At 36.0% G+C, this 72,089-nt stretch overlaps 1 protein-coding gene and 2 pseudogenes across 1 annotated transcript; 2 read left to right on the forward strand and 1 right to left on the reverse strand.

Moving 5' to 3' along the window:
• The first annotated feature begins 1,041 nt into the window (after nt 1-1,041).
• On the forward strand, nt 1,042-3,420 carry LOC107848138 (AAA-ATPase At3g28580). The gene has a single exon (XM_016692825.2). The coding sequence runs from the start codon at nt 1,537-1,539 to the stop codon at nt 3,160-3,162; it is 1,626 nt and encodes a 541-aa protein (XP_016548311.2). The 5' UTR covers nt 1,042-1,536; the 3' UTR covers nt 3,163-3,420.
• An 18,037-nt stretch (nt 3,421-21,457) lies between these two features.
• LOC107846616 lies at nt 21,458-22,968 on the forward strand (annotated as a pseudogene).
• Nucleotides 22,969-29,131: 6,163 nt separating this feature from the next.
• Nucleotides 29,132-40,583, reverse strand: LOC107846617 (annotated as a pseudogene).
• Nucleotides 40,584-72,089: the final 31,506 nt, after the last annotated feature.

Below are 72,089 nucleotides of genomic sequence, written 5' to 3' on the forward strand. Positions count from 1 at the left end.
TAAAAGTATACAAAATTTGAAGTTAATAATAAAATCATGTGTCATATATATAAATTAGTATAAAATTTGTGTATATAATTATTGGGTTAGTTCAATTTAATTTTTATTCGATTCATCTTTAATAAAACTTAACAAAATCAAATAGAATTGACATTTCAAAACTTAAATTCGAAACAAATAAAAATCGATTTGATTAGGTGTTTGATGTGAATCCGTTTTTAATCAAACTATGAACATCGCACCCCCACCTAACAGTATGCATGGCACATGCTGTGATGTCCTATTTCATTTATTGTTTTTACTTATGCAGCTTCAAGGAAACTGCTTATAATAGTGACAAATCTGATCGTGTCAGGATTTTCACTAATTAAGGAGGTTCAAAATATAAAGAAGTAAACACATAATTAGTCGAAATAATTTTAATGTCTTCTATATATGCATAAAAAATTATTTCAACCATATATAATAAGTATTATCTCCATTGAGGGTGTTCAGATGAATCCTTGACTCCAAGCTAGCTCCACGCCTGATTGTAAGTATTAACATTTTGATAAGATATTGTTTTTTACCTAAACACGAAGTGTCGTCTTATGAACTCTAATAAACAAAGACAAAAATGAAGACTATTTTAATTTGTGCAAGCTGGTACCACGAAGGGGTGGCTTAGTTAAAAATAATTTGTTGAAAGACTTGGTTCAACAAACAGATAAGTACTTCCTTTGATTTAATTTGTTTGAGCATGAAGTTTAAGATGATTAAAAAAAAAAAAATTTAAATCTTATAATCTTAAATTAAATATTTGTCAAAAGTATCAAATTAAATCTTATGATCTAAGTTGAAATTAAAATATTACTAAAATAAGGAAAGAATCATTCTTTTCTAGATAAGCTAAGGTCAATAAAGTTAAAACAGAGGAGCATATATACGTAAGCACAATGACATCTTGATGATAAGTATATATGGTCCCTTGGGGACAAAGAAAATGTTCAAATATATATGATTGGATCTTATTCTTGAATATTCAACCTTCCTAGTTCTCAAGGGACCAATACATATGTTAATGAAATATAAGTCTCCTGATCAGGACAAAAATAATATTCAACATTGGACGTAGAAACCTTGTTCCAACATGGAATTTACAAAGCAGTTTCTTTCAAAAAGTATATGTGGTCATGGAGCAAACCCAAGTTAGATAAAAGAAAACGAAATACTATTCTCATCGTCATGTGAATGTACTTTCTTTTTTAGTCTGTCAAAAAAAAAATATCATCTTGATCACACAAATATATATCTGAGACTTGTTTTAGATCACAAGTACGTAGGAAGGAGAAATGAGGGAGGAAATTCCAAGATGGGGAATATCGAACCGTCACCAACCAGGTGAAAGTTTAAATAATCAACCGATTGATCTATTAAGATTATGTTTTTCTTTCTTTCCGTAAAGGCCTTGTGCACACACTCTGCCAGTTTCTCTCTCTCTATATAAGGCCATCATTTAGTGAACAAACATTCACATACACTTCAATATTTTTCAAGATGATGCAAGATGTTTGGACTCAGTTGGGTCCAACCATTGCAGCAATCATGTTCTCCTATACCATGTACCAGAACTATTTTCCTCACGAACTTCGTGGTCATATTAGGAGGTATACCGATAAAATTGTGAGCTATTTCTACCCTTATATGCACATTATTTTTCACGAGCATGAAACTGATGGATGGTTCGAGAGGAGTAAACCTTACGTAGCAATTGAGAGGTACCTGAGCAAGAACTCATGCACACAAGCTAAGCGCCTCAAAGCCAACTCGGTGAAAAATGGGGAATCTCTTGTCCTAACCATGGATGATCATGAGGAGATAACTGATGAATATAAAGGCGAGAAGGTCTGGTGGACTTCGAGCCAAAAAGCAGCCAGCAGACAGACAATTTCTTTGTATAGGGAGGATGAGAAGAGGTACTTCAAGCTCAAGCTTCACAGAAAAAATCGCGACCTTATCACAAATTCATACTTGAAGTATGTGTTGGATGAAGGGAAGGCGATATCTGTGAGAGAACGACAGAGAAAGCTGTACACAAACAATAAGGGAGAGGCAGGTGGTTGGTATAGATATGGGGGGGGGAGGATGTGGAGCGGAGTAGTGTTTGAGCATCCATCTACATTTGATACTCTGGCTATGGATCCAAACAAGAAGAAAGAGATTATGGATGACCTTGAAACATTTAGCAAGTCAAAAGACTATTATGCAAAGATTGGCAAGGCATGGAAGCGCGGTTATCTTCTTTATGGTCCTCCAGGAACGGGTAAATCAAGCATGATTGCTGCTATGGCTAATTTCTTGCAATATGATGTCTATGATCTTGAACTAACATCGGTTAAGGACAATACCGAGCTAAGAAAATTGCTGATAGACACTACTAGTAAATCTATCATTGTGATTGAAGACATAGATTGTTCCCTTGAACTTACTGGTCAACGGGAGAAGAATAAGACGAAAGACAAGGAAGATAAAGAAAAAAGCGAGGAAGATGCCGTCAAGGAGAAGTTGAAAAAAGAACTAGAGGGTAAAGAAAAGAAAAGTGAGGTAACTTTATCTGGTCTTTTGAACTTCATTGATGGTCTATGGTCCGCTATTGGTGGTGAAAGGCTTATTGTCTTCACCACCAACTATGTGGAAAAGCTTGATCCTGCTCTAATTCGGAGGGGGAGGATGGATAAACATATTGTACTATCCTACTGTTGCTTTGAGTCCTTCAAGGTGCTTGCACATAATTATCTCAACATTATTGAGTCACATGTTTACTTTCCTGAGATTCGTCGCTTATTGGAGGAAACTAATATGACTCCTGCGGATATTGCTGAGAATTTGATGCCCAAGTCTTCAAAGGAAAATGCAGATATTTGCTTGGAGAGATTGATTAAAGCTCTTGAAACCGCAAAGGAGGAAGCAAAATTGAAGGCTGAGGAAGAGGACAGAGCAAAGGAGGAAGCAAAATTGAAGGCCGAGGAAGAGGAGAGAACAAAGGTGGCTGAAAAGGAGAAGGAAGAGAAAGATCCGGAGAAAAAGAAAGAATTAAAAGATACTGAAGAAGCCAAGAATGCTGATGGTGTAAACAACAAAGAAAATGGTGCTAAGGAAAATGGTGATGTGAGCAAAGATTGATTAGTTCACATATATGAAACTGTTAGAGGTGTTTTAGCTCTATGTTTTCTACTTTATTAGTTGTAATAAGTTTATTTTATGTTTATTAAGCTAGTTTAAGCATTCTAGTTATGCAAATGGTTTTCATAATAAGAATAATGTATATGTTACATGTATAACCATCAGTAGCATATGAGATTGATTGCATTTCTAATATGGTTCACATGTAGCAGACTCATAATAAAATATGATTCTTGAAGTGGTTTGACGATTAACAAATGAAATGTGATTTGTGTGAGTTTCTATTTTTGAAAAGTTCAAATGTGTTCAGCTAAAATATAGGAGGGATGATGGAGTGTATGAGTCCACCAAACACAACAGGACCTGGTCCTTAAACTACAAATGCAGTAAACAATAACTGAAGAAGAGATAGTGTAATAAAGTAAAGAACACAAAAGTTTACATGGAAACATTCTTGCTCAAGGGAAGTAAAAACTACGACCTGAAGTAAAACTTTAACACAGTATTTTTACGTGGAAAACATTCGGCTCAAGAAAGGTGTAAAAAATCACGACTTGTACCTCTACAGGATTTAACCCCAACTTCACTATAACTCTTGAGCCTCAACAATCAACAAATTATAAGACTTATTGTGAACTAGGAATTAAAACTTCTAACTCTTACTTCTACAAAACACTAATCTTCCCAAGATAAGTGTTCACAAGTCTTCGAGTTCCTCAACTTGAAGATGTTAATCCTAACTCAGTTTATACTTCACTGAGACTAGAGATTACAATTCAATATGACTCAATGACCAACCTATTACACAAAGTCTATGACTCTAAATAAAGGACCAGGTTGCTCCACTATCTTCTTCAAGTTGTAGAATTGATTTGTTGATTGTTGACTATCCTTTTTAGTGCGTGAGTGAATCACTTGATTGTCGTTTGTTATATTTAAGCCAACTCCTGATGGACTCCTTTAGTTGATGTACTCTTCTATCTTCAATAGGACTCCCAATTAGTTTCACTCACTTTTTGCTGCCATCTCTCTCTCTTCTTGCTTGAATAAGACTCTTCTCTTTTATCTCATAGTCTTTGCAGGACTTCTTGATCAACTCAACTTCTAGATGTTGCACTTATCCTCTCCTTTGCATCTACTTTAGCTAATGTGATAAGTTTTGAAAGTATGTTACTTATCCACTCCTATTTTTACGCAATGTCGTCTTACCAATAGTCTTGCCTGTGACTTGTTCACATATGTGGAATAACTTGCACAACATGTTTCATTCATATGTCCATCATCAAGACTTCATATTCCCTAACACTAACTCTTGTAATAACTTTATCACAAAACAAGTGTGATAACTCTAACACACTTACGACTGACTACATCTAGTCATACATCCTAGGCAACTATACCCAGGATACAACACTTGAAAGAGACGAACAAATACTTGACCAACTTACAAACGACTCAAACAACCAACTCTAGTTGCTTCGACTCAAACTAAGACACGAACAAGCTGCACATTTAGTATTCCTTATAATCAGGAGTAGATTTACAATATAAGACCATATAACCAATAACGCAACACACACAAGACTTAGGATGAGTAAGCTATCAGGTCCCTTGAATGAGTTGTGTTCATGAGCGACTTTTGCTTCTTTAAAGTTCAATCTTGATAGATACAAGAACTAGGTTTTTTTGTGAGTAAATGATACTTATATATGAGACAACAAAATCTATGCGTCTTACTATTGGTTGAGGTTTAGCTCCTCTATAGCCGCGCCACCAACTTTCTACAGAAAATTACAACTTCCAGTTGTAGTCAAGCATGTCATTGTCAAGGAACTTTAACCCAAACCAGGTCCCATAGACTTATAATTGGGTTTCTATCTGGTCCCTTATGGAATAGTTTGCAGATCGTCAAAACCTCAACAGTGTAATATTTTCCGTCTTTTTTATGATGACAAACTATTTTCCCTATCATTAAGGACCACTTACACATGTAACAATTTCCCCATGTTATGAAGCCCATTTTAGTTCCCCCTATATATGGCACCAGGTCCCTCTACAACCAAGAATATTAACTTCCCCCTTTTGGAATCATTAAAAAAGATAAGTGGTAAACCAAGATAATGAAGATACAAACAAGTTAATGCATGACCATTCAGGCTACAGTGACATGAATGATATAGATAAACATAAGGCATGTAGTAGACAAAAATAAGAGAAGACACTTCATTAAAGATAAGATAGTACCAGTTACATTGTAAAGAATAAAAAATAACCAAAATGTGCCACAAAAGACAGAGACAAAGGGGATCGATGATAAAAGAATAGGACATTAATAGGGCTTAGAAGGAACTAATCCTAAGTAGAGAGAGGTTTAGGGGATAGGGACTTAAGAAGTAGATCCATTCGAGCACTCTCTGTAGAATGAGCAATTAAAAACTATTTGGTGAGATCTTTGACCTCAGCTTGGAGACCTAAAACCTCATCAGTAAGTGCAGTGACTTAGCCCTTCAACTCAACATTTTCAGCTCTTAGTCCAGTAGAGGCACCAGGTCTCTCAAATATTATTTGCTGCATGATCTCAGCATCACGTGTGGCCACTACCATTCTCATCTCCTTCAAGTCACCACTCAGGCACTCCTGAACATCTAACAACTCCGACACTTGGGACTTGGCCCCAACTTTCCCTTCCACATAGTCATTCTTAATCAACGTGGTCATAGTGAACATTTGTTTGGCAGTCCCTTGAAATCCTCCCACACATTCGATTTTAAAATGCTTAAAGACCTTAGTGAAGAATTATCCATAAGTAAGTCTATGTTTTCCATTCTTAATATGCAATACCTTGTGCAAATGCTCAAGAATCAGAGCAGGTAGGTTGATCATCTCAAATTTACTAAGAGTTTCCAACAGAAATAGGTCTGCTACAGAGGTGACTATACGTTTCTCTGATCGGGGAAGCAACACTTTGTTAGCAACTGGAATTCTCCTCTTAGAAACTTTTTTCTAACTTTGGTCCTGGATTCTCCACTAACCTTAGAAGTAAACATAAAATAAGGGAGGAGAGCTTATTGAGAACTGACCTGATCCCATCTACAGAAACACCAAGGATCAATCCAAGTACTTTTTTATCCAAAATATCTCAACTCCATGTACAATTACAGTGAGATTTAATGTATCATCAACACATTCTAATATGAAGAAGAGGTCCTTGACTTCTTCTTTATAGACCATCAATGAACGAGTCTCAAAGAGATGCAACTATTCTTGGTGTTCAACATATTTAATAAGCTCAATCATCCTAGGTTCATCATGAATCGTTATGTTAAAGACCCTCTCAGTCCGTACTTTTTGGGATTTGATGATCAAGTTCCTCTCCTCTATAGTGAGACTAAGAGCAGTCTCTTGAATCTTTCTTATTTTTGAGAAGGAACTAGGTTCCTCAACTATTCGACCAGTCCTCTCAGGTTCTTGTGTTACACCTTTAGTACTAGGTCCCTCAGAAACCTCGACCCTTTTTATTTTAACTAAAGTTTGCTTTTTGTTACTGGCACTCTTTGTCTTGGGCACTACAGGTTTCTTAGACTTCAAAAATCCTACTCCCTTACCCTTCCTAAGAGCAGCAACCACAATATCATCATCAGTTTTAGTTTCCTCAATTCTATCTCCCTTCCCTATATCAACTACATTCTCAGGAGGCAAAAAAGGTTTCTCACTTACAACTTTTCTCTTTGCATTTTTCTTCCTAGTAGTGGCCCACTTACTTGCCTTTAATGCATCACTCATTACCTTTTCCTCAGCATCTCGAGTGTTGTAATATCTTAGAACAGGTTTTTCAAAAACTTAATCTTTTTTGGAATAACCTCTTCCCCCTACTCTATTCCAAGAGAGGTTGGCAAAGTCATCTTTTTCCTCATTATCCTAAATAGAAGAATGAACAACTTCCTTAGCCACCCTTATAGATAGTGGGGTACAAACTTATTTGGGACTAGGGGATTTAAAAGGAGAATCAATAGAGAGAGAAAAATAATGGAGAACCTAATGCTAGCTTTGTCAAACTATCGGCTAACCAATCTGCACCATCCTCAACACTACTTGAGGGATTTCCATTCCCTCAGGAAAATCCACTTCAAATAAACTTTCTTATTCCTCAGAATGTTCAACAATTGCAAGGAGAATTGGTCCCTTGGACATTTCAGGTGTGACGCTTGACTCAAGAGGAGGACTAAATAAGGCACTCTTAGGAAGGATAATGGAGAGTGATATGGACATAGATTTTGGATAGAGAAAGATTAATTCATCAATTTTTTGGTCCACACTCAATGAAAATATTTGGGCATCTGTTACTGGAGTTTATTCACTGATGAGTCCTTCGGTGACCAAAGTTATTGAAGGATTTTCTTCTAAAAAAGGGTTTTCAAAGACTGGTAAGGGATTTTTGGAGATTGTTTGACAAGAGAGACATTATCCTTTAAGGGTGTTTGAATTGGAGAGGAAGGTAAAGATATTTGGTGGTAAATAAGGGTTTTGAACTAAAAATACAAAAGAGCAAGATGGACAAGAGGATTTATAATTATTGAAATGGAATTTCACAAAAGTGGTTCATAAATTGATGGATTAGTGAAGATGAAGTAGATAGAGAAGGGTATTTAATGAAGTTTGAAGAGGTGACTTTTGGACTTAAAGTAAAATGACATGCTTGGTCCCTATTGGACACATCATTTCACTTGAGATAATGATATGACAATGATCTAAAGAGAGAAGATAAGAGAGATAAGGAGACATGGAAGGCCATATGACACTTAAGTAGTTATTTTAACATTTTAAACACACAATGTATATAGGTACTAACCTTGTAGCATGGACCAGGTACCTACTTATAAAGTTTCTCATCTTCTTAATTCTGACACGCTGTTTTTTTGGTCTGACTAATTCACCATAGGTATATACCTGTAGAAGGTATGAGATTGAATTAGACTTGTCCACAAACTCACACTGGAATACCTGCCTTCTAATTCTAGCCAAGGTAGTGAGAAAAAATGCAAGTGATTGTACATAAACTCAATTTATTTTCATTAGACCAAGTTTGAGTCTATTCTTCTCAAACTGATCTCTTTGCAATGACTTGGAGATGATATTAACCACTTATTCCTCAGTTTTCCAAACTTTATACAAATTGTTCCTTTTTCTACATTATCTCTTAGGAAGTGATGTCTCACATTAACGTGCTTGGTTTTCTTGTGTTGAACTAGATTTTTGCCATGTTAAGAGCAGTAGTGTTATTACAGAGCAAGGTAATTGAGTTCATAACAATCCCAGAATCTTTAATCTGTTGATTGATCCATAGAAGTTGAGCATAATATAAGGCAACAATAATATATTTAGCTTCAACTATGGATAGAGCCATAAAATTTTGGTTTTTGCTTTCCCAAGAATTTAAACTAGATCCCCGTAAATGAATTATTCCTGGTGTGCTTTTCCAGTCCACCAAGTACCTTGTATAATCTGCATCAGCATAGCTGGTTTGGTCAAAAGAGCCACCTGAAAGGTAATGCAGAACTAGGTACCCTGTACCCTTCGGATACCTCAGAATTCTCTTAGCTTTCTTTAGGTGAGACTCCTTTGGACATGCTTGGAATCTTGTGCATATTCCAATACTAAACACAATATCAGGTTTGCTAGCTATTAGGTATAGAAGGGCTTTAATGATTCCTCTATACATTGTTTCATTCAACTTAGGTCCTGATTGATTAATGTCCAGCTTAAAGTTAGTTCCTATAGCAGTTCTAATAGGCTTGACATCATTTATGTGGAATTTGCTTAGTAGTTCCTTGATGTATTTTTCTTGGATGATCATAGTTCCTGCATGAGTCTGTTTTATCTATAGTCCCAAGAAGAAATTGAGCTTTCCTATCCTACTTATATTAAATTCACTTCCCATAAGCTTGACAAAATCTTTGCACAGAGTATCTGAAGTAGCTCAAAAATAATGTCATCCACTTAAACTTGAACTATCAACAGGTTTGTTTTTCTTGACTTCAAGAAAAGGGTGTTATCAATTTTCCCTCTCTTGAACCCATTCTCAAGAAGAAACTTAGAGAGTCTTTTGTACCAAGCTTTGGGATCTTGCTTTAAACTATATAGAGATTTTTCAAGTTACATAACATGATTAGTGTGATCAATATCTTCAAACCCAGGGGGTTGTTTCATACATACCTCTTCTTTTAAGTACCTATTCAAGAAGGCACTCTTGACATTCATTTGAATGGATTAAACTCTATGCAAGCAGCAAAGGTAATAAGGATTCTGATTGCTTCCATTCTTGTAATAGGGTCAAGGTTTTATCATAATCTATACCTTTCTCTTAATTGTATCTTTGAACTACTAATATGGCCTTATTTTTTAGAATGGTTCCATGGTCATCCTTCTTATTCCTGTAGACCCACCTGATCCTTATGACAGATATATCTGTAGGTCCAGAAACTAAGTACCATACTTTACTTATGTGAAAATTATTTAGTTCTTCTTGATAATAATCACCCAATCAGTATCCTTTAATACTTCTTTGGCATTCTTAGGTTCAATGGTGGAAATAAAATTTGATAAGGTAGCTTGATTTCTTACCTTAGATCTGTTTTGTATCCCAGAGTCCAAAGGTTATGTGAGATTATCTAGAGGATGAGATAACTTGTGCATCCAATTAGATTATCTAATGCTTGACTCTGACTAATTAGGGCTAGGTTTCTCACTTGCCTGATTATTAGGATGCTGAGAGAGCGAGCCTGTATTGTCATGATTAGTATCTGAAAGATCTGGCCCCTCATTAGATTTGGCATCTTTATCTCCACGACTTTCACTATTTTGATTGTCATCATTCTTTTTATTTCTTTGTTCTTTGTTTCCTTCAACATTAAGGAGTTTTTTTGAAACTGTAGAAGCTCCTCCAGTTTAGCATCATCCTTGTACCCTAGATCCTTCATGCTTCCTAATTTATCAAAAATTAAATTAATACTTTCTTCTACACACAGGGTCTTTTGGTGGAAGATCTTACATGCTTTGTTGGTTGATAAATACACAAAAAAACTCTCTCACAACTTTTGCGATCAAACTTTCCAAGATCATCTTTGTTATTGTTTAAGATAAAGAAATTTCATCCAAAAGCCCTTAGGTACACAAGCTTGGGTTTTTTTGTTTTTTATTAGTTCATAGGGAGTCTTGTTCAGCATAGATCTTATTAGGTATTTATTAGTTACATAGCAAGTAGTGTTGACTACTTCAGCCCAGAAATTTTAGGAAGGTTAGAGTCTATCAGCATTATTCTGGAAATATCAACAAGTGTCCTACTTTTTCTTTCCACAACTCCATTTCTATGTGAGGGTCCTAGGTGTTGAGAAGTTGTAACTGATTCCATGCTCTCCACAAAACTGATCCATCTTATATTTTCTAACTTAGTCCCATGATCTTATGTTATCTCTACAACCTTGGAGTTATACTTCACTTGAATTTTCTTGACAAGAGAGATAAATGATTCAAAAGTTTCATCATTGAACCTCAGGAATATAGTCTAGGTGAATCTTGAAATGTCATCCACAATTACAAAAATATACCTATTTCCTCCTCTGATTTAAACCTTAATAGGTCCACACAAATTCATGTGCAACAATTCTAGAGGCCAGAAAGTGCTGATATGCTTCTTCCATTTGAATGAGGACCTTGTCTATTTTTCTCTCACACAGACATCATAAACCTTATCATCTGCAAATTTAACTTTGGGAATTCTATAGACTAGATCCCAAGCAACCAGTTTGTTTAGCATTGATGAGCTCACCTATTCTAGTATTTGATGAAACTATTCAATGCTATCATTTTGCGCACTAATACATATGCTCATTACCTAAAACTGAGCTAAGATCTACTAGATACATGTTCTTGCACCTTTTGATATCAGAACTACTTCACCTGAATTGAGACTAGTTACAGTGCATCCATTTTACATAAACTTGTCTTTATTTTCTTTGTCATAGACCCATGACACACTTAGGAGGCTGTACTTTAATCCATTGATAAAGTACACATTTTAATTACATGATTTGGTGATTTTCCAATCTTCCGACACCTTATATTTCCCCTTTTCCATTCCAAAGGAGACACTTCCACCATGAAATGCCTTGAGTAATAGGAAGTCTTCTGTTCTTCCTGTAATATGCTTGGAGCATTTACTACCCATGAACTAAAACTAACAGCTTCCTATTCCTCTCACCTACATTAGCAATCACTTGTTAGACTTAGGAACCCATTTGAGTCTAAGTTCTTAATATGAAGATTAAAAGAGTGATCAAGGACCTTTTGGTTCAGTTGGGTAGTCTTGAATGAAAGTTTTCTACACAAGTACCTTGTCCCAGTACCTTGGACCATAATTCCTATCAGACTTGTTCTTCTCATGATTATACACCTTTAGCTCAACCTTCTTTCTAGACTCACTGTCCCTCTTCAAATGCCTATTTCTACCACAATTGTCAGAAACAGAGACATACTTGCTATGAGGGTTATAAGAAAGGTTGATATTTACTCTTCCTAGGCTTTGTATTCCATTTTATCTTTGATTTTTCAGACTGGACAATAGTTTGGAGAAGGAAGTCCATTTAAGTGATTTAAGGAGGTCTTCTTTGACTTAGATCAGGTCCCTTTCTAGCTGGGAATTTCCACTTAAGAAGGCTGCAAGAATTTTTTCAGACTTTTTTGAACTCTCCTCAAGTTTTAACTGTAAACTACTGGCTTCCCCTCTACCCTTAGATTGATCTATAGAGAAACTCAACATCTCTTCCTTAAGATCATTATTTTTTTTAACAATATAATTAATTATTCTCCCAACCCCAACACTTTGACAACAAAAGACATTATTTCATTTTTAGACACTTCAAGGGTTTCATTCCATAGACCCTTCTCATTAGTAAGGTCAACAAAGAAATCTATCAAGGCACTTGCTAGACCCTTGACTCTCTTTAGAGAGTAATTATTAAGATTTAGTTTGATATCAAGAAGAGATACCTCTTCATCATCGGACATGGCCATGAAATCAAAGAGTGATTAAAAGTTACCATCTAAATCTTAAATCACCATCATTGTAAAGTCTTCAGGGAGTTGAGAATCATCAAAATCATAAGATGAGTCTACCCAGGATGCTAAGGCTTTCTTACCAACATAGTTTGTAGTTGCTCTTCTTCTGACTTTGTCTGAACCCGGTCCTTCTACTTTTCTTAATCTAGTATAGCCCTTCCATAGTACTTGTGTTCTACCTTGTGCATTGGGCAATCCCTGATAAAGTGGCCAGCTTTTCCATACTTATGACACAAGCCATTTCCTGTAGCTAATCTTTTAGAGTTCCTTCTTTCAAATTCTACATTTCTCCGTATAATCTTGAGAAATCTCTTAGTTATGTAAGCTACAGCCTCATATCTTCACATTCTTCACCTTTGGATGTTTTGAGTGCCAAAGTCATCTCTTTATTGGGTTCTTTCTAGTTCTACTCCTACTACTTCTTCATTTCATAGGTTTTTAGATTTCCTACTTTACTCTCTTAAGAATACTAAGCACTGTTCTCACTTGCTTGGTAGGCTTGATGTCCTCACCTAGACTATGTATCTTATTAGTATTGGATGTAAACCTTGTATGCATATCTTGAATAGTTTGTCCCTCCTTCATGGTAAAGGTTTCATACTGAGTGGTAAGCATGTCAACCTTCGACTTCTTTACTTTACTAGTGCCCTCATGAGTAGTTTTCAAAAATCCCATATCTCCTTAGCAGATTTGCAAGAAAATATCTTGTTGTACTCATCAAGTCTTATGCCACAAATTAGTAACTTATTTGCCTTGTAGTTCTTTTCAATCTTCTTATGATCATCTTCATCATATTCTCTTTAAATTTTGGGAATTAGTCTTGTGACCTCCCCTTCTTTCACTTATCTCATAGGAATATATGGACCATCCAGGATAACAACCATCAGTGCATTGCCATCCACCATTACATAATCATACATTCTTATTTTCCACCAACTATAATATTAGCCATTAAATCTTGGGGGTCCGGTGGTGGACTGACCCTTTTCTAGATTCGGTGGATCAGCTATTTTTGAGTTGGATCTTCTCTAGGTGTAACCTTTTAGAGAGATCTAGATTTGATACCAATTAATAGGGTGTGTGAGTCCACCGAGCACAACAAAACCTAGTGCTAAACTATAAATACAATAAACAATAACTAAAGAAAAGATAGTGCAATAAAGTAAAGAACATAGAAGTGTATGTGGAAACTTCTTTGCTCAAGGAAAGTAAAAACCACGACCTACTATCAGGATTTCCAAACTTTACTCTTCTTTAAACCACTAAGTAATTACACAAGAACAACAACAAACCCATTGTATTCCCACATAATGGGGTCTGGGAAGGGTAAGATATACCCAGTCTATACCACTACCTCTGAAGAAGTAGAAAGGTTGTTTTCGATAGACCCCCAGTTTAAGACAAGGAATAATAATCAAATCCATAATAAAGCATGGAACAAGAAGACATAACATAAATACGACACCCACAAGTAGTAGTAACCAAAGAAAAGTAAACAAAATCATAATAGAGCATGAAATAAGGTGTCTTAGCAAGAATAATATACCCACCAAGTAATACCCTACACTAGCGACCCAAACTGACACTAGCCTTCTATCCTAATTTGCATCCTTCAGATCTTCCTATCTAGGGTCATGTCCTCAGTAAGCTATAACTGCTCTATTTCCCACCTAATCACCTCTTTCCAGTACTTCTTCGGCCTAACCCTTCCCTACCTAAAACCATCCAAAGCTATCCTCTCATACCTACAAACTGGGGTATCCGTGCCCCTCCTCATTACATATTCGAACCATCTCAGTCAGACTTTACGCATCTTGTCCTCCACCGAAGTCACTCCAACCTTCTCTTCGATAGTCTTATTCCAAACTCTATCACCCCTAGCTATCCCACACATCCAACGTAACATCTGCATTTACGCCACCTTTATTTTTTGAATATGGGAGTTCTTGACTGGCCAACACTCTACTTCATATAACATGGCCGGACGGACTGCCACCCTGTAGAATTTGCCTTTAAGCTTAGGTGGCACCTTCTTGTCACACAAAACCCTCAATGTGAGCTTTCACTTTATCTATCCCGCCCCAATACAGTGTGAGACATCCTTTTCAATCTCACCATTCCCCTAAATCATGGACCCGAGATACTTGAAACTATCTCTCCTACAAACTCCTATAACCACTAACTCTTGTAATAACTCTATTACAAGACAAGTATGATAACTCTAACACACTTACAACTGACTAAATATAGCCACAGATCCTAGGCAACTTGTAATACCCTGTACTTTTTCCTAACTAATTTTATCTCAAGAATGTCTAGTATTATCTTATAAATAGAATGATGGTTATTCCATGAGAAATTTTCAAGATTTTCACTTTTTCATGTGGTAAATTCAATAACCTTTCCATCGATATAAGATTCACCCAAATCTGATTACTGGGTCAGAAGTTACAACTATTTAAGGTTCATATCGTAAAACAGCACCATATTAGTCAATGGCGCGCTGCACCACAAGAGGAAATGGAATTTGGTAAATTCCAATGGGGGTTCGCGATTATGGCGCGTTTCTCCAGGGCCTAAATTTACAATTGTCCATTTTCCAGTGTCTCAGCGCGATTTCCCTCGCATCGCGCCAAAGTTCTAGGTCACAAAGAAAGTGGCAACGTGATGGCCCCACATCGCGCCATCCCTCAATTTCCCAATTGTCAAAATCTAATGACAGGACGATAGTACCGCATTGCTCCAAGGGTCCAATTCAAGAAATTTTCACTGAAATTAAATGACGCATCCAGGGTTAAAAGGGTCAACTTCCCACCCCTATTTAAGCCCTTTAACACGTGATTCAGCTACTTTTTACCCCAAATATACTAGTTTCTCTCAAGTTTCTCTTAAGAAGAAGCTAGGGTTTTCATAGAATATCTAATTTCAAGAAATTCTCACTGTCAATCTTCACGAAATCACAAACTAAGGTATGCATAGTGTTCATTCATGGACTCCTTTCGTCCATGAAGCCTAAGAATCCCTTTTCTAAATTCAAGTTTATGGATTTTCTTATGAATTTCATGATTGGGATGCTCTTGTTCATATGGATAATGAGAAAGTAAATTCTACTCCATGTTGGGTAATAAATTCGATGTGGGTTAAATTAGTATTGATATAGATTCATGCAAACCTATGACTAAACCCTTAATGATGAAATTAGAATTAAACCATGATGTTTAATTATTGTACAATGATGTTTACATGTACCATGCCTATAATATGCTTGATTAAATGCCTAGATGAAGGAAAAGTGCCTAACTTGCATGATACCATGAAATCCCTATGTATGTACAAGTTATGCCTATCACATGTTTTGATGAAATGCTTCTATAAATGTATTATGGATTATGATGTTGGTTATATGTTCAAGTAAGTTATGCTTGGTAAGTTTCCTTCTATCGAGTCCTGGGGGTACTCATACCCGAAACATTAGCTGTGTGCCTAGAGTCATGTTATGTTTTCACGATACTCTCAGTCAAGCTATGATCCTTAGACTTCAAACAGTCTTATGATTCAAAAAATCTCCATGATCTCATGAACTTAGTCAGTTGTTAGATATCAGTAGTATTCCATCAGTCAACGAAATTCAGTAACTCAGCTCATGTTCAGTTTAGTAAATCATGTTTAGAGTCTATTCAGATGGGAGTAGGAATTAGCACCGAGTGAACCCAAGGATGAGAACACACACTATTAGATGAGGGTGTGATTCTTAGAAGTCATCCTTGCATTCCAGAACTATGTAGCCAGCATAGGTTAAGACATCAACACTATCAGATAAGGGTTGATAGGGTGGATAAGCACTGTCAGATAAGGGCCCCACTATTCTCATATAGGGGACACTATCAAATGAGGGTTGCCCACAGCTTATCCTTACCGGTGGCGTGGTATTAACACCCTTCCAATTGGGGTTGCAGATTAGACCTCAACTCAGCCATAATGGCGTATCAGGGGCATGTCGGTTAGATAAGTACTTCCCACATTTTCATGTTATACAATCAGGACTGTCAGATATAGTCAATCAGTCTCAGTAATAGAACTCAGATAGTTCTTTTGATTTTAGGACTTTTAGATACAGTCAACTCAGATACAGTATAGAACTCAGATAGTTCCATCAGATGTAGGACTGTCAGATACAGTCACTCATGTTATCAGTTATATTCAAATTTAGTAATCATTTTATCACAGTATTAGGTCAGTTGTTATGTCTCATGCATGTATTCTCACGCTCATGATAGTTAGTCAGTTCTTATTACTGTTCATGCATATGAACCCCATGTATTCAACCTACCTCACATGCATACCAGTACATTTAAAGTACTGACGCATTTGCGCTATGGTATTTTATACCATAGGACACAAGCTTTAGAGCAACAATAGATTTTAAATATACCATAGGATATGCTAAAAGTAGTAAAGCATGTCGGTTTTTGGTTCATAAATCTGAACATCCGGATATTAAGGAAAATATGGTAATTGAATCTGATAATGCTGAATTCTTTGAAAATTTTATACGTATAAAACTAGACATGAACATTTTAGTGGAGGGTCAAAACGACCTCAAGATGAACCAAATGAGAATGTACATAATGATGAGAATCCAAGACGTAGTACATGTCAAAGAACGTCAACTTCATTTGGATCATATTTTGTAACATTTCTCTTTAAAAATGAGCCTCAAACTTTTAAAAAAGTGATATCGTCGTCAGACTCATCTTTTGAAAAGAGGCAGTCAGTAGTGAGATTGATTCAATATTAAGCAACCATACGTGGGAGCTAGTTGATCTTCCTCCAGAAAATAAACATTTAGGTTCTAAATGGAGCTTCAAAAGAAAAATGAAAGCGGATGGTACTATTGAAAAATACAAGGCAAGACTTGTAGTAAAAGGCTTCAAACAGAAAGAAGGCCTTGATTACTTTGATACACGCTCACCAGTAACAAGGATAACGTCGATTTGAATATTAATTGCCTTGGCGGCTGTATATAGTCTCGAAATTCATTAAATGGATATGAAAACTGCATTCCTAAATGGAGAATTAGAGGAAGAAATTTACATAGAACAACCTAAGGATTTTGTGGTTCCAGGAAAAGAGAATAAGGTATGTAAACTTATTAAGTCGTTGTATGGAATAAAGCAAGAACCTAAACAATGACATGCGAAGTTTGACCAAACCATGTTGGCAAATGGGTTCAAGATAAATGAATGTGATAAATGTCTTTACATTAAAGACACTCCAAATTACCAAGTCATTATTTTTTTGTATGTGGATGATATGTTGATCATCAGTAGAGACATTTTTGACATAAATGCTACAAAATGAATGCGTGAGAGAAAATTTGATTGAAAGACCTTGGAGTTGCGGATGTGATCTTAGGAAAAAAAATTCATAGAACTCCATAAGGATTGGCAATGTCAGAGTCTCATTATATCTAAAAGGTACTTGACAAATTCAAGCATATGGAATTTGGTATTGCCAAGACTCCAATGGATGTAAGCTTCGCACTTCGGAAGAATAAAGGTAAAAGTGACTCACAATTAGAGTATGCAAGAGTGTTGGGATGTTTAATGTATATAATAAATTGTACACGACTATACATAGTATGCGTTATTAGTAACTTGAGTCGGTACACGAGTAATCCCAATAAAACTCATTGGATGGCAAAGAAAAGAATCTTGGGCTATCTTAAATACACTCATGACTATGCTTTGCATCCCCGATACTTGAAGGATATAGTGATGCAAATTGGATCACCGGATCGAACAAAGTAAAATCCACAAGTGGATATGTATTTACTATCGGTGGAGGAGCGTCTCTTAGAAATCATCCAAACAGACATGTATTGCCCTCTCTACAATGGAATCTAAATTTATCGTATTGGATAAAGCCGGTGAATAAACAAAATTGCTTCAGAATTTCTTGGAATATATTCCTTATTGGCCCAAACCAGTGGCACCAGTATATATACATTGTGATAGCCAAGAGGCAATTGGTAGGACAGAGAGCATGATGTACAACGGTAAATATTGTTACATAATATGGAGACATAATACCATTAGAGAACTCCTCTCTAGTGAAATTATCACTGTTGACTATGCGAAGTCAAAGGATAATGTGTCGATCCCCTGACAAAAGATCTGTCTAGATAAGGAGTTGAGAGGACATCCTAGGGAATGGGGTTAAGGCCTAGGATAAGTCAACATGGTGGTAACTCTATCTAGAAGACTGGAGATCCCAAGAGCTAGGTTCAAAGAGATCAAACAAAGTTGTGTCTGACAGGTTCAACATTGTCAATAAACGAACTCATTCTCATAATACAGACAATATTTATTAAACAAGGATAAAAGTTAAGGTGAAAAGTCTTTTAATGATTATCTAAATTTGGTAGATTTGACCAAATAGTTTAATCTACAGGATTGAATGTTTAGAAATCACTTATGTGATGGCGAAGTGAAAGTCGCTTAAGGAGAATGTTAGTAAAGGCCTATTCTCTAAGCTCTTATGAAATCGGGACATGTTCATAGCTGAAAAAAGTAAAATTGTGAGAACCATAAACAGTAAAAGATTAGTTGTGTGACATGTGTTGTCTAGGTGTACATTAAAGCTCGACGGTTCAAAGATATCAAATCTACCGATTGACCGAGTGCATTTAATGCATGTTCACTACGGAAAGTTCAAAGGAAAACCTACTTATCCAGATGCAATCAGTCTTTGCTAAATGATCACATATTTGTTTGTAAATTCTTCAAAAGATAGCCATTTCCCATTCATGTGGGGGATTATTGGGTTCAAGGTGTATATGTGAATCAAAAATAGAGGGAAAATAGTGGAGGGAAAGAGAGACATCAAAATGGAAAGTGTACTCTTTTATGAAAAGTTTACTAATTCTCCCACATTTATGGGAGAAGGGAACTTTTAAGTGTTTATAATAAGGAACACTTACTCCACATGGTAAGTGAGGTAAAAACAAGGTGGTGCCTCGCGCCGTCGTCATCATCGCTTGCTCGGCTCGGCTTCGGCTTCGGCTTCGGATTTTTCAATCGATCTATGAGATCTATCTTTTTAGACGAATTTTATGTGAAACTTGTTTTACAAGTGAAATTTTAATCCAAAAATCTGATAGAATTATTTTTCTCTAAGTGCGAACGTATTTTGGACGTCATGCAAATGCATACGCAACGCATCTCAGAGGGATACGATCCTTAGAGGTAAAAGACACACTATTTCGCATTGTAGGGTGATTTGCACGCGCACTTTGATAACCTGCAAGCGTAGGTATAGTACAGATGCTTACTGAAATTTGGATAGTGTCACCTGTGGCTGCAGTTCAGGCGCAGGTCCAGCACAGACTGGGCGTAGGTGACGCGACTGTACTGAATAGGTGTCTTTTTGCTGAACCAATGCATCCTTTCCAAAAGGACACATTAAAGGCAATAAATTCCTGATATATTCCTCAAGTATAGATATAATTTTTTGACAACAAAAACACTCTTTATATCTTCAAAAAAACTCGTTGTGATCATTAGTTGTTGAGTGAGTTCGACGAATCTAACAATTTGAGGTACCGCTATTGTTGGATTGAAAATCATTTTATCCTGGGAGGAAGATTTCAAAACCTTGGGTACAGTGAGAGAAATTATTCCTTAAGGATACTCTATGAAGTCGGGGGCTTGGTTTTACATTTCTGTTTCATCTTATTTCTGAAAAATAACACACTTCTTGGATAGATTATTTTTAATCTTGTGTTGAAGGTGTTAAGGAACTTCATAGGTGTTCTTGTCTTGAGACTTGAACTAGTTTTGAAATCGTTGAGCTCATATACAGATTCTTGTACCCGAAAACATTTAACATAACAATTTTTTTTCTTTAACTAGTCTCTAAATAAGTGCGTTGCACAAATATCCCTTGTCGACAATTATACTATTTATGTTGGAATACAATAGCACCATTTAAACATAATATATTTAAGAAAATATAATCAAAACAAAAGAAAATTTCAGCCGATTTTGATCTTACCAATTTCAAATGACGTTCTGTTCAGTATCTACATCAATATATTCCAGTTCCTCATCTCTGCATAATTTGCTAAAAGACAAATATTATAGCAATTCAATAAAAAGACATAATCAAGAACAAGAATTTACTCTTATAATACATGAAGGAGGTTCATCTTCATCTAATTCAATCATAATTACTTTAGAAAATGTTAGCTAATTAAACAAACAAAAAATAATAATACATGTTAAGAACTATGCAGAGTTTTGTCATTTCAATAATGATCTCCTTAAAGAATTTATGATGAATAATATGGAATGATAGATTCTCTTATAGAGAGGTATTTGACTTGATTCTTTTGAGTACACAAATTGAAGAACCATTGTACACAATAAATTAGAATTCTCCTTTGGTTAAAATAAATATTTTTTTGCATAGATTACTTCTTTGGATGTCCAAAATCAAATTTATTTAGCATATTTAGGGAAACATTACCTTTCTGAGTAATTTTTATAAAATATTTATTGTTTTAAATATACTTTTTATTTATTACCCAGATATACCATATTCAAAAAATATTTACCATCTATAGCAATTATATTATGTATTAAAAGTGAAATATGTATGCAATATAGATGTATTAGAAGTGTATTAAAATATACTATACTTGTTTTGATTAAAAAATGCGATGCATATTAAAAATGAATTACGCATATAATATAGATGTATTACACTATGTACTAAAAGTGAATTATTGATGTAATATAGATGTATAATAAGTTTAAATGTATTATGCTTATTTTGGTTAAAAAAATCTATACTATGTATAAAAAGTGAATTTTAAATGTATTAAAATTATATTACTATAAATGGTAAATATTTTCTAAATATGGTATACTTAGGTAGCTTCCCTATTTTTATATAGTTCATTGTAATCCTAAGTTTAATTTGGTTTTCTAGTATTATAAACAAGGATGTCACATATTTTGTTGCTAAGAATTGTAAGTAGAATAAAATCTGTAGTGGACATTCAATATTTTTCTTCATTAAAGGCATTTGCACGTTCACTCTGGTGTTTTCTGTCTATACAAGAGACCATAACAACATTCACGTAGTGTTGAATACTTGTATTAATTTTAGTTTCAATATGATGCTAGATGTCTGGACTCAGTTTGGTTCAACCATTGCAGCAATCATGCCTGGACCATGTACCAGATCTATTTTCCTCACGAACTTCGTGGTTATATTAGGAGATTTACTGATAAAATTGTGAGTTATTTCTACCATATATATGTACATCGTTTTTCATGAGCATGAGCAAAGCTTACATAGCAATCCAAAGGTATCTGAGCAAGAAGTCGTGCACACAAGCTAATCGCCTCAAAGCCAACACGGTGAAAAATGGTGAATCTCTTGTCCTAACCATGGATGATTACCTGGAGATAATCGATGAATATAAAGGGGAGAAGGTTTGGTTGATTTCAAGCCAACAAGTAGCCAGCACATAGACAATTTCTTTGTATAAGGAGGATGAGAAGAGGTATTTCAAGCTCAAATTTCACAGAAAGAATCGCAAGCTTATCACTAATTCATACTTGAAGTACGTGTTGGATGAAGGGAAGGTGATATCTGTGAGAGAACGACAGAGAAAACTGTACACAAACTATAAGGGAGAGGTAGGTGGTTAGTATAGATACAGGGGAGGGAGGATGTGGAGCGGAGTAGTGTTTGAGCATCCATCTACATTTGATACTCTGGCTATGGATCCAAACAAGAAGAAAGAGATTATGGATGACCTCGAAACATTTAGCAAGTCAAAAGACTATTAAGCAAAGATTGGCAAGGCGTGGAAGCACGGTTATCTTCTTTATGGTCCTCCAGGAACGGGTAAATCAAGAATGATTGCTGCTATGGCTAATCTCTTGCAATATGATGTCTATGATCTTGAACTGACATCGGTTAAGGACAATACCGAGCTAAGAAAGACACTAAATCTATTATTGTGATTGAAGACAGAGATTGTTCCCTTGACCTTACCGGTCAACGGGGGAAGAATACGAAGAAGAAAGACGAGGAAGATAAAGAAAAAAGTGAGGAAGATGCCATCAAGGAGAAGATGAAAAAAGGACTAGAGGTTAAAGAAAAGCAAAGTGAAGTAACTTTATCTGGACTTTTGAACTTCATTGATGGTCTATGGTCCGCTATTGGTGGTGAAAGGCTTATTGTCTTCACCACCAACTATGTGGAAAAGCTTGATCCTGCTCTAATTCGGAGGGGGAGGATGGATAAACATATTGGCCTATCCTACTGTTGCTTTGAGTCATTCAAGGTGCTTGCACATAATTGTCTCGACGCTGTTGAATCTCATGTTTACTTTCCTGAGATTCATGGCTTACTGGAGGAAACTAATATGACTCCTGCTGATATTGCTGAGAATTTGATGCCCAAGTCTTCAAAGAAAAATGCAGACATTTGCTTGGAGAGATTGATTAAAGCCCTTGAAACTGCAAAAGAGGAGGCAAAATTGAAGGCTGAGGAAGAAGAGAGAGCAAATGCAGCTGAAAAGGAGAAGAAGAGAAAGATCAAGAGAAAAGGAATTAATTAACAGCTACTAAAGAAGCCGAGAATATTGATGGCGTAAACGATAAAGATAATGGCGCTAAGGAAAATGATGTTTTTAGCAATGGCTGATTAATACACATATATGAAAGTGTTGGGGTGTATTAGTTTTATGTTTTCTACAATTGGCTTTATTATTTGTTCTAGTAATAACTTTATTTTATGTCTTAGTCTTATAACCTTGTCAAAGTATGGTAATTATGCAAGAAGTTTTCATAGAAATTGAGTTTTTGATTTTGGGGTTCCAGAATTTTTCCACATAGAACAAAGTAAACAGATAGAAATTTGATTGCTAGAATTAACATAAAATCAAGCAAAAAATCCGAGTACATAGTCATAGATTATGAAGATACAAGACAGAAACAGAAATTCAAAGAAAGCCTATAAATCTGAAAAATAGGAAATCTGGGGAACAGATACTTAAAAGCAGTGGCGGATCTACCCTTTGCCGAGGGTTCATCCGAACCCCTTCGGCGAAAAATTATGTTATATATGCATGGTTAAAATAATATTTTATGCATATATATAAGATGTTGAATCTCCTTCAGTTAATTCGTTTGTTCACTTATGAACCCCTTAGTGAATACACTGGCTCCGCCACTGCTTAAAAGGAAATCTTTGTTGGGATATGGGTCTTTTCCCTTTCTATGTGGATAACTAAAACTCAATTTGGACCAACCCACTTTTGCCCATAGGGTATATATATAGATCTTTTTAAGGTCTTATTCACCATCACAAAGAAAGTTTTCAGCAGCCAAAAGAGAGAAAATAGAGCAGATTTTCACCCAAATTTTCAGCCACAGCTGTAAACTTCAAATTGTATTTTTTGCTTCGTTTCTTTTTCGATTGAACTAATTTTTTGACAAATTGTTCCTCTCATCTCAGTATTTGATTAGGAATTGACGGATTTGGATTTGGTGGCCTGTAGCTCCTGTTTTTATCCCTAAACAGTAACTATATTTTTGGTGTTTTTGCTCCTTTTTATTCTCTAATTTTGGTACTATCTTGTTGTGTTGATGCTCGTTATTTGACACTTATTTGGTGGACATTTTAGAGAACAATATTGTAACTCTTGGTGATTATAGTGGAGGTTTGGGTCTCGTGATTTTTTACTCTTCACACCGAAGATTTTCCACGTAAATTTGGTGTCTTATTATTCTTGTCTTGCCATATTTGTGTGGTTGATTTATTTGCTGCCATATTATTTTATTTTTCTTGGGTTTGCTTGTCTCCTCTTGGTTCAAATTAAAAGGAAAAGTTTAGATTTGGGTATTTTTCGCTGCTACCCTATCGGTCACTTTGATAGTAGGCCTTTCCCAAAAAGTGTTATCAGAGCGTTGATTGTTGTTGATTGTCGGTTTGAATGATGGAGGAAGATATAAGAAAAATAGTGTGTTTGAGTGGTAATTATCATACTTGGAAAGGCAAAATGAAAGATCTTCTCTTTGTCAAGAAAATGCATTTACCTATGTTTGTGTCTACTAAACCTCAATCCATGATAGATGAGGATTGAGAATTTGATCACCTACAGGGTTTTGGTTATATTAGACAATGGATTGAAGATAATGTTAGAAACTATATTGTGAATAAGACACATGCAAGAAGTTTATGGGACAAGCTCGAGATACTTTATGCTTCAAAGACTGCAATAACAAGTTGTTCCTACTTAAGCAATTGATGAATATCAGGTATAAAGAGGGCAATTCTATTTCTGATCATATAAATAATTTTTTGGGTGTCCTTGACCAACTGTCTGGAATGAGTGTAAAGTATGATGAAGAAATTTAGGAACTTTGGCGTCTTAATACTCTGTCAGACTCTTGGGAAACTCTTCAAGTTTCTTTGACTAATTCTGCTCCTGGTGGTATTGTGACTATGGAATATGTTAAGAGTGGTGTCTTAAATGATGAGATGAGAAGAAGATCTTAGGCCTCATCTTCTTCATCTTCACACTCTGCTATTTTGGTTACTGAAGAGAGGGGGAGAAACAAGTCTAGAGGTCCGAATGATAGAGATAAAAGTGGAAGCAAGTCGAAGTCTAAATTCAAGAATGTTATATGTGAATATTAAAACAAAAAGGGGCGTATCATGAAATATTGTTATAAGCATAAACGAGATATGAGAAAACAAAAGAAAGAAGATGATAATGAAAATCGTGTTGTTGTTATTACTAATGATGATCTTTTTGTTTCTTGTGGTGAGAATGCCATTAATCTTGTTCGTGATGAATTTAGTTGATTTTTGGATTTTGGTGCTACTTCTCATATTACACCAAAGAAGGAATTATTTTCTTCTTATACTTCAGGTAATTTTGGGATGTTGAAAATGGGCAATAATGATGAAATTAAAGTACTTGGCATTGGCACTGTTTGTTTGGAAAGTAACAAGTATTTCAAACTAGTTCTCCATATGTTCTCTTGATATTAATTTCTGTAGGGAACCTTAATGATGAAGGTTATGTTAACACCCTTGGTGCTGGCCAATGAAAAATTACTAGAGGTTCGATGATTGTGGCTCGAGGTAATAAGTTGTCTAACTTGTACTTATTTTAGGGCTATACTTCTAGAGGTTTGATAAACTTGATGGAGAATGATACTTCATTAGAGTTATGTCATAGAAGGTTGAGTCATATGAGTGAGAAGGGGATTGATAGTTTGGCTAAGAAAAATTTGATTTCTAGAGTGAAACTAGAAAAGTTGAAGATGTGTGTTCATTGCTTAGTCGGTAAACAGAAAAGAGTTTCTTTTCAGAGTTTTCCACCTTCAAGAAAGCTTGATTTACTGGAGTTGGTACATTCTGATTTATGTGGTTCTTTTAAAGTAAGGTCTCATAGTGGTGCACTTTACTTTGTGACTTTTATTGATGATCATTCTCGCAAACTCTGGGTATTTTCTTTAAAGTCCAAGGATTAAGTAATTGATGTTTTCAAGGATTTCTAGGTCTTAGTTGAGAGACATACAGGAAAGAAATTGAAATACAAAATTAAAACAATCCTCTCAGATGATGGTGGTGATCTTTTTGATAGATATTACAGAAAGCAGGGTATTCGGCATCAGAAAACTCCTCCAAAAACTCCTCAGTTTAATAGTTTAGTAGAGAGGATAAACAAAACTCTAGTTGAGAGGGTTAGATGTATGCTTTCAGATGCTAAGCTTCTAGGTTTCTTTTGGGCAGAAGCACTTTATACTGCTGCTTATGTTATTAATTTATCTCCTATCATTGTTTTGGATGGTGATGTCCCATACAGAGTTTGGTCTGGTAAGAATATTTCTTATGATCGTCTTAGAGTCTTGGGTGTAAAGCTTTTATTCATGTTCCTAAAGATGAAAGGTCAAAGTTAGATGTTAAAACTAGGCAGTGTATCTTAATTGGTTATCGTCAAGATGAATTTTGCTATCATTTTTATGATCCAGTTGAGAAGAAACTTGTTAGAATCCATGATGTTGTGTTCTTTGAAGACCAAACAATTGAAGATTTTGACAAAGCTGAGAAGGTGGATTCTTAGAGTAGTGAGGGCCTAGTTAATGTTGATCCAGTTTCTTTGACTAATGCTCCTGAAGAAAATCTTCATGATGATGAAAATCAAGTTAATAATGAAGATGATGATCTTTTCTAGAATAATCAGCATGATGTTGTTGATGCTCCAGTGCAAGTTGATATGGTTGACCAGCAACTAGTTGTCGATGCTCCAGAGAGTTCTCTCAGATGATCTACTAGAAAGAGAATACCTTTATCTCATTTTTTTCCCAATGAGTATTCACTCTTAACTGACGGGGGAGAACCTGAGAGCCTTAATGAGGTCATGAAAAGTGAAGAAAAAGAAAAGTGGTTTGATGCTATGAAAGATGAGATTAAATCTTTGCATGATAATCATACCTTTGATTTGGTTAAGCTGCCTAAAGCAGAAAACCTTTGAAAAATAGGTGGGTTTTTCAGGTAAAACATGAAGATGGTAACCTTGTTCCAAAATACAAGGCTAAATTGGTTGTGAAGGTATTTAACCAAAAAAGGGAGTTGATTTTCATGAGATATTCTAACCGGTTGTGAATAGTCATCCATTTATGTGGTTCTAGGCTTAGCTGCAAGTCTAGATTTAGAGGTTGAGCAAATAGATGTTAAAATTATTTTTCTCCATGGTGACTTAGATGAAGAAATTTATATGGAGTATCCCTAAGGTTTTAAAGTCAAGGGAAAATATAATTATGTTTGCAAATTAAAGAAGAGCTTGTATGGTTTGAAACAAGCTCCTAAGCAGTGGTACGGGAAGTTTGGGTCATTTATGAGTCATTAGGGCTTCAAGAAGACAAGTTCAGACCATTGTGTTTTTCTTCAAACATTCTTTGATGGTGACTTTATTATTGTGTTGTTGTATGTTGATGACATGCTTATTGTTGGTCATAATACTTGAAGGATTCAAAAGTTAAAGCAAGAGTTGAGTAAATATTTTTCTATGAAAGACTTAGGATCAGCAAGGTAGATTCTTGGCATGCAGATTGTCCATGCCGAAAAGGCCAAGAAGTTGTGGTTAGCACAAGAGAAGTATATTTAGAAAGTACTTCGAAGGTTCAATATGGATAAGGCTAAGGTTGTCAGTACACCTTTAGTTATGTACTCAAATTGAGCACAAAGCAGTGTCCTTCCAGTGATGATGAGAAGGAAGATATGAAGAAAGTTTTGTATTCTTCAACCGTTGGTAGTTTGATGTATACAATGGTTTGCATAGGACCGAATAGTGCTTATACTGCTAATGTTGTTAGCTATTTTCTTTATAATCCGGGAAGAGAACATTGGAATGTTGTGAAGTGGATTATGAGATATCTTTGTGGCACTTCTAGTCTGAGTTTGTGTTTTGGTACAGGGAAGCCTACTCTTTGTGGTTATACTAATTTAGATATAGCTGGTGATGTTGATACTTGCAAGTCTACTTCAGGGTATTTGGTTACTTTTGCAAGGGAGCTGTGTTACTTTTGCAGGGGAGCTGTGTCTTGGAGATCTAGGTTACAAAAATGTATTGCTCTATCTACTACATAAGCTAAGCTTATTTCTACCGTTGAAGCTTGTAAACAATTGTTTTGGATGAACAGATTCTTGGGGGAACTTGATTGTGCTCAAGAGAGGTATATGCTTTATTGTGACAGTCAAAATGTTATACATCTTGGTAAGAACTCTACATTTCATGGTCGGTCTAAACACATTGATGTCGGGATATGTTGAATTCTAAGTTGCTTGAACTTTAGAACATTCATACGGATGATAATGATGCTGATATGATGGCTAAAGTTTTGCCAAGAGGGAAGTTTGAAGATTGTTGCATGATTGTCGGGATGGTAGTCTCCTCCACATAATCGGGAGGGGGAGAATTGTTGGGATATGGGCTTTTTCCCTTCCTATGTGGATAAATAAAGATCAATTTGGACCAACCCACTTTTGCCCATAGGCCCATTAATATGGGGCATATATATAGATCTTTTTAAGGTCTTATTCACCATCACAAAGAGAGTTTTCAGCAGCCAAAAGAGAGAAAATAGAGCAGATTTTTGCCCAAATTTCCAATTTCTGCTTTGTTTTATGTCCGATTGAGCTGAATTTTGGAAAGCTTATTTCTATTATCTCAATATTTGATTAGGAACTCACAGAGTTAGATTTGGTGGCCTTTAGCTCCTGTTTTTCATCCCTGAACAGCAGCTACATTTTTTATATATTTGCTCCTTTTTATTCTCTAGTTTTGGTGCTACCTTGTTGTGTTGTTGCTCATTGTTTGGCACTTGTTTGGTGGCCATTTTAGATAATAATACTTTAACTCTTGGTTATTATAGTGGAGGTTTTGATCCCGGGGTTTTTTACTCTTTACACCGAAGGGTTTTTCACGTAAATTTGGTGTCTTGTTATTCTTGTCTTATTGTATTTGTGTGATTGATTTATTTTCTGTGATATTACTTTGTTTTTCTTGTCTCCTCTTGGTTCAAATTGAAAGGGAAAGTTTAGACTTGGGTATTCTTCTGCTGCTACCCTATCGGGCACTTTAATAGTGCCCCTGCCTTTCCCAACAATCTCTACTTCTTGGAAAATAGAAACATGAAAGAAAATCCAAGAATCTCAAAAAAAAAAAAGGAGAATACCTTGGGTTGTTATATAGATATATCAAACAAAGGAATAGTATAACAAGTTTAGGGAAAATGCCACTGAATGTAGTTATATTTTCTCAGTGGTGTACCTTGATAATGAACTCGAAATCAGTATTTTGATAATCATCAACTTGTGTTTCTTTGATATCTGTAGTTGATTTGTCAACAAGTTTGTTGCAATTCTCCACCTCAATGGACTTTAGAGAAGACATTTCCCCGAGACAAGAAGGGATCTCCTTAGGATCTCGGCATCCATACAACCAATCGTTCAAGGTTTGGAAAGGCATCATCAACGACAATCCATTGAACAAAGTGACATAACCTTTGCAGCTTTAAGATTTTAAGTTGAGGGAACTCACCATTTTTAACATTCCATTCCTTGATATTGCCAAACTCAATGTAGTACAGTTAGAGTACTTGAAGGTTCCGAAGCTGACCGATTGTTGATAAGTTCAGACGTTCCAGGTAAAAGCCAGAAACTGTCAACTTTCTGAGATTTGGTGGAGATATGAAAAAGGGGATGTTCTTAGAGGAACCTTGTGCTTTATATATTTGTAGTGTCTCAAGTCATGTTAGAAATTTCAATGCATGGTGCCCACAACACATATTACCATTGACTTGGAAACTTAGTTTTCAAAGCTTAGGTGTTTTTTCCAACACCAATTCTGCATTTTTGACACAACAAAAGATAGGATCAAAAAAACTCTCCAAATTATAAATTTCTAAGGAGTGCTCACGTAATTTTTTGGTATCTACTTTGAACTCAGAAAAATTTGCAGATGTTTCAATTTAACCATCTCCAAAACTGTAATGGGTAGCGATAAAGCTTAGAATCTCCTTTTCTACATTTTAATATTAGAGTTTAAAATTTCCGAAGATTGGATATGGATTACGGAATTGAGCACTGATCAATTTCTGCGGAGAAATATCTTAAGTAAATTAGATGAGTTGGGAAAAATCAATAGCAATGTGGTGCTCCAAATCCAACACTTTTAGAAACTTGAAGTTCTGTAATATGTGTGAAATCGCCAAAGGGTATGATGATAAGCCACGAAAGGAGAAGTATGCTGCTCCATTCTTGAAAAGTAAAGATCCAACAAGTGAGCAAGACGAGCTCCAGTCAACAATATTATCCACATTACAGAAAGTCGGGCGACGTTGAGCGTGCTTCTTGTGAGATAAAGACTAGAAGAAGGATCGGCACTCTGATCCCTATGAATATATAATTTGCAAACACATAAGATTAAGCTTCAAATATAACTTGTATACTTGATCACTGTAAATATATAAATTTGTAAAATCCTGTCATTTATTTTCAAATATAACTTGATATAACACCCCGTATAATTCTTGGCTTGATTTAACTCTTAGTTGCATGCATGGGAAGTGTAGGACCTTAAATTTTTCAAAGTATTGGGAGACTTGGGCATATTTTAGACCTCTTAATTAACTTCGACGATTTTTAAATTGGTCTTTCCGACTTTGAAATGTAGATTTTTGAGTTGATTCATGTTCAGGGGTGTAAAGGGGATATCTCGGGGAAGTTTTGGATTTTTTGGACGAGGATTGGGTCGCATTTGGATTTCAATTCAAGAACCTCACTGCGTTTGCATCGTATAGTGGTGAGCATAGCGATGGGGAGTTCACCGCATCACGTGAAGGTGTTTTCATCCAGTTCTTGATTTATAATTTGAATGAATGTGTCACTATCTTTATCCTAGTGTGTGAAGTTCTTATTATGTGAAAAATGTTCATACAAATCACTTAGAGCAAAGTTGATCTAAGAGACTTTAATTCGTCCAAAGTTTGGTATTCAATTTTGCCAGAGTCAACTTTGAACGTGCATAACTTTTTATATATATGGAATTTTTCACCTCAAGACCCAACAAAGTGTAGATAATTGAATTAGTTTTCTAACAATACCAATTTCGCCTTAATCCAATACCCGAGCGGAAAGTTATGTTCATTTTTGTTAGAACCAGTAAACTACCGCGATTAGACCGCATCGCGGTGAGCCTGAAAAATGCAATTACGAGTTTAAAATTGCCTGAGGGGCAATTATGTCTTTTCCCCTCAATCCAATTTGTAAATCCACGACTTAAATGGCATTATTTGCCCATCTTCTCCAACTTTTCTCTCAAGGAAATCCTATCTCTTCTCCAAGAATAAGAAATCAAGCCTTTCAAATTCAAGATCCTCAAGAAAAGTGTCAAGATTAGGGTTGCATTCTTCCAACTAAGTAACCTAAGGTATGTAGGACTATTCTAAACCTCATGGGCTTATATTTACTGTTTTCAAACTAGTTTCAAAGATTATATATGCATACATACGAAATTGGTTTCAAGATCATTGATAGGCATGCATTGAAAATCCTATGTTTTGATGAAGTGTTGTGGACATTATGGTATGAAACCCTAAACTCGAAATATTTTTCGTGTGATCATGTGATATTTAGATTGTAAAGTTAAATGAGAGCATGGGATATGAAATTCTCTCTTTTACTATGAAATCCATTGATTTTACATGTTGTGAATTGATTATACGAATTGCTAAACGCTTGAGTCTGTTGACAAACTGTTATGTACAAATTGTACTGTCTTTATGAGATAATGACTTATTTACCCTTAAAAATGTGGAAACGGAAAGTGAAAAATAGGTGAGGGCGATGGAGCGAGCGTCGCAGGTTAATCGCGCACCCTCACTGCCTCTCTCACAAAAATAGCCATAACTTTTTGCTCGGGTATCAAATTAAGGCAAAATTGGTATAGTTGGAAAGCTTACTGAATTATATACAATTTGGTGGGTCTTGAGTGGTAAAATTTTACATTTATAAGAATTTATACATGGTCAAAGTAGACCCTTGTAGAATCGAATACCAAACTTTGAACGAATCAAAATATCTTAACTCAAATTTGTTCTAAGCGATTATTATGAACATTTTTCACTTCGAAATCACCTCACACACTAAGATAAAGATCATGATATGTGTATTCAAAATAAATTCATGGAATTAGAGTCAACATACGTAAGAAAAATGCTTCAAAGTCTAGCCCAAAAATATGGGGTGTTATAGTAAGAGTCACTTAGAGTAAAGCGAGCTAAGAGATTTTGAATCGGCCAAGTTTTGGTGTTTGATTTCCAAGAGTAATCTTTGAACGAGTATAACTTTATGTATATGTGGAATTTATTATTTTAAGACCCACCAAATTGTAGATAATCGAATTAGCTTTCCAATGATACCAATTTTGCCTTAATTCGATCCCCGAGCGAAAAGTTATGACCTTTTCGTGAGAGACAATAAGTTGTCGCGATAGACTCGCGTCGTGAGGTCTACTCCTTTATGGAGGTCGCGCCATGAGGGTCATTTACACGGGTAAAAGAGGACAAGGGCAGTTAGGCCCTTTTTCCCCAACCCAAGTCGTCCAAAACACAAATTGGAATTCCCAAAAAGGCAATATTTATCCCTTTCACTCTAAATTTCTCTCAAGAAACCCTCCTCCATTCCCAAGAACAAAATCCAAGTGTCATATGTCAAGAATCAAGAAATTAAGTTCCAAATTCAAAGTTCTCTATAAGGATTCTTTCAAGCAAGGTATGTGGGGTTATGAACAAGGTATCCTTTCACCCTTGTGCCCAAATTGCATGATTTTAATATTTTATTTAATTTTTTTGAGTTATGGTTCATATCCAAATATCTATATTCTTGAAGCATGTGATTATCATGAAACTTAAAGCATTTAGTATGTCAAGAAGTTCCTATGTTATGTTTTCAACTTACATGATTTAGATTATGAATGAGATTGCATTTTATTGATTTGTTATTGTTGAAGTATTTCAAGAATCATATTTAGCATGAAGTTTAGTTATGAATTGACATGAGTTTAAAGCATGAGTTTTAAGCCCTAAGTTTGAGTATTGAGATTTCAAGGAGATTGTATTTTTAAGCATATATTCGTATTTAAAGCAAGAATTGATCTTTTGATCCTCAGCAAAGATATGGAATCCATACATGTTAGTTTTGGTTACAGTTTAAAGTAAATGGATGCATAACTGGTTTTTATTATAAGCCCTTATGCGATTTTAAGGTGGATTCCCTACAATATAAGCATATAAGTAAGGGAGTAGTATTTAGCATATGTGTCCAAGGTCACGTGCCCTAGAACTACGAGCCAACATAGGTTCAACTTATTCCCAATATGGATGAAGTTATAGATAGTGATCACTTTGCTCAGGTCCTACTCCGTGGAAAGAGTAGGACGACTCTCCCTGGTATGAGCTTTTCCCAACGAGGAACAAGATGTTAGACACCATGATAGCTAACATGGTGTATGTCGGTTAGAAGAAACTCCCCAACCCAGAATAAAAGAAAAGCTCTTATAACTAAGTGTTGTGGCTCACAAAGTTTATCATTATGCTTTACTACTTATGTTATTATTTTGACAGCTTTATTTATTCAAGCTCAAGGTGAGCCATTTACATTTAGCATGCAGTATTTGAAAATCTATAAGTACATTGAGTTATTGTTTTACTTATGCATTCACCCCACATGCTCAATACATTCCAAAATTAATAATCTATACATACGTCTAGGTGGTACATTGTCTTATACTGTTGGTTCTGGTGCTCAGTTCCAGTAGCGTGATTGACCGCAAGCATCTCCACCTACATCCCGACAGTTGGTGAGTCCTCATAGTTTAAGGACATATTTATTTAGATTCTTCCAACTTTATGAAGTACTTTAATTAGTTATTTTTAGTTTAGTTCGAGTCAGCTGGGGGTTTGTCCGAGTGGCTCTCTAGTTCATAGTAGAGGCTTATCAGACTAGTTTTTATGTTTTAGAATGTGAAGCATTTATTTCCAAGACTAAGATATTCAGTTAAGACAGTAATTCAGTATTTCAAGATTCCTCATGTCTAGATTATCTTTATTTTGAGTTCCAAAGTTGTTAGAAGGATAAAAAGGGTTAGCTTAGGACTACTCATAGTCTTGAGCACCGTGTGATGTCTGGGGTACATTTTTAGGGTGTTACACCATGCCTGGTTTACTGTTTAACCTCTTTGATGATGCCAAAAGGGGGAATTAATGTGTAGCCTATATGTGGAGATATGTAGTATGTAGTCTGACAGGTGTGGGTTGAGGTACTGATGCAACTAAGCTGAAATTACTGTACAGTCTATGTGTTGATAAAGTAGGGGTTCTCTCATTTAGAGGGAACTTGTTGCTTATTGATAGGGGGAATAAGGTGTAGGATGCTTATATATTTATAAGCATTAGTGGTTAGGGAGAATTGGTTGGTCAAATTGGTCTGGCAAGTGGTCTTGTGGCTTATGTCGTGTTACTAAGGTGTAGGATTTGTTGTGTGGAAATTACTGAAGATGTGGAGTATGTTGAATTGCTTCTAGGGGTTTGCCATCATCAAAAAGGGAGAAATTGTTAAATCCTTAGTTTTGATGATTGATGAATTTGACCTATTCCCTAGAGTTTTTTTTGTTGACAAAAGCCACTACGCATTAGAGAACGGCTTGGTCTCACCTGTCACTATCACAGTCAACTACCACAGCTGACACATAGTACAAGAGTTGGTGAATAGTTGTTGCCACTTTTTTTCCTCAACCAATGGGATCTATCCTAGGTTTTCTTATGTCATGGTATATTTCTCATCTTCCTCAATAAGAAAACCAACACTTTCATATGCTTACAACTAAATATCTTTTTGAAGTGGTGAATTCAAAGATGGAAGTTGCAATAGGGAACTTATTGTTTATCGAGTTGAATTTTTATTTCCTTGTTGTAGTTAAGTCTTTGTATTTTATACTTAAATGCTTGCCTACATTTGATTATGATTGTCAGTAGGTTTTGGGGTGTAAACCTTCACTTTGTGATGATCTAAAGTTACGTGATTGTCTAAGCTAGAGTTAACTTGTGAAGTCCAGTTAGAGTTAGTTGGAGGTTGAAGTAGTAAAGTTACTGCTTGTGTTTCCTTGTAATAGAGATATTGCTAGGAAACAAATGATTAGAAGGTTAATCCTTGTAGTCTATATTCAAGAAGTTTGCTTGAATATAGTGGAGTTTGGGAATCCTAGAGGCAGGTCGTGATTTTTCTCCCTTAAGTAAGGAGTTTTCACCTAAAAACCTTGTGTCCTTTATTTTACTGTATTCCTGCTCTTCTTGTTTTATTTATCTCATTGTTCTTGCTGTGTAAGTATATCTGGGTACAGTTCCCTGAGTTGAGGAGAAACTCACCCCAACCCTTCAATTAAGAATTTATATTCTGAGATCTCTTTATTAAATTTGGATGAGGCTATCTCTGAAGCACGGATAAGAAGAATTATCATTTGTGGTTTAAAGACAGAATATATTCCCTTTGTGGCATCAATTCAGGATTGGTCTCAACAACCATCCTTGAAGAAATTTGAGAATTTGTTGTTGTCATAGGACTTACTACCAAAAATTGGTTGGTGAATTTGTCAAAGGAAGGAAAGAAAATGCTCATGTAGCTGATAAGAGAAACGTTAAAGAAAAAGTAAGAGATATGTCTCATTCTCGATTCAAAGGTAAAGAAAAAGCAAGAGATATGTCTCATTCTCAATTCTAAGGTGATTCAAGCTCGCATGAAAAGAAGGAAGAGTTTTTTTAACAATTATAGTATGAATCCTCTCAGATGTTATCGGTGAAGAAAAGCAGGACACATAAGAAGATATTGTCAAGCCACGGAGAGCAACATGACTCAAATTGAAAAAGTTGTTGAAGAAGAAAAAGGAGACTGGGGAAGATGCTTAGCAGCTGAGAGTCGAGCAATTGATGCCTTGGCTTCCATAAATTTGGAAAGAGATTGGATCAGATATAATACAATCCATCATGTGGAGAAGGAAGACACTAATAAGAAGCAAGAAAATTCTGAAGACATTCAGACAGATGACACAGTAGTTGCTATCAAGGAAATCAAAGAAGCAGATCCTGAAAATGACAATAAAAGTCTGGACGTGAAGGATATTGAAATGGATTCTGAGCAGACAGTGTCTGAAACTCTCTATGCCAGTGATGACTTCACCTGAGTCGAAAAGAATGTAATGAATTACACCAAACATGAAGGATTGAAAGAGTAACTTGTTCCATTGTTAAAGTATGAAATGTAGCTTGCAATGAATACAACAACTGACACACTATCTTCATAGAATTTATTAAAGAAAAATAAAGTGTGTAGCTGAAGCAATTGCGAATGTGGATCATGTCATTCATTTATTGTTACCTCTCTTCAATTTTCCTTCACCTACCTCTACCTCTCCTTATACCTATAACTACTAAACTCTCATACCTCCCCACGGGAGCATCTGTGCTCCTCTTTACATGTATAAATTATCTCAATCGTGCTTCTCGCATCTTATCCACTGAAGCCACTTCCAACTTGCTCTGTATATCTTTGTTCCTAGTCCTAGATCTCCCAGTGTGGATCACACATCCATCCAAGCATCCTCATCTTCGCTACATTCATCTTCTGAAAATGTGAATGAGCGCCATACTTGAGTAACCATCTCCAGCTCCAGCTCCAAAAATAATTTGATAGGCAGTTTTCCATGGATGACTGCAAAATTATGAGGGAATTTCCTAGTTAATTATTTACATTGATAAATACTAGGCTTTGCTATGTGTATCCATCTTTCATTGCTAAAAAACTCTTATTTTCCTAATTGAGGGTACTTCCATTTCAAGAATATTTATCTTTAATAAAATAGCATACTAAAGAAATAACAAGGCTTTATAATGTTGAAAACTAAAGGAATAGTTAGTACAAGGAAACTTTCTATAGTAACGAAGATGGATTTAATAGAGCTCTAAAATGAGACTAAATGTAGCTAAATTTTTATCAAGTGTACCTGTATTTTTCTTGGTAACGAGCTTGAAATCGACATTTTGATAATCTTCAACTTGTGTTTCTTTGATATTGGCTGACTTCTCAGCTGATTCACGGCAATACTCCACCTCCATGTACTTAAGAGAAGAGATTTCTCCAAAACAAGATGGGATCTCCTCAAGTTCTCCACAATCACATAAACCAACTGTTCAGCTTAGGAAAAGCATCGTCCGAGACAGTCCATTCTTTGAAAGCAAAAGAAATCTGTAGTTTCAAGACTTTGAGCTGAGGGAACTCGTCATCGCTCACTTTCCATTTTAGTTGTTGAAATATAACTTGTTCCATTTCGAATGCTTGAAGGCTCTGAAGCTCACAACCAATGTGTGACAAGTCTTCAAGATCCAGTCCAACATGATGTAGTGTCAATCTTTTGATTGATGCAGAGATGCATACAGGAATATGAATTAGTTGTCTACAAGAAATGTATAGTGTCTCAAGCTGTTCTGGAAACACTAACTGCTGACGGTTGCAAATAGTGAAATGGCACTTCAGTTCCAAAAGATTAGGTGTTTTTGTCAACATCAACTCCACATCCTCGATACAAGAAAAACATGGAGTGGAGAAAGTTCTCAATTATGAAGTTTTGAGGAGTCCTCATGTAATTCCTTTGCATTTTCTCTAGGGAATAAGAGGCAAGAGAAAATATGAAGATGTCGCAATCTGACCATCTTGCAAACTGTAGTGGGTACTGACATCATATCTAATCAATTTTTCAATATGAGAGTTTCGAGGCGCCAGAGGTTGGATATGGACGAATGGATTGAACCCTCATTACTTTCTACAGATAAATATCTCAAGTGAAGTAGATCAGCCGGGAAAGAATCAATAACAACTTTGTTCTCCAAATCCAACACTTAAAATTTGAAATTCTGTAAAATTCTAGAAATTGAAATTTTCTCAGATGTTGGATCATGCCAGAGAAGTACAGAGCCAACAAATGAACACGACGAGCTCCATTTTACAAGAGTGTCAATTTCACAAAAGGTCAACCGAGGTTGAACGTGCTGCTTGTCGGAGTATATACGGAAAGGACCAGCATTAGGATCCCTGTGAAAATATAAATTAGCCACATCATAACATCGATCTTCAAATAGTATAACTTGAAAACTTTATCAAAGTGAATTTATAAGATAGTAAATCATAACATTAATTTTTATAACTTGAAATGGATTGATCCAACAAATAAAGTATCGTTAATCGGTATATTGACATTTTGTCGATCTTAGGAAATTCTCCTCTGATGCTCTTTTCTTGCAGAACTCAAGCAATACATCATGGAGGAGACATTTTTCGACCTTGTCCATCTAAATAGGACCTTTTGGAAACCATTACTAGATTTCTTGCAATAAGATTCTTCAGGTAACCGTCTGCTATATCCTCCAAACTCTTGCCTTCACAACTTTTTACGAATCCTTCTGATATCCACAAACTCACTAACCGCAAAGCATTATCACCCTATCCTCTAAAAATGCTCCAAAATAAAGAAGCTAGCCTTAATATGACAGGGTAAATCCCGATAACTTTGTTCGCCAATGGCCTCAGAGTCTCTGTGAATGTAGAAGCCTAAAAGCATAGCCACATGTTTCCAACTCTCTTCTGTTCTCTCCATCTTTGCTAGAATACCATCCACCATAACAATGGAAAGAGGAAGCCCTCCACACTTTGCTGCCATGCATTTCCCAACTTCTTCAAGGGGAGGGAAGAAGCTTTCTTTACCAAACACTTTATATTGTAGTAATGTCCAACTTTCGTCAACATTAAAGATACAAAGAGGAATGGGTTCACTAACAGATTTAGCATACTCAGAAACTTGAAGATGTCATGTTGTTAAAATGATTCTGCTTCCATTATTGGCATCATGGAAGCAAGATCTCAGATCATCCCACGCACTAGCTTCCGACACATCATCAACAAGGATAAGATATCTTTTCGCCAGTAATGTTCTCCGAAGTTTATCTGCTGCATCAGCTTCACTAGAGAAATTTCCCCTCACACCAATAGCATCATGTAGAATGGTCAGTAGCAAATCCATGCGTATATACATTTGAGAAACACAACATTGTGCCCGGATATCAAAGTGAGAGATAACTGAATTTTCAGAATAGATTTTCTAGGCCAACGTCGTCTTACCAAGACCAGGCATTCCCACGATTGAGATAACATCTAGTTCTCGGCATCCTTTTAGTAGTTTGTTTCTTAGTTCTTTCATCACGTCCTCAAAGCTTATAATTTCTTCATTCATCCTCGTGGTTTTAGCCAATTGTGATGATATTTCAGCAGTGGCAGAATGCATGGTATCCTGTGGTACTAGGTTTAACATTCTCCTTTCCTGGATTTGTACCTCTGCCCTGGTAAGAGTAATCTCCTAAGTGATATCCGTGAGCCAAGCTCGAGACACCACTGAGGAACTTCTTTCCTAATGCAAGCATCAATTACATATTCCACCTCATATGCTTTGCCTATCAATTGTGTAGCCCACTGTTGAAGCCTCTCATGCTTGTTATGCCACTCTTTCATAACTTCCTCGAGAAAAGGTTGTGTGCTCCCAAGTTCATTCTGAATGATTTGAAGCTGGTTTACAATGGGAGCAAGTGAGTCTGAATAGCGGACTAGGAACTCCTTCAGATTGTTCAAAAGAAAATTAACATAGCCTAGACCAAGAATCCTTGAAAAATTAGATTGAAATGCCTTTCGAATGATAAGGTAGGTTATTTCCTTGATAGGCTGAATGTTGCTCGGAAGATCAAAAACAAGTGCTCGGTTCACAGCCTCCAATACTGTGTCTTCATTCTCTCACTTGATATAATATAACGAGTAAACTAGAAGTCCGGCATCAACAATAATTGTGTCCATATCTTGACAAGGAAATTCAAGATCTAGTACTGGCAAATGGATGAGATAGTCTCTTAATAGGTTTCGCATCTCCTGAAGGACTGTTGTTTGATCGCTCAAACCAACAATCTGGCAGGGATTACTGACGGTTGGTAGCTCCACCAAATTGTGTGTGAGAGTCTCCACGAAACCACTGCCAGCAGCATGCTCATTTCGTGATTGTACATTCGACTTTAAAGCTTGCAGAACATCAAAATAAATTTTGGGAATGCTCGGCTGAATGGACTTATTCTTCTTCTGCAGGAGATCAGCAAGCACAATATTCATTTCACTTGGATCCAAGCCTTGGATTTGGTTGCCATGGTTTGGCAAATACAACCACGCAACCATTGCTGCATGGCTGGCCACAATTAAAACGTGTGTGAAAAAAATATTTCTCATTTGAAGCTCGGTGCATTTCTTTGAAAGGAAGAGGAAAAAAAACCTTAGTAACTTCAACTCCTTTAAGACCTCTTTTATTTGGTCCCTGGGTTCCGGAACAAAAATCAATGATTGGGGATCTTCAGTCAGCAGTAGAATATTGAGATTCTCTTCTACAACATCGATGAAATATCGATGAATTTTATCTCAAAATCAGGGGTAGGAATATCGATATCATCATCCACCTTTTAGGCAGGAAATGGTATTTGGGGAAAGGAGTATTTTTCTCTGAATTCCAGCTGTCTTCCAAATTGCTCTTTGGCCTGAAAGATATTCTTGTATTTCTGTATCTTCATCCACACCATTACCCCACGACAAGTTTTCCTCTATTTTCCGATTGAAATCTAGGATTCTACAATCAGCTGTGACGGCAAAGCTTTGCAAACGAAGAAAAGCACACTGGAATTTTAACTCCCACAGATAGATTTCGAAATCTTCATTTAAAGCCATTACTATTAAGGCATGAGGAGTTTTGATGATAGATATGTGAATGAAACATGTTGAAGAAGCTGGTCCATTCAAGGTGAAATAGTCTAGCTGGCACGGGAGTTTGGATGATGTGATTCTGTGTTCAAGACAAGCATAGATAACATTGATTACATCAGAAGCTGAGTCAGATCAGACAAGAAGTCTTGAAGAAGTTAAGTTGATCAAGGAGTTCAGTAAGAAGAGGATTTAAAGTAAAAGAGTTCTAACAAATCTAGGAGAGGTGAGGCGGCAGCAAAAGGGAAAAGAGTTAACTGATAGAGTTCTACTAGAGAAAGAATTGAACATCAAAAAGGACTCTATCACAAGTTGGCTTAAAGACAACAAACGTGACTCAAATCCAGCACTCACGTACGCACTGAAAAGTTAATCAACAATCAGCATATCAGTTCACATACTTGAAGAAGAACCTAGTCTCTTACTTAGCAGGTCATAAACTGTGTAGCAGTTAGGTTCTTGTATTATAATGAGTCATTGATTCTAGTCTCAGTAATCTATAAACTGAGTTAGGAGTTGTTGTCTTCAAGTTTGGGAACTCAAAGATTTGGGAACACTTATCTTGGGAAGATTAGTGTTTTTGTAGTGATAAGAGTTAGAAGTTTTAATTTCTAGGTTATAAGAAGTCTTGTAATTTTGTTGATTATTGAGGCTCAAGTATTTTAGTGAAGTTGGGTTAAATCCTGTAGAGGTACAGGTCGTGGTTTTTTCACCTTTCTTGAGCCGGGTGTTTTCCACGTAAAAACACTATGTTCAGTTTACTTCTGTGAACCACGTTTACTTACTTGTTCCACAGATAGGCAATTACTAGGACGCGTACTCTAACAAGTGTTATCAGAGCGAGGTTGTCTTAAATAAAGCTATCACCTAAGAAAAGAATCAACATGATGAATTCCGCACCTCATACTGGTCACAGTAAAGGTCAGTCAACCACTAAACCTCTACTCTTTGATGGTTCTCACTTTATCTAGTGAAAAGCAAGGACGGAGGTGTTCATTCAAGGTGAAGACTATGAATTATGGGATAGGATACTGATGGTCCCACTATTCCAATAAAGACTGTTGACGGAGAACAAGTCAAGAAAGTAAGGAGTGAATTTACTTCTGATGACCTGTTGGCTTTAAAGAAAAATGCAAAGGCCAAAAACATCTTGGTTTGTGGTCTAGGACCGGCTGAGTATAACAGGGTATCCACCTGTACTACTGCTAAGCAAATTTGGGATTCACTGGTAAATGCTCATGAAGGTACTTCCCAAGTAAGAAAATTCAGGATTGCTCTCCTGTTTACTGAATATGAGGCATTCAAAATGAAGAAAAATGAAACACTTCATGAGATGATGACAAGGGTTACCACCTTAACAAATGAGTTGACTTCGTTAGGGAAAGTCATTTCTGAGGAAGAACAAGTTGAAAAGGTACTGAGGGTGTTACCTAAATCAAAATGAAATATTAAGGTGACTGCAATTAGGGAGGCAAATAAAAAGCTTGAAGGCTTGACCCTAGATGAACTTGTAGGGAACTTAAGGACTTATGAAATGGAAACTAATGGAATCAAAGAACAAGTATCCCCTGAGAAGATCTTAGCTTTAAAAACTTCTGATAGTGATGATGAATTTGAACTTGATAAGGAGCAAGTTGCCTTCATAATCAAAAATTTCATCAAGTTTTTCAGGAAAAAGATGGGAACAGGTACCAAAAAACGTTCAAATGATAATCCAAATGGATGCTACAAATGTGGAAAGACTAATCATCAGATCAGAGAATGTCCTCTCTGGTAAATAAAGTGGAGAAAGGAAAAGGTTGAAAAGGAACAAAAAGAAAGGGCCAAAAAAAAGGAAAAAAAACATTCCATGATAGTTGCATGGGGATCTAACTCCGATGATGATGAAATTGATGAGACAACATTTATGGCTTTTGGAGATTCAAACATTGAGGAAGAAAATGATGCTTCTGAGGTAAGTTTACTTGAACTCAAAGAAAAACTGCATCTATTTTCTAAAACTAGACTTGTTTCCTTGATGAGTGATTCAATTGACAATCTCCAAGAATTAACTTCTGATAGGGATGAACTGTTCAACAGTCTTGCAAGCCTAAAAGTTGATTTCATTGACGTGAAAGTTTGAAAACATTCTGTTGAAAAATAAAATTGCACTCTCAAGAACCAAGTCACATTGCTTGAGTCTTCAAATAATGATCTTAAGTCTGAAGTTCTTAAATTGACTCTCGCTGAAAATGGAAAAAGGGCCATGAGTAAAGAACAAAAAAAGGCTGAACTTGAGTTAACTAAGTACAAACTGGAATGTCATGATTTGACTGAAAAGATGAACAAGCTAAGTCAAGAAGTTGCTAAGTTAAAGCTGGACAGGTGGACAAATTCTTCAAGAACTATTCATCAGTTGAGTAGAAGAAATCATAATGAAAAAGCAGGTTTAGGTTCTTTTAAAAAGGCTGATAATCTATAAGATCTATGTTATATCTGTGGCAATCTTGGACATCCTACTACTGAATGTCCTGTGGCTGCCAAAAGCAGAGTTAGAAGTCAGAATCTGGCAATAAAATTTTCTCAGACGAAAAATACAAGCACTAAAATTGGTCAGAGAAATAGGTTCGATTACGTGTTTCCTACATGAACTAGAAGGAATTTAATTCATCCTTTTACCAACAAAACAGGGCCCAAGCTTGTCTGGATTCCTAAATCTAACCTTTTATTTCTTTTGCAGGAGATGGTGAAGGGAAACAAAAAGCACTGGTACTTAGATAGTGCATGCTCAAGACATATGACTGGCGATAAGAAAAAATTTCTTCACTCTCCAAAATAGATGGAGGAGGAGTTTCTTTTGGAAATGGAAAAAAGGGAATCATTACTGGAGTTGGGAAAATTGGCACATCTAATTCAAAAGCTGTGAAGGATGTGTATCTTGTGCAACTATTAAAGCATAACCTGCTAAGCATCTCACAGTTGTGTGCCAAAGGTAATAAAGTAATTTTTACTACTGCAGGGGTTAAAGTCAAAAGGATGGACACCAAAGAAATTGTGCTTACTGCAAGGAGATACAGAAATGTATACAAAGCAGACTTAATGGCAATACCTGGACCTGAGTTGACTTGTCTAAGTGCAATAGAAACTAACCCCCTCCTTTGGCACAGAAGACTTGGATATGCAAGTCTAAAATGACTGAACATGCTTTCATTCAAAGACATGGTATTGGGATTACCTAAACCCAAGTTTAAGGAAAAAAAGTTATATAGTGCATGTGTAAGGGGGAAGCAGGTAAGATCTTCATTTAAGTCAAAGAACCATGTTAGTACTATCAAGTGTCTTGAACTAGTCCATATGGACTTGTGTGGACTAATAAGACAACAAAGTAGAGGTGGAAAAAGGTATGTTTTTGTAATTGTTGATGATTATTCCAGGTTTACCTGGACCTTGTTTCTAGCCTCTAAAGAAGATACCTTTGATGTGTTGGAAATTTTCATCAAGAAAATGGAAAAGAAATTAGGCACTTCATTAGTTTCCATAAGGTCTGACCATGGGACAGAATTTGAGAATGCAAAATTCTTAGATTTCTGTTCATCAAAAGGAATAGACCATAACTTCTCAGCTCCTAGAACACCACAAAAAAATGGAGTGGTGGAAAGGAAAAATAGAACCTTGGAAGATATGGCTAGAACAATGATGCTTGCAGCAAATATTGCCAAAAATCTATGGGCTGAGGTAATGAGTACTGCAGCATATATTATAAACAAGTGCATGATCAGACCAATGTTAGAAAAGACTCCCTATGAATTACTAAAAGGTAGAAAGCCTAACATTTCTCACTTTAGAACTTTTGGCTACAAATGTTTCATACACAATAATGGTAAGGATAATCTTGGAAAATTTGATACCAAAAGTGATGAGGGAATATTCTTAGGTTAGTCACTTCATAGTAAGGCCTATAGGGTTTTAAATAATAGATCTAACTGTGTTGAAGAAAGCATGCATGTGATTTTTTATGAGTTTTGTTATAAGACTAACCTGCAGGAAGGAAGCAATATTGAGGAACAGGTTTCACAACATGTTTTATCGACTGAAACAGTCAAACCTGGAGGTATTTTCACAGGGGGAACTAAAGCTGAAGGCACAGTGATAGGGGGAACTGAGCCATCAACTGACTCACATCAAAACATTAGCAGTGATCCTAGCAGATCACTTGGCTTGATCCCAAAAGGATGTAAATATCAAGGCTCACACCCCATTGAGAATGTACTTATTGATCTCAATTCTAGTATCACCACAAGATCTGGATTGAGAAGTATGTGTGCATTCAAGGCATTCCTGTCAAACATAGAGCCAAAGAAAGTAACTGAGGCATTGCTTGATATTGATTGGATATAGCTATGCAGGTAAATTGAACCAGTTTGAGAGAAGCAAAGTATGGAACTTAGTTCCTCTTCCAAAAGATAGATCAGTAATTGGGACTAAGTAGGTGTACAAAAATAAAGTTGATGAGCATGGAACAGTCACAAGAAACAAGGCAAGGCTGGTGGTTCAAGGATACAATAAAGAAGAAGGAATTGACTTTGATGAGACTTTTGCTCCTATAGCCAGACTTGAAGCTATAATACTACTTGTTGCCTTTGCTTCTTATAAGGAGTTTATTTTGTATCAAATGGATGTGAAGAGTGCATTCCTGAATGGCATTCTCAAGAAAGAAGTGTATGTTAAGCAACCCCCAGTATTTGAAAGCAAGGAGTTTTCAAATTATGTCTACAAGTTAGAAAAAGCTTTGTATGGGTTGAAACAAGCTCCAAGAGCTTGGTATGAAAGACTGCCAAAATTTTTATTGGAACATGGACATACCAGAGGTAAAATTGACAATACCCTTTTCTTGAAAACTAATGGGAAGGATTTGTTAGTCGTGTAGGTGTATGTGGATGATATTATTTTTGGTTCAACAAATATGTTTATGACTCATAAGTTTGCCAAACTCATGAGTTGTGAATTTGAGATGAGCATGATGGGAGAGCTAAATTACTTTTTGGTCTTGCAAATAAAGCAGTCAGCTTCAGGAATAATGATTTACCAACAGAAGTATGTCAAAGAGCTTCTCAAGAAATTCTTCTAGAAGATGCAAAAGAGATAAGTACTCCTATTGCTACTGCCACAAAGCTGGACTTAGATGAAACAGGTTCTGATATAGATCAAAAGATGTATCGAGGTATGATAAGGTCATTATTGTACCTCACAGCAAGCAGGCCTAACATTGTGTTCAGTGTAGGGCTATGTGCCAGGTTTCAAGCTAAGCCAAAAGAATCACATTTAAAGTCTGTAAAAAGAATCTTTAGATACTTAAAAGGAACTAGTGATCTTAGCTTGTGGTAATCCAAAAGTAGTAACTTTAATTTGGTAGGATACTCTGATGCTGATTATGCAGGATATCTGGTGGACAGAAAAAGCACTACAGGTATGGCACACTTCTTGGGATCATGTGTAATTACCTGGTCTATAAAGAAGTAAAATTCAGTAGCTTTGTCTACTGCTGAGGCTGAATACGTTGTTGTTGCGTTATGCTGTGCTCAGTTGTTGTGGATCAAACAACAACTCATGGATTTTGGGGTAGATGTAGGTTGTGTTCCTATTTTTTATGATTACACAAGTGCTATAAACATAGGCAAAAAACCCTGTCCATCACAAGAGAACTAAGCATATTGATATTCTCCATCACTTCCTTAGAGACAATGTTGAAAAAGGAAATATATCAATTATGTTTTGTTCAGCTGAGGAACAAATTTCTGACATATTTACTAAGGCCTTGAGTAGAGAACACTTTGAAAAAAATAGGTTACCATTGGGTATGATTAAAATTGTATAAATCTCCCTCAGTGATTGACTAGAACATGCTATGCCTTAGAGAGTGTTGATTAATTCAGTTTTACACATTTAGTTGTGTATCCTAATTCCAAGATTTTAAAGCAATGTGGTATAATTATGTGTTGTTTTTGCAGATAGACTGGATCATTAAGGCAAGAGTGGTCAAGATTTAATCAGAACACAAGGTATGATTATTGTTTTCCATAATAGCATTAAGAGAAATAGTTTATCTACATGGTTCACTCTGTCATGATTAAAACCGCCAAAACCCAACAGTCCTCTTCTTCGAAAGGCTGATAGACCTCTTCCATCTCCACTTCTTTTTTTTTCAACCTCTGAAAATCCAACAAGATATGGCATCTTCCTCATCCTATCCTTCCTCCACAAAATCTGAAACAAATCCTTCAACCCAAATTATTCTTCACCCAAACATTACTTTACCTTCACTTATCCAACCCTAAATCCCTCTCAAGTTATCTGATTTTCCATTGTTTAAAACTTCATCGCAACCCTTCTCTCACTCCTTTTTCAAACCCTCACTTTTTCAAAACCCTTACCACTACCTGTGGTTCCTCTTCAGATCCTTAATCGTGATGACATTCCAATTGTTGATCTTATCCTTAGACGCTCACGATCGACTATGAAATGAAAACCATCTTCTATCACCATTGATGTTGATGTCAATACACAGGTACAATCTTCTCCCGTCATCCATTCACCTCGAACTCCACATACTCAGGGAAGGAAATAACGAGAAGATACTTCTTTGAAAGAGGCACTTAGGGCAAGTAAAAAGAAACGGGTAGTGTCTACTGCTTCTCCTCCCCCACGTGAGCCCTCTCCTGATATTCTCTTTCATTCTAAAAGAAAATGCAAGAATATCCTAACCTAACCCTCAAAGCCCTCCTTCTCTCGTAAATAGACCTCCCCTTCCTCTCCCACACCCTCCTCATCCTCAAAATCCACTATCAAAGCTTCTACTGTCAAAGTCTTTACTGGTCAAGGATCAACTTCCTCTAAAGTTTCTCTAAAATCTACTTCACATCCCAAGAAACAAGTTCCCAAACCTGATTCTTCTAACCCATCTGACTCAGATTCAGACTATCTTCCTGATACTCCTTCTGTTCTTCCTACTTCCATTAATTCTGATGATGATATTTATGTTGATAATGTTGTTGATAAAGCTTCTCATTTAGACCATGTTCTGCACTTTCAGAAATATAAGATGGCTAGAGGAAGAGTTGTCACTGGTTTTGGAGGTCCTGATATAGATAATTTAGTTTCAAAATTGACAGCTCAGGGTGGTCATACTTATTTCTTCAAGGTGATCATCAGAGAAGGTTTGGTAAAAATGAGGTGTATGAGTTTTATACCAATGGAGTTGCAATTAGGGAAATGATCTCAACCACTATTCATAGGAAAACCATCAATCTTTATCCTGCTGATCTGGGCAGAATTCTCAGTGTTCTTACTAAAGGATGGAGTCATTATGTGAAGGGATCTTGGCCGCCTCTTGATAATCTTCTATCAGCTCTTGATATCTGTAAAAAATTCTCTGGGTATCCTTTTTTTTCTTCTCATCATAGGGTTATGAAAAATGAGATGTCCCCTCTCTATCAGTCTTATTTTGATATGGTTCACAAAATGATCTTGCCTAGACAGGAAAGCCACACAGTTGCAAGTTTTCTTGATCTTACCTTGATGGAACTATTGGATTCTGAGATTCCAATAGACCTTCCTCTACTCATCATTAAGCATATGCAAAGGGTACTTGTCAAAGATACAAATGGTCATGCTCTACCCTACCAGTTCTGGCTTGCACCTGTTTTCGATGATTTTCATATACCTGTCAAGGTATGGTCCTTGCAGATAACTAAGGATGTGATTGGATAACTAAACTATGCTAGGTTACCTGCTGCCATGAGACATGCTGACAACCCTATGCAGAAGTTGTGAAATGCCTTAGAGGCAAAGCAGGGTGAGCTAGAGGGTGCACAGGCTGTATTGGTGGCTGCCCAGGCTATTCATGAAGATGAAAAGAGGGTTCTTGAAGCTAAAATTGCATCTCTCACAGCAATCTTAGATAAGGAACGAGCTGAAAATGTTGATATCATTAGGGATTTGACCTCCCTTAGCCCCTGCACCTCCTCCAATTAAAATCCTTCTTCGTCTCTTAGGCCTATTCACTATGTTGTTCTTCTATTTAACTTGTTTCTCTTTTTGTTTTACTGGGTGATGATAATTGTATCTATTTTTTTTGTGCATGAAATGGACCTCTTTTGCTTCACTTGATCTACTTCTGGTTAATTCAATGCATAGTTATCTCTTGCTCTGAGTCTTGCTTGTTTTAGTGATAGCCCCAGTGGCCATGAATTATTAAACAATTTTCACTTGATGGCTCAGTTTTTCTATGATGTCAAAAGGGGAAAGAACAGATTATACAATGCTTATAACTCAATTGGACTAACCTGTTTTATTCTACTGTGATTCTGTTATTTAATTCCTTCTTGAGTATGTCAGGATTCTGTAAAATTGAAGCTACTATGTTTTTCATCATCTAAAAGGGGAAATTTGTTAAGGCATGAGGAGTTTTGATGATAGATATGTGAATGAAACGTGTTGAAGAAGCTGGTCCATTCAAGGTGAAATAGTCTAGCTGGCACGGGAGTTTGGATGATGTGATTCTGCGTTGAAGACAAGCATAGATAACATTGATTACATTAGAAGCTGAGTCAGATCAGACAAAAAGTCTTGAAGGATTTAAGTTGATCAAGGAGTTCAGCAAGGAGAGGATTTGAAGTAAAAGAGTTCTATCAAATCTAGGAGAGGTGAGGCGGCAGCAAAAGGGAAAAGAATTAACTGATAGAGTTCTACTGGAGAAAGAATTGAACATCAAAAATGACTCTATCACAGGTTAGCTTAAAGACAACAAATGTGACTCAAATCCAGTACTCACGCATGTACTGAAAAGTTAATCAACAATCAGCATATCAGTTCACATACTTGAAGAAGAATCTAGTCTTACTTAGCAAGTCATAAACTGTGTAGCAGTTATTTCTTGTATTGTAATGAGTCATTGATTCTAGTCTCAGTAATCTATAAACTGAGTTAGGATTTGTTTTCTTCAAGTTTGGAAACTTGAAGATTTGGGAACACTTATTTTGGAAGATTAGTGTTTTTGTAGTGATAGGAGTTAGAAGTTTTAATTCCTAGGTTACAAGAAGTCTTGTAATTTTATTGATTGTTGAGGCTCAAGTATTTTAGTGAAGTTGGGTTAAATCCTGTAGAGGTACAGGTCGTGGTTTTTTCACCTTTCTTGAGTCGGGTGTTTTCCACATAAAAATACTGTATTCAGTTTACTTCTGTGAACCACGTTTACTTACTTGTTCCGCAGATAGGCAATTACTAGGATGCGTACTCTAACAATTACTCTGATCCCTCTTTCTCACAAGTTGTGAAAAAGATATTTGAACTTCAACTGGAATTAAGGGAAAGAAGAAGGAAGAAGATAAGTTGAGATACAAATCTAACATAGTGGTGCAGCCTTTTTATACTAGTTTCTTTTTTCATACTTTTGGTTCTGAATCAGTATAACTTATTGTAAGTTGGTTCACATTAACTGTTCCATGTGATACGATATTCCTTTCTTTCTACTCTATTCATATAAAATACGCAACCATTATTATTATTACTCTCTCAACTGCAACTATTACATGCCAAGATTCCAATTGGAAAACAATAAAAAGGAAAAATTGATGAACATCCGATTCCGACTGTATATTTTGTTGTGCCAATTATAGCCAACAAGTCAAATTATTATTTGTTCCTTGTATCGATGTGATGCCATATTCCTTTAATATTGTTTGATCAATTGACCTACATACTAATATGAAAATCATAAAATATATTGAGAGCATAACCTCCCCTAGACAAAACTCTTTAAACAACTACATGTTTGTTCTTTTGGTTTCCCATCCGATGTTCGGTACACGCATTGGAGTCCGACTAATACGGATTCGCGCCGGGTAGGGCCCCATTCGGGGGTAGCGCTCCCTACCAAGAATTTTTTCATACCCAGGGCTCGAACCTGAGACCTCTGATTAAGAAAGGAGCAGCCCCATCCACTGCAACACATCCTTTGATGGTAAACAACTACATGTTATTATGTTCTGGTATGAGAAGAATGATTTTCAAGTCAAAGAGGTTTATATTTTCTTTCAGGAAAAGATAGAAACAATTCTTGTAATACTTATTTTTACTTCGAGAGAAAAGCAAAACACAATTATGACAAGAAAATCAAAGCAAAACTTTGATAGAACGTAACTTAAAAAGTTACAAAAGATCAAACACATTAGAAATTAATTTGGTTTGGAGGCAGATTGAGGATTTGAATTTATGGGTTCAAAAGTTAAGGTTTTTACTGGGACTCGTTTGATTTATTGAGTTACTAATAAACTCATAACTTACATTTATCTACCCCTGATTTGGTTGATTTCAAAATTTGTAGCTTATGGTGATTTGTTTATGAGCTCAATTAGGGGCGACAAAATTAACTCATAAATATATGAACCATCCAACCTGTTCAACAGTTCAAAATTGTGTGAATTAATTATTTTCTTTGCCCGCTTTGACTCACCTGAATTCAGTCTGACTCGCCCATTTGACACCCAATACTTCAGCAGTCTACTTCCAGGTCCATCTCACTAACTGGACAATCTCACAATTACCAGCGACATTTATATAGAGAGAATAGGAGGAGGTTCAACTACATACTATAATGCAAAGCTAAATATTTAGTGCTTCTTACATTTCCCTATCAAAAACAGTAGATTCCCACTTGATGTGCTTTATAACAACTTTAGTTTGCTTAAGCAAAATATATTTCATTTAATTAGTTGTAACAAAAATTTCAAAGTTTTCCCTGGCGTAATTATGTAAGTGGACTTCTATATGTAGATAAGAAATTTGCGACGGCATAATAGTGATCTCAGACCTTAGCCACTCTATTTGTGTGATATTTATTAAGGTGTTTGCGGAAGTTTCTCTCAAAATGTGAATTATGATGCCAAATGTATGGGTTTATAGTGATAAAATTTACATATCTAGTAGGTACAACATGATAGTGATATTATAAGTTATCATTCTTAATACTCTCTCTATTATAATTGATGTGATTTTAACTGGGTGGGTTTGTTCAGCTAAGGGTCATCAGGAAACAACCTCTTCACCTTCTCAAATCCCACTGGTGGTATAACACTGGATTTGTTGCCGTTAGTGTTGCTTTTGATTGGGCATGGAAAATATAAACCATAAGAAATGAAATTTGAGTAATGAAAAAATATAGTTAATATCAAGAAGATATTTGACATATCAACGTCAAACTTCCTTTTACAAATGATTGAACTAAAAAGGAAAGGTGTATCTAAAGTAACTTGATATATTTGATCTTTGTCTTCTTCTTCAAATCTATCAAAAATCACTTAAAAATTCATCACTTCTTTTTGGATTTATTAGATCTTGTTGTAGTTGTTAACATTGTCATATTATCCTATTTTGTCATTCCATCGATAGGTGTCTTTTTGGAACAAACTCCTAACTCACCTTGTTGTCCCAGCTTTCCTTCTTCCATGAGTTTGTATTGTTGCACAGGAGAAACATCTACATCCCTGGATGCATTTACAAATCATCTACATATCCAACAATTTTTCCTCCCCACCTTCCTCAAGTATGCCTTCACCTTGTCGAGTATTTATAGAAACACATGATGATGCATAGTTAGTACGGTACTATGCTTTACTTTGATGATTTAACAAACCTGTTTAGGAACTAGACACCACCAGGTCGATCTCTGAAGGAACTCGAGAATCGAATCTCAGGGGAGAACAAGTTGTACAATGCTCATTCAAGAGGAACTGTTTCTAAGAGGATCTTATCTCTTAGGGACTAGGTACGCACTAAGTCGATTTCGTACAAGTCAACTCTCACAGTTGTCCACAACCATAAAAGTGTTGCCAACTGTGACAGAACTACAGAAAAGGTGTTATAGTCCTTTTCTTGACTAATGAGAAACTTTCAAGGTTTTTCCTCCTATTTACTCCATATATATACCTCATTATGTGGGAGGAAAACCAAGCTTTTGCTCGATCAAAATTGTTCATTCTTCTTGCAAAGCCACCACAAAGTTCCATCAAGGCAAAGCTCCAACAACCACTAGACCAGTTTGCTACAATTGAATATGTCTTTAGGTCTATATTATTGAGTCTTTATATTTTTCTCTAACATTGTAAACCTACTCCTCTTTTGAGAAGCTTATGTAGGTATTTTATTTCATCTCTTATATAGTATATTTGGGGTGTGGGCTGGAGTTAGCCTTTATAGTGTTGGGGGCTAGAGTTAGCCATGGTATTACCTTTGTGGGCTAAAGTTAGTCTTTGTTATCTTCACAATAAAGTGATTTTAGAGAGTGATTACAATAGAGTTATTATAAGAGTGAGAGATTAAGAGATTAATTCTTTGGAATAGGTTGTAATCTGGAAATTTCTCTTGTTTTAGTGGCGTGGTTGAGAAACCTACTAAGATGGGTCATGGCTTTACTCCCTTGAGCAAGGATGTTAAGTCCTTAGTTCCCTGAAGCTTTTATTGTGATGACAAAGGCCTCTAGGCATTAGGGAACAGGTTGGGCTCACCTGTCATTATCACAGTCAATAGTCCAGCTGACACCGGTACAAAAGTTAGTAAAAAGTTTCTGTCACCTTTTTGCCTCAACCAATGAGATTGCTTCTAGGTTTTCTTGTGTCATAATATATAATGCTCATCTTCCTCAAAAAGGAAACTAATACTTCCATATACTCACAATTAAAGATCTTTCCAAAGTGCTACGGCGCTCAATCAAAGGTTGGAACTGTAATAGGGAAGCTATTGTTCATCGCGTTATATCTTTACTTCCTTGTTATAGTTGAGTTTTTGTATTTTGTACTTAAATTCTTGCCTACGTCTGCTTATAACTGTAGTAGGTGTGTGGTGTGACTGTCTCTTGTAAATCATCTAGAGATGATTGTCCAAGCTAGAGTTAGGTTGTCAGATAGAGTTAGTTGGAGGTGGAAGCAGTAGAGTTACTGCTTGGTTTCTTTATAATAGAGTTATTGCTAGGAAACAAAGGATTAGGAGGTTAATCCTTGGAGTTTGTATTCAAGAAGTTGCTTGAATATAGTGGAGCTTGAAGTCCTGGAGGCAAGTTGTGGCTTTTCTCCCTTGATCAAGGAGTTTCCACATAAAAATCCTGTGTCGTTACTTTTATGTACTTCTGCGCTTCTTACTTTATTTATTTCCTAGTTCTTATTTCATGTGTGATTCTGGGAACAGTTTCCTAAATCAAGGAGCAATCCACCCCAACCCTTCATTTGGTAACAGAGCGGGACTTTCTTATAAAGGCTAACACCTTGAAAGGATCCTGAGAAGAGAAATGGCAGCTCCTCCAAATTTAGAAGAAGGTCAGTCTACCACCAGACCCCTAAGATTCAATAGAGAGTACTATGGGTGGTGGAAGACGAGAATGCATGACTTCATCGTGACTAAAGATTGTGAGCAGTAGAATGTTATAGAAGATGGCCCTTTTGTTCCTACTAGGGTAGTAAATATTAGAGATGTAACTTCACAGGTTCCCAAAACAAAGAAGGAGTTTGATGAAGCTGACAGAAAGAAGATGGAGAAAAATTATAAAGCCAAGAAGATTCTTGCGTGTAGTATTGGTCCTAACGAGTACAATAGGATCTCTACCTATCAGATAGCTAAGGAAATCTAGGATTGTCTTTAGACAGACCATGAAGGAACCACACAAGTGAAGCAATCCAAAGTGGATATGCTAACAAATCAATATAAGACCTTCACCATAAAGGAAGATGAGTCCATCCAGGAGATGCATACAAGGTTCACTACTATCACCAATGAGCTGTACTGTCTGGGTAAAATTATTCCTACCCACAAACAGGTATGAAAGTTTCTGGGCATATTGCCTAAGAGATGGAAAAGTAAGGTGAATGCAATTACTGAGGCCAAGGATCTAAATAAAATGGCCATGGATGAGCATATTAGGAATCTTAAAACATATGAGAAGTTGAAGAAACTTGGGAAGCTTAAAGTTGAACCCAAAGATGAAAAAATTTGGTTCTGAAGGTGACCAAAGATAACTCATGTGCTGAGGATGAAGAAACTGCTTACATTTCTAAGTGAGTTATCAAGGCCTTGAAGAAATTTGGAGCTTTTCCCAGGAAAGGAGAATCCAGCAGATACACCACATATGCAAAAGCAAATGATACTTGTCATAAGGATGGTAAGCCTGGACACTATATCAAGGATTGTCCTATGCATGGGATGGAATAGAAAGATTATGTTAAGTAGAATAGTGAAAAGAAAGAATGAGGAAAATAGGTTGAGGGAAGATGTGACAGAAAGGTTAAAGCTGATAGAGTCACAATGCAAGTCATAGTTGCATTGAGTAGTGTTCATTTAAATTTTGGTGACTCTGAACAGCATGAGGATGTCTCCATGATGGTGATGGGGGATGATGCTCAAGTATATGATTCTCTTTTTTCCTTAATGGAAAAATCTGATGAAGAAGAAGATGATCGGGTAACACTCATGGACATCAAAGAAAGTATCAAAATTATACTCTTGTTGAGCTGAAGTCTCTTGCGGGTGTGTTAATTGATAATGTAAATGATCTTACCAGAGATAAGGAGTGTTTAAGTTAAATCTTAAAAAAGTGAAGAAATAGTGGCTGATTTAAATGTGTTAAAGGTCCAAACTTCAAGTTGCTAGTCATTCACTGTTGAAATTGAGTCTCTTATTGAAAAATTGAATGAAGTTTCTAGAGTGCAGTCAAAAAGAAGAAATGAAAAGCCTCAAATTCAACTTGATCTAGAAGAGATTCTGAGTGAGGTTATAATAAAATAATTGCATTATTAGAGAGGTGAGGTGAATTGGAAAGGGAGATGACTGCAGTAAAGGTTAAGCTAGATAAAGTTATAAAATGGACTACTTCATCTGAAACCTCATTTATCCTAGTTTGTCCAGAGTCAAATAGAAAGAGGGGGGTTGGTTTTCATAGTGTGTACCCAACCTACAATCCTTTTAGGAAGTATGTTTCTGTGAGGGACAATTTTCTCTATTCACACTGTAGGAAAAATTGACACAAGATGGAGTCTTTTCCTGAAAAAGTTGTTGCTCTAAAGGAATTGAAAGAATCTTTTTTAAAAGGGTGGGAACTCAAGTTAAAATGGGTTCCCAAAACTGGTCATTAATTGTCATTGCAGGGCAAAGCTAGAGGAATCAGCCACCACTAGATCATAGATAATGGTTGTTTAAGGCATATGACCGGGGGAATTGAAAACTTACTCTCGCTTAAAGCCCACGGAGAAGGTAGTGTTTCTTTTAGTGATGGTAATAAAAGCTACATTATTGGCATCGGGAAAATTGGGAATAGTTTGAATGAAACAATCGATGATGTTTATTTTATTGATGGACTCAAACTAGTCTATTGGGTGTCGCTCAAATCTGTGACAAAGGAAATAAAGTATGATTCAGATTAGACAAATGCTCAGTCATCAAGATCATTGGTGGCAAAGAAGTGTTAATGAACTAGAGGAACAAAAATATTTATTTTGCTGATTTAAGCTCCTGTGTGTCCAAGGATATAGCATGTCTCAATATGTAGGAAGATGTTGTCGATTCATGGCATCGGAGGCTTGACCATGTTAGTTGAAAATTGTTGAACAAACTAGTTAAGAAGGATCTGGTTTGATGCTTGCCAAATGTGAAGTTTGTTAGTTCCAAAGTATGTGATGCATGTGACAAAGAAAAACAGACAAAGTCTTCCTTTAAGCCCAAATGGGAAGTCAAGACTTTCAGGCCTTTGCAACTTCTTTACATGGATCTGTGCGGCCCTGTAAAGATTTCCCATAGAGGGGGAAAGAAGTATATCTTAGTCATTGTTGATGACTACTCTAGATCCACCTAGAATTTCTTTCTAAAGTTAAAGGATAAGACATTCTATATGTTTGAGGCTTTTGCAAAGCAAGTTCAAGTAAAGTTTGATGAGAAGATTGCAGCAATTAGGTCAGATCAAGGTACAGAATTTCAGAATGCCAAATTCAATCATTTCTGCACTGAGTTTGGAATTAGTCACAACTTTTCAGCTCCTAGAAAACCTCAGCAGGATGGTGTTGTGGAAAGAAAAAATAGAACTCTTGTGGATATTGTAAGAACCATGTTGATAGATTCTGAACTTACTCACAACTTCTGGGTTGAAGTCATTAATACTGCATGCTATATGACTAACAGGTGTCTTGTGAGATCTATCCTACACAAGACCACTTATGAACTTCTAACTTTGGTCCAAAGATGAAATTCTTAATGATGGTTGTATTCACCAATTTTTGCAATAATAGCTTGGGCCACGGCGGGATTAGCCACATTTTATATGTTTCGGATCTATTTACTTAATTTTGAAGGGAATTTAAACGTTCATTTTCAAAAATATGGTGGGAAACACAAAACCCCTTTCTATTCAATATCTCGATGGGGTAAAAATGAAATTAAGAAAAAGTCTTGTTTATTAACAATGAATAATAATGAAAGTACTTTTTTTTTCAGAAACTATATATCCAATTGATAAAAATGAAAGAAAGGTGACACGACTTTTTATGACTATTGCTCATTTTGAGCATAAAGCGGTTCATTCATATCCTTATGAATCGGACAATACTATGCTATTCCCAATATTTGTATTAGGACTCTTTACTTTATTTGTTGGATCGATAGGAATTCCTTTCAACCAAGAGGGAGTGAATTTAAAGAAAGCCCAAGCTAAGTTATTTCAAACCTTTTGATTGTAAGTGTTTTGTCCTGAATAATGGTAAAGAGGATCTTAGAAAATTTGATTGAAGGAGTGATAAGGGAATATTCATTGGCTACTCCTTTATAAGAAAAGCTTATAGGATCTATAACAAAAGGACACAATGTGTGGAAGAGAGTGTTCATGTCATACTTGATGAAGCAAAAAATGTTAGCAAGGGTAACACATCAAATAATAATGATGATGAATCAGGAATTTCTTTAATTGTTCCAGAAAGGCCACATGAGGGAAATAATGATGTTGTGTCCCAGGTTTAGAATTAGGAATAGAAGATGAAGTCGCAGAAGATCTGCAGAATGAAGCAACTCATTCAGATTTTGAACCCCCTTTCGGTAAAATAAATGATCAGATTGCTTAAAGTGACACCTTAATGGAAACTGAATCAAGCTCTAGTCAATTCACTCCTCTTAGATCAAAATGAAAGCATCACTCCTCCCATCCTCTTGACAACTTCATGTCTCCTCTGAACTCCGGTGTGGAAACAAGAAACAAAGACAAGAAACTTTGTGTCTTCTCTATATTCTTGTCACAAATTGAACCCAAGAATGTAAGGGAAGCATTAAAGGATGCATATTAGATCAATGTTATACAAGAGGAGCTCTACCAGTTTAAAAGAAACAAGGTTTGGCATTTGTTTCCAAAGCCTTCAAACAAAACTATCATAGGCACCAGATGGGTGTACAAGAACAATACTAATGAACATGGAAATACTATTAGTAACAAAGCCAAGTTGGTTGTACAAGGCTATAATCAAAAAGAAGGCATAGATTATGATAGTACATTTGATCTTGTGGAAAGAAAGGAGGAAATTCAAATCCTTATTTCTTTTGCCTTTTACATGGAGTTTAAACTATTCCAGATAGATATGAAGAGTGCCTTTTTAAATAGTTTTCTAAAGGAAGAGATTTTTGTTAAGAAGCCTCCGGGGAATGTTGATCTGCCCAATCATGTATTTAAATTGGAAAAATCCCTTTATGGCTTGAAACAAGATCCCCGAGCTTGGTATGAGAGATTGTCCAAGTTCCTACTTGACAATGGGTTCAAAAAAGGAAAAATTGACAATACATTATTTCTAAAAACTAGAGGAAGTAATCTTCTTATTATTCAAGTCTATGTGGATGATATCATATTTGGAGACACCACCAGCTCCCTTTGTGATGAGTTTGCCAAACTAATGACCAGTGAATTTGAAATGAGCATGATGGCGGAACTAAACTTCTTTATTGGCTTGCCGATTAAGCAGGGTGCATCTACCACTATATGACAACAGAAGTATATTTAAGAACTTCTTAAAAGGATTCATATGGAGAATGCAAAGCTTATCGATACTTTTATAGGCCCCTCTTCTAAACTAGACTTAGATGAGTCTGATCCTTCTATGAATGAAACTATGTATAGAGGGATCATTAGTTCACTTCTTTACCTAACAGCTAGTAGACCTGATATTGTTTTCAGAATTAGAATGTGTGCTAGGTTCTAAGCAAGTCCAAAGAAATCTCACTTAAAGGCTGCCAAGCGAGTCTTAAGATATCTCAAAGGAACTCCTGATCTGATTTTTTTATCCTTCTGGTGACTATTTTGATCTGACTAGATATGTTGATCCTGATTATGCTGGGTTCTTGGTGGATAGAAAAATTACTTCAGGAATGACTCACTTCCTAGGGTCATCTCTGATTTCATAGGGTACCAAGAAATAGAATTTTGTGGCTTTCTCCACAGCTGAAGCTAAATATGTTGTTGCATCATGTTATGCACAACTTATGTAGATCAAGCAATAGCTTGAACTTTGGTATCCCCTCCATTGTACTGTGACAATACTAGTGTAATCAACATGGCAAAGAATTCAGTTCAGCACAAAAGAACAAAGCATATTGATGTTAGACACCACTTCTTAAGAGACAGTGTTGAAAAGGGGTTGATCAAGATTGTTTCTATAGCACTGATGATCAGATTGTTAATATCTTCACCAAATTACTTGGTCGAGAACCTTTTGAGAAGAATATGTCAAGGTTAGGGCTGATAAGACCTAGTTGAATTTTTGCCACTCTTTCTTTTTCCTTCTAATATGGCTATGATTTGGTAGGCAGCTATCCAAGTCAGATGTTCCATATGTACTCGGTTTCCTACCATACCTCTTTGATGATGCCAAAAGGGGGAAATAAACTGTAAGGGGCTGGTAGATGTGGGTAGAGGGGGAAGTTGCTAATATATAGTGCTTTTTGGTAGTTGTGTTGTGCTTTGTAGGGGAAATTATGTTGATATGGGAAATATAAGCTCATCGATATGAGGAATAAGGTAGAGAATGGATATATTCTTATAGGCATCAGTAACAAGGGGAATTGGTTGGGTAAATTGTTCTAGCATGTGGGCGTGTGGCTTATGTTGTGTTGCTGAGGTGTAGGTTGTGATGTGTAGAAGTTGATTAAAGATCATGAGTACGCTGATCTGATTGTATGGGTTTACTATCATCAAAAAAGGGGGAAAATTGTTAAGTCCTTAGTTTTGATGATTGATAAATTCATAGTTTGGGACCTGTTCCCTGAAGCTTTTGTTATGATGACAAAGGCCTCTACGTATTAGGGAATAGTTTGGGCTCACCTATCGCTTTCACAGTCAACAGTCCAGCTGACACACGGTACAAAAGTTGGTGAAAAGTTGCTACCACCTTTTTGCCTCAACCAAGGAGATTGCTTCTAGGTTTTTTGTGTCACAATATATAATGCTCATCTTCCTCAACAAGAAAACTAGCACTTCCATTTACTCATAATTAAAGATCTTTCCACAGTGCTGCAGCACTGCAATCAAGGGTTGAAACTGTAACAGAGAACCTATTGTTCATCAAGTTATATCCTTACTTCCTTGTTATAGTTGAGTTTTTTGTATTTTGTACTTAAATGCTTCCCGACACTTGCTTATGATTGTAGTAGGTATGTGGTGTGACTGTCTCTTGAAAATCATCTAGAGTTAGGTGATTGTCCAAGTTAGAGTTCAGTTAGAGTTAGCTGGAGGTGGAAGCAGGAGAGTTACTACTTGGTTTTCGTGTAATAGAGTTATTGATAGGAAACAAAGGATTAGGAGGTTAATCCTTGGAGTTTGTATTAGGCACAAAAAGGTGGTAGCAACTTATATGGTATCAGAGCCAGGTCCATACCAATTTATTCATCGATGTTGGACCCCTATATTATATTGTCCATGCTCCAGTTAACAAGGTCTGAGCGTGCGAGGGAGTGTTAAGACTCCCACATCAGACGAAAAAGAATGGGTACTTGGTTTCCTTATATGAACTTCGGCTATCCTCCCTAACGAACTAGCTTTTGGGGTTGAGTTAGACTCAATATCCATTTCTTTATAAAACTTACCAGTGCATCTAGTAGTTGTTTATCCAACTTATTAATAGTAGAACTCACCATAGCTTTCTGTTGTTTATTACTGCACGACTTGATTGACAACAATTCCACTTTTGATTGTGTTGAAGTCTCACATTGATCAATTAAATTTCCAGCTACGAGTGCAGCATTCGAAGTCCTAGTTTTCACCCCTTGATCTTTCGTTACAGGTGAAAGTTGGATTCCAAGTATTCCAGCAGAAGATGCAACAATATTATATGTAGCGGCTACACCTTGTATTCCACAAGGCACAACAATACTCGTCATCCCAAAAGGAACAAAGACAACTGCATGAGAATTTAAGTCGAATTTTGTGGCACTTGAGTTGGACTGGTAACATGTAAATACCTTATATCGCCAAATTGTTTCCTCCTCATCACCGTAGTTTAGTCTTCAGCAACATTTTCGTTACCTCATCACCAAAAAAAAAAACGTACATAAGAAGAATGAGTATGCGGTTATGGCTCTCCACAAGACAATAACTATACAGTTTATGCGAAATATATTCCAAACCCGACTGGATCACCTCGGAATCTAACCAAATTTCGCAGACAAGTCCCAAATAGCTATCCCGAGCTACCAGAAGTCTCAGACCATGATTTGGACTTCTAAAACTAAAAATGATTGGGCTATCACAATGTTCTATTCTATTCTGTCCCTGCATTGTAAAATCTATACGTTAGTTCATTGCCTTCTAGGGAGCTGCCAAGGCTAGTTATGAAGCAAGATGCATTGGTTCACCTGGTCGTATCATGTAGAGCTCTATGTGTTCGTATCAACTTGACACAGCAGAAGAAAATTGACAGAGTGGCATTGTCCAATATAATCAGCATATTACATTTCCATGGTTCTCAATCTGTTTGAAGGAGGACGAATAAGCATTATGAAAAGATACTACTTGATCGCTATACTAATTAACAAGTCCACCAATAAAGTAGTCCATCGAGGAAAATACGTTTTTTATAGAAAAATCAACAGGAAGAAGAGTTTCCGGGGATTAATTCCGTTTCTATTCAGGATTAGGTTTCTAGAGTTAGAATCTCCATCGTTTGCCTGCCCTCATAGATAAAAATATAAAGCAGTTTGTATTTTTCCATGACCATATCAGAACCGAGATGCAAGCTACAATTGTGTCGTTATTAGAAAGATTGCAGGGGTTTCATCTTGTTAAAAGTCGCTTTAAGGAATAATGAAAACGATTTATTTTTTAATTTTCTCCCTTTTTTTTTTTTTTACATACAACTCCTAGTCAAATTGGGATTCCTATTTTTGGTAGGAAACTGATTAGTTATTATTTTTGGTAGCAAATAGTTTTTTTAATGGTAAGTTTAATCTATTTTTTTGTTATAATAGCACTATTTAAGGAGGAATTGATGATCAATAATATGTAGTTTTTACCAAAAAGAAAATTAAGCGTCTCTCCTCTTCTAACTCATCTCGATTTTCAATTTTTAACTGTATTAAAACCAGCAATTGGTATCTAGAGCTATTTTTCTTGAGGGGCCTATGAGTGAAGAGATGGCTTCTAAAAATAGTTTTTCACGAATAGCTCCATCTGTTTTTTATGGTGAAAATTATCAATTATAGGCTGTGAGAATGAAAACTTACTTGGAGGCTCTTGATCTATTGGAAGCTATGGAAGAGGATTATGAAATTAATCCACTGCCAAATAAACCCACCATAGCCCAAATCAAGAGTCACAAGGAAAAGAAAACCACGAAGTCCAAGGCAAAGGCAACTTTATTTGCTTCTGTTTCAACAACTATTTTTACAAGAATTATGTCTCTCACATCACCAAAAGGAATTTGGGATTATCTGAAGAAAGAATATGTTGGAGATGAAAGAATTCGAGGAATGCAAGTACTGAATTTAATAAGAGAATTCGAGTTGCAGAGAATGAAAGACTCCGAGACAATTAAAGAGTACTCGGACAGATTACTTGGCATTGTTAACAAGGTAAGATTACTAGGCACTGAATTTAAAGATTCAAGAATTGTTGAAAAAATTCTTGTTACAGTGCTCGAAAGATTTGAAGCATGTATAACTACCTTGAAAAATACACAAGATCTGTCCAAGATTACTTTGGCAGAGTTGTTAAATTCTTTTTAGGCACTGGAACAAAGAAAACTTTGAGGAAAGATGGTACAGTTGAAGGAGCCTTAGTAGCCAACCACAAAACTTAAAAAAGGGGTAAAAATTTAAAAAAAATTACCCACCTTGTGAGCACTGTGGAAAAATGGGTCATCCACTATATAGATGTAGGAAAAGGCCAGACGCGAAGTGCATCAAGTGCAATCAACTTAGCCATGAAGCAGTGATTTGCAAAAGCAAATTTGAAAACCATGAAGCAGATGCACGTGTGGACAATGAAGAAGAAGAACATTTTTTTGTTGCAAGATGTATCTCAAGTAAGGTTTCAATAAATAGTTGGTTGATTGATAGCAGTTGCACCAACCATATGACTTATAACAAGAGTTTATTTAAAGAATTAAAGCCTACTGAAATATCCAAAGTTAGGATTGGAAATGGTGGCCAGATTCTTGTTGAAGGAAAGGGAACTATTTTCATCAAAATAAGTTCAGGTAATAAAGCAATTTCAGATATTCTTTATGTACCGGATATTTATCAAAAGTTGTTGAGTATTTGTCAGTTGGTAGAAAAAGGATACAAAGTATCCTTTAAGGATAAACATTGTTTCATCAATGATGGTGCTGGAAAAAAAGTTTTAAACATGAAGATGAGAGGAAAACATTTCTTATTTGATTCAATGGAAGATGTTTATGTAGAACATGAAAAAGATCATAGGCTGAAAAAATTAGAAGATAATCCTCTAATTGAAAAGCACAAGCAATATGTGAACCTGCTAGGTCTAAAGGAACTTTCAATATCCCTAAAGGAATTGAAGCTAAGGAGGAGTTATCTATGTTTCAAAAAAATAAAACAGGTAAGTTTAAATTCAAAATGTTAACGAAGAAGGAACATATGCCAAAAGGATTTAATAGTCAAGGGTTGTATTCAAGACAAGAAGTGAATCTAATTTACTACAAGCCAAAAGATGAATCTGCAGATTTATTCACAATGGCACTTTCGGTTATCAAGTGTGGAGATCTCGAGACAGAAGATCAAAATTTTCCAGTTCCTAAAGCAAGGAGGAGTGTTAAAAGTTGCTTTAAGGAAGAATGCACGCGATTTATTTTTAATTTTACATACAACTCCTACTCAAATTGGGATTCCTATTTTTGGTAGAAAACAGATTAGTTATTATTTTTGGTAGCAAATACGCTTTCTTTTATGGTAAGTTTAATCTATTTTTGGTTGTAATAGCACTATTTAAGGAGGAGTTGGTGATCAATAATGTGTATCTTTTTCCAGAAAAGAAAAATAAACTTCTCTGTGTCTCTCCTCTTCTAACTCATCTCAATTTTCAGTTTTTAAATATATTAAAACCAACATATCTCCCCAGTAGTAACATTGTATAGAAAACTGTTAGCAACGTGACCAGCTTTGTGGTCAGTCAATAGTTAGCTTGTTGCATTTATTATAGGAGTCAATAAGTAGTTTCCTAGTTTTTAGGCTGCAGGAGTAGTAGAGTCAGTATTGGATTCAGAATTATTAGGAATAAATAAACGTGTTGTTTAGTGGTTTTTATCTTATTTAAGGACTCTTGTAATTTCACAATCATAACTAGAATACAGAGAAAATTTTCACACTTGCGGAGTCTCTTTATTTTCATTGTTTCTGCAGTTTATTTTTCTATTATTTGGTATCCGAGCCAGAAAAAGATTTTTTCCTTTTTGGAGTACTATTGCAGCAACAAAACAATGACAACTGAAAATTTTGTTCAGCCTGCTATTCCGCGTTTCGATGGACATTACGACCATTGGAGTATGTTGATGGAGAACTTTCTTAGTTCCAAAGAGTTTTGATCAGTTGTGAGTATTGGCGTGCAAGAGCCAGCCACTGGTACTGCCTTGTCGGAAGTACAAAAGGCAGAGTTGGATAATCTAAGGTTAAAGGATCTCAAAGCGAAGAATTACCTTTTTCAGGCTATTGATTGCTCAATACTGGAAACAATTCGTTGCAAGGATACTTCTAAACAAATATGGGATTCCATGAAGAATAAGTATCAAGGAACGGCGAAGGCGAAATGAGTGCAGCTTCAAGCACCTCTAGTGAGTTCGAGGCTCTACGTATGCAAGGTGGTGAGTAGGTAACAAATTTCTCTAAGGTTTTGGCTATAGCAAATAAAATGTGAATTCATGCAGAAAAACTAGAGTATGTTACCATCATTAAGAAAATACTTTGCTAGATGACTGCAAAGTTTAATTATATTGTCTGCTCCATTAAAGAATCCAAAGATGTTGATGCTCTTTCTATTGACGAGGTTCAAGGCTCTTTGTTGGTTCATGAGCAGAAAATAAACCAACAAGACAAGAATAAAGTAGCATTGAAGGTAGTGATGTCTTCAAAAGGAAGAGATCCAGAGAAAGACAAAGAAAGACAAATGGAAAGGAAAAATTGTCACCAGAAAGTGGAGAAAAACAAAGCTGGTGATTCCCAGGAAAAGGAAAAAAGACGTGACAAGTCTCAAGTTGAATGTTATTGATGCCATCAATTTTGACACTACCGATCTGAGTGTCGTACCAATTTAAGTAAGAATCGTGGTGGCAGATCTATTTTTGCAGCAAGAAAGGAAGACGCGGAAACAAAGAAAGAAGAAGAGGAGGTTTCACTTTTGATGGCGTATACTTTCAAAGAGAAAGTTTCCACTAATTTATGATATCTTGATTCCAGCTGTAGTAATCACATGTCTGGGAAGAAAGAGGCATTCTCAGAGTTAGATGAAACTTTCCAAGATACCGTTAGATTTGTAGATAATTCAGTGGTCTCTTCCCAGGCAAAAGGAAAGGTACAAGTTTCAACCAAAAACAACTCCATTCATACCATAGGTGATGTGTTTTATGTCCCTGTGTTGAAGACAAATTTCTTAAGTGTCGGGCGGCTTCAAAAAAAGGGATATGAACTTAATATCAAGGGTGGAGTTTGTAAGATACAAGATACTCATTTGGATTTAATTGCACAGGTTAACATGTTATCAAATCGATTGTTTCCTTCGTATCTTCACAACTCCATAAAATCTTGTCTTTCTGCCAAAGTGAAAGAGGATAACTGGAAGTGGCATTTTTGTTATGGGCATTTAAATTTTGAAAGCTTAAAGTTCTTAAAGCAAAAATAGTTGGTGTTGGGTCTTCCACAGCTTGAATCTCCTGATGAAGTATGTGAAGAGTGTGTAGTTAGCAAGCAACATCATGAAACATTTCCAACAGAAAAGTCTTGGAGGGAAAATAAGGTGTTAGAGTTGGTGCACTCAGATATTTGTGGTCCAATAAGTCCTACGTCTAATGGAGGTAAATGCTATTTCATTAGCTTCATTGATGATTATAGCAGAAATAGGTCTATTTCTTAAGAGAAAAATCAGAAGCATTTGAAACTTTTAAGAAGTTTAAAGTGTTTGTTGAAAATGAAGTTGGTTGTCAAATTAAATGTTTGCGGACTGATCGGGGTGGCGAATACAACTCACTAGAATTTGTAGAATTTTGTGAGAAGCATCGAATCAAAAGGCATCTTATGGCAGCCTACACACCTCAACAGAATGGTGTGTGTGAAATAAAAAATCGCACAATTCTTGATATGGTGCGTAGTCTTTTGAAGAGAAGTGGCTTACCAAGAAACTTTTAGGCAAAAGCAATTCATTGGAGTGTTCATATATTGAATAGATGTCCTACTAGCTCTATTCAAAATACGACACCTCATGAATCTTGGAGCAGGCGTAAACCAAATGTTAAGTACTTTTAGATTTTTGGGTGTATAGCATATGCCCATATTTCAAATGCTACAAGGAAAAAGTTGGACGATAAAGGTCACAAATGCATTTTTCTTGGTGTTGATGACAAATGAAAAGCTTATCACTTGTTCAATCCTATTACCAAGAAAATTGTTATTATTCGAGATGTTATTTTTGATGCAGAAGCAATCTGGAATTGGAGCGACAATAGTTCGCTTGAACGTATTCCATTTTCTATTGAAGAAGAAGAAGAACCAGAACGATCTTTGGAGATTAGTTCACAAGCAAGTCCTACAGTACAAGATGCTGGAGGTGTTGAACATAAATCAGTGATGCTCAGTTCAACAGTAAACGTCCTCAATGTAGCAGAGGTGCACCGAGTTGGATGGAAGATTATGAGGTGTATGGGATCAGTAAATCTAGAAATATAGTCAGTCATTTTTCTTTATTTGCAGATTGTGATCCTATATCTTTTACTAATGTCGTCAAAGATCGAAAGTGGCAGCAAGCCATGGATGAGGAGATTAGATCAATTGAAAGAAATGATACCTGGGAGTTGACAAATCTTCCAGAAAATCAAAAAATCATCGGTGTCCAATGAGTTTATAAAATAAAGTTGAAGGAAAACAGAGAGGTCGACAAGTTTAAAGCCCGCTTAGTAGCAAAAGGCTATAAGCAAGAATATGGTGTTGACGATGAAGAGTTGTTTGCTCCCATTGCTCGATTAGATACCATAAGATTGGTGATTGCTTTGGCTGCTCAAAATGCTTGAAAAATCTTCCAGCTGGACGTGAAGTCTGCCTTACTACATGGTGAACTACAAGAAAAGGTATTTATCGGACAACCTCCTGGCTATGTGAAATTTGGTGATGAGAATAAAGTGTTTAGATTGAAAAAGGCTCTGTATGGACTAAAACAAGCTCCAAGAGCTTGGTATAGTTATATAGATACTTATTCTTTAAAGGAGGGATTTCGAAAGTGTCCATATGGATATGCTCTTTATATAAAACAGAAGGGGGTAGGGGTTTTAATGGTGTGTTTATATGTGGATGACTTAATTTATACCGGAAGTAATCTGCCCATGATTGAGAATTTTAAGAAGTCCGTGATGGTTGAGTTTGACATATCGGATTTAGGTATGATGCATTATTTTCTTGGTCTAGAAGTGAATCAATCTGTTGATGGCATTTTTATTTTTCAAAAGAAATATGTGCAAGATATTCTGGAAAGATTCCAAATGAAAAACTGGAACACTGTGAGCACACTAATGGAGAAGGGTCTGAAGTCATCAAAGAGCCTGAAGGAAGAAAAGTGGACAACACTTTATACAAACAAATTGTGAAAAGTTTGATGTACTTGACGGCAACAAGGCCTGATGTTATGCACGTTGTACGTCTCATTAGTAGGTTCATGGAGAGTCCAAAAGAAATGCATCTACAAGCTTCTTAGAGGATTCTGCGATACTTGAATGGTACCAGTGACTTTGGAATTTTTTATCAGATGAAAGCAGCTGGACATTTGGTTGGTTACACTGATAGTGACTATGCTGGAGATCTTGAAGACAGGAAAAGTACATTGGGATATGCTTTTATGTTGGGGTCTGAAGTTATTTCTTGGTCTTCAAAAAAGCAACCTATTGTTACTTTATCAACCACAGAGGAGTATGTTACTGCAGCTTCATGCGCTTGTCAAGCTATTTGGTTGAGGAACATCCTTGAAGAACTTCATTTTAAGCAAGAAGGACCAATGCCAATCTATTGTGATAATACTTCGGTGATTAAATCTTTCAAAGAATCCAGTTGAACATAGACGGAGTAAGCATACAGATGTGAAGTATCAGTTCTTGCGTGATCTAACTAAAGATGCAAAGATTAGTCTTATCTATTGCAGAAGTGAAGAGCAGGTCGCAGACATATTCACAAAGCCCTTGAAACCAGTGTCATTTCTAAAGCTACGTGATCAACTTGGTGTTTGCAAATTAAATTGAAAGTTGTTTCAGTTTAAGGGAGGGAATGTTAGCAACGTGACAAGCTTTGTGGTCAGTCAGTAATTAGTTTGTTGCATTTATTTAGGAGTCAATAAGTAGTTTCCTAGTCTTTAGGTTGCAGGAGTAGTGGAGCCAGTATTAGATTCAACGTGTTGTTTAGTGGTTTTTATCTTATTTAAGGACTCTTGTAATTTCACATTCATAACTGAAATACAGAGAAAATTTTCACACTTGCAGAGTCTCTTTCTTTTCATAGCTGCTGCAGTTTATTTTTCTATCAGAAACTTGAGACCTATCCTTATAAGACAACAAGCAATGATTTGAGAAGATAATAATCTTCGACAATCCTGTGTCTGAATAATGATGAGGAGCTAGTTGTAAAGAAAATCCTAATTCATGTGTTCTTGGTAAGACAGGAGGAACAATAAGCAGTTCAATCATGAAAAGGTGTGTGGCTGAGGGACCATGAACAATGTGAGACTAGGCAAATTTGGGATCCTTCCATATCAAAGCGTTCCAAGCTATAGAAACATAGTTGAACAGTGACGTCCTATTGACTCTTCCGACTTCAGAGATGAGAAGTTCACCTCCAGAAGACATGAACATGTATATAAGCCAACTACATTGTGGAAAAAGCTGATTTGGCATTTACCCTTGGAGGACAGATATACATATATAAACACATATATACATAAAGCACCACTTGATACCACAAGGTCTTTATGAAATTTAACTCTGATGATCCCAAATTGGAAAAAGCTGCCACCTTGCAGATTGAAGCGGAAATGAGTGACACGACAGAACATGTTTTAGCAACACCTATCTCTACTAGTGCCCCATTTACGTTGGCCCTCCCCTATAATCGTTTACCGTTGACACTATTAGGTTCGAAATTGAGAGAGTATCATGCGGAAGCTTTTAGTTTGTAAATCATAAAGACGATAATTCAGACAACAAATAAAAGTATACTAAAACATAATATTATTGATATGATTTAGCCAAATTGGCCTACATATTAAAAACTAAATCAAAAAATATAAAAACTATTTGAGAAAAAAATTCCCCAACTCTTAAAAGAGTTCATTATAGATACTATTGTGTTATGGCTTGAGAGATCTTCTATTTATAGAGATACAAAACCCTTCCTTTAAGAAAGAAAAAACCTAAAAAGAAGATCTTTTCAAAACAAGGACACTTTTTTCCATCAAGAAAAGTAATTCTAATTCTGGTAGAAAATCGGGTAAAGTAGAAAAATTCAGGGCAAATCCTAACAGTCACATGTTAGACGTTTTGTTGAGAATATTATCCCATTATCATTTGTTGATGATGAAAATCAAATTAAACGAGAGAAATCAAGATTTGTTTGTTCGTTTTGTGTTCCTCAATTGTTTTGGACCAATTTTTATCGTGAGATACATAACTAAACTTATTATCACAGCATGATACTTTTGGTGATAAATTGTTGTGCCATCCCAACTCTTGAATTTGTAATAAGAAGAGTCTCTTTATTTTCCTATTGAGTATCCTATTAAAAATCTTGACGATTGCTCAAAGGAAGACTTGTAGAAACGAGAGGAAAAAATGAGATAAAGTATATTTTTTGAAGTCGTTCATTGAAGATCATACAATATCTTTCTATGTGCCCTTATTATATAGCAAGAATAATTAATTATTGTTGTTTAAAAGTCAATCTATTCATGAGTCTTGATAAATATTCTTGCTTGCTCACTAATAGATTGACTAATTAATCTGCTATGGTTCATCATGTTTTACATAGGCTTGCTTTCGGTTGAAGTATGTTAAGATTAGTGCCTCAAGAGCTGCAGATTAGTTGTACTAGCTGCTGAAATTCAGCTTACAGCTTTAAAGTTGGATTAAGCTTAGGTAAATAAGGCTGCAATCATGCACAATCTGATTTTATAACAGCTACTAATCTTTAGGCAATAATGTTAGAGATATGATAGCTTATTTTACTCCTTTAATTAAGATTTTTCAGTTATGATTTTGTGTATAAATGTGGCAGTGAGTGATTTCAATAAGCAATGAAATAAACAAAAATTTTCTGCTCTCTCTTCTTAATTCAACATCTGTTGTTTTTTCCTTTATACAGATTAAGTTCTGTTCTTTCTTTCCAACAAATTGGTATCAAGAGTAGTGTCACCTTGAGGGACCTGTGAGAAGAGAGTGAATAAAAACTACAAGTTCTTTCTATATGGCCATTTTTAAGCTGTTATCTTAAATAGCTTATAGAAAATGAATTCTGAAACAAGCTTTCTAATTCCACCCGTCTTCAATGGTGAGAATTATCAAGCTTGGGCAATTAGAATGACAGTTCATCTTGAAGCACTGGATCTATGGAAAGCAGTAGAAGAGGACTATGAAGTAACTCCTCTTGGAGATAATCCAACAGTAAATCAGATGAGACACCACAAAGAGAGAAAGACAAGGAAAGCCAAAGCCAAAGCATGTCTTTTCTCTGCGGTATCTCCTTCAATTCTTACTAGAATTATGCAAATGAAATCTGCTGCAAAAATTTGGGAGTGTCTTGAAAAGGAATACCAAGGAAACGAAAGAGTTCAAAATATGCAAGTGATAAATTTGATTCGGGAATTTGAAATGAAGAGAATGAAAGAATCAAAAACCATAAAAGATTATGCAGATCAGCTACTTGACTTAGCCAACAAGGTGAGATTGTTTGGTAAGGATTTTACTGATGAAAGAATTGTTCAAAAAATTCTTGTCACACTTCCTAAGAAATATGAAGCCACAATCTCTTTTTTAGAGAATTCTAAGGATCTGTCAAGCATTACCTTGGCAGAACTTGTTAATGCTTTGCAGGCATTGGAGCAAAGGAGAATAATGAGGAAAGAAGGTTCTGTTAAAGGTGTTTTTCAAGCTAAATCACAAAATGAGTCATACGAGGAAAAGAAAAAGAACCAGAAACAAAGGCATTACAATAATTACAATAATCAGGGAGGAAGTAATTCACCCTGCCCTCATTGCAAAAAGACAAATCACTCTCAACAGAAATATTGGTGGAGACCAGATGTCAAGTGAAACAAATGTTGTCAACTCGACCATGTGGAGAGGGTATGCAAGTCACAAACGCAACAAGAAGAAGCCAAGGTTGATGTAAATCAATATGAAGAAGAGCAATTGTTTGTAGAAACTTGTTTTGCTAGCAAAAACACTTCTAAAAATTAGTTGATTGATAGTGGATGCATAAATCATGTGACCAGTGATCATGAGCTCTTTAAAGATCTAGATAGATCTGTTATTTCCAAAGTCAAAATTGAAAATGGTGAATATCTTGACGCAAAAGGCAAAGGAACAATTGCAATTCAA

Source organism: Capsicum annuum, chromosome 11, assembly GCF_002878395.1.
Source record: "Capsicum annuum cultivar UCD-10X-F1 chromosome 11, UCD10Xv1.1, whole genome shotgun sequence".
NCBI lineage: Eukaryota > Viridiplantae > Streptophyta > Magnoliopsida > Solanales > Solanaceae > Capsicum > Capsicum annuum.

Bases quoted from the DNA above. Each gene is read 5' to 3' on its own strand.
- LOC107848138 (XM_016692825.2), top strand. From the start codon at position 1,537: ATGATGCAAGATGTTTGGACTCAGTTGGGTCCAACCATTGCAGCAATC.